The following is a 51,693-nucleotide window of genomic DNA, read 5'->3' on the forward strand; positions in this document are numbered from 1 at the left end:
AGATTATGACTATGGTCCTAGCCATCCGGTTAAGGCCAGTCTTATACCCAATGTTAAACCATGCCTTCGGCCAAGTGCAGTTCCTTCTATGCGGCTGGACATCGCCGGCACACCGAAGTGAGTATGCGTGCGCTTAAAAGGAAAATTCCCGTCTGTTTTATGCAGCAATCTTTAAACCCAATTCACAGTCACTAATGCCTGCATAATCCATACCGCTCCGTGCAGTTTGAAGACTGCAATACGAGATTCAAGCGAGATTTTCCGGCCATACTTTTGTTTACAAAGTGGGGCCCGACTGCCACACAAGTGGCACAGCCATCCATACTACACGGGCGAAGGGGGGCGAGGGTCAGGGACGTAGCCAGGGTTTGCGACGTGGGGGGAGGATAAGTTCGCACGAGCGAGTCCCAGCCCCATTGACAGTACATCTACGCACTGTGAACTGACCAACAAACCCCACAATCGTTAATAGGTACAGTACCTAGCGCATCAATGAGATTCTAATATTGGTTTGCCCTGGTGCCTTAAACAGTTCTTTCACCTGCGCACCGTACATGTTTACTTGGCTTTTTGTGAGTCTTGCTACTTTTGAACCACTTTTGGGCTCTTCGTGTTACTGTCCATGGTAGTGTCAAATAGATTTATAGTGTATAATACAGTGTATATGTAGATAATAGTGTCAATGAGATTTCAAATAAAGGCCATTTGCCTGGTCACCAAACCCCGGGGATTACATGCAATAAAACCGTGGTTAAAAAAAAACTGCTCCTGTGCCTAAACCATAGGCCTTAAACCTCACGGGCAGAAGCGAATGGAAGCGGAGGGGGGGGGGGGGATTGGAGCCTCGGAGGGCCCTGCCGTTGGAGTTTCGGAGGGCCCTCGGAGGGCCGTCGAAAAACAGTAATGGCGGCGCCACCCCCCTGTGACAGCCGATGCAATGAAATGGGACCATGAAACGGGTCCATCCAGATAGATCCGTGGTTATGGCCAGGAGAGGGAGATATCAGAGTGGGGCACGCAGTGCAGTACTCGTCGGCCGTTGACTGTCCCTCTTACCCGCTCGGATTATGTCACGCTGGACCACAAAAAGGCGGTTGTGTATAAAAACAAGCATGCGATAACGAAAGAATGGGCATGTCCGGGCCCAAGACGTTTTGCTCTCGTAATGAAAAAAAAACTGGTGATATGCAAAAGGGTCTGATTAATGCGCCTGATAGGTACGCGGAAACGACCGTTTCGTTGTGTCGCAGATCCAAGATCCAGCTGTGGTGGAAGCGGCAACGCATACGGACGACGTGGAGGCCGCTTACCAGCAAGCAGCCGCGATGCCTCCAATGCCCATCCTGAACAAAGTGGACGAGAACGGCGGGTTCGACGAATCGGGCAAAGGCAAGCTCCATGGCGGTGACGGCGAGAGGACCGAAAATGGCCCCCATTGCGGCGACGAAATGGACGAGGACACACACATCGGGCACGGGCCGCTGGCCTTCGTTGCGGACTTCGTGGCGGTCAACTGCAAACGCCTTGATCCAAGTATGGGACTGTCGACCCGAGAGGCACCACCCAGCTGTGTGCCAGACAGCTGGATACACACGGTTAGACAGGGTGACCTGATGGTGCCGTTGTCGGCCTGGACAAGCGTTGTCGAGGCTTTCGAATCGTGTTCCAACAAGTGATGGACCGAGGCATGGACCGAGACATTGGCATCGTGGACCGCCCCACAAAGCTCCTGCTGAGAAAGTTCTGCGCTGGACAAGCGGATTGCTCGGAAGCTGGTGAAGACGCGCATCCATCTGCACCTCAGATGGTTTAATCAGGCTGGGGCTGAGCGAGCTGCTGCCAGACGCGCAGCTAAACAGGTGCGACCTCAGGTGTCAGCGCGAAGCGAATATCGTTGTGCTTATGTGAGCTCCGCCCCCCCCCCCCCGCCCTGTTTACTTTGGGTCCTCGCCAAATGTGCACAATGAAGTGTATGCTGGCGCAAGAATCGTTTTAGTAAAATATGGCGAATTATGAGTCATACGTGTGTTCGATAACTTGGCTGCATGGCGTGACGAATACTGATCTTGATTAACGCCACGCACCACGACCTTCGGAGGCTTCGTGGCATAGTTGACGCGATGTGCGATGTCCACAATGTACTATGTTCCTACCAGGCAGCGTACCACTTCCGTCGTCTCAAACTGCATCAATCGCACACCAGTGCAACCCAGCGCGTTATTATGTATAGTGCTGAGGCTCAACGCGACAGGTCGGACTGATGATCCTGGTGCCGCTCATTTCTTCCTTTGGCAGTGGCTGGACCTTAGCCAAGTTCGCTAACCTGCATTTAAGCAGCTGTAGGCTCGCCAACTTTAATGCATCGCCACAGACTCAATGTTTGGCATCCTCAGCAAATGGGAATGCCATGGCAGATGGGTTCCTGGTCCCTAGGTATGTTCGCTGTTTTACAACAGGCGTGACAAAAACCCCCCTTCATATTTCCTCGTAGTACTTTTTGAAGTGCCCTGTGGCGATCACCAGATGCATTTGTTAGAAGGTGCACCGGTGTAGCAGACGCGAAGGTAATGCAGCCGGCGCTGTGATGCCAGGTTGCGACTTTGTGACGTCACTGTAATGGTGAAAGAAAGGTGCCGGAAAAATCCCCGGATGATCATACCGTATTACATGGCCTTGGAACTCATTCAGCGCCCAGGTCGTAAATGATTGCATGTTCTTCCACGTGCAGTAGCACCGTCCACCACAGTTAAGCAGTTCAGATCTAGGCCATATTCGCACATGGCTGACACCCTGCCACCATGTACGACATCCCACACTGGTTATATCCCTAAAATTGTGGTTTCCGATCACATTAACGGCAATGGAGAACACCGGGAATCGAAATTCCAAGCGGCATTTAATTCTGGATCACTGTAAGGTGCAGTCAGCTAGTAGAGCAATAATACCTTTCTGAATGCCGGTTAGGCTGGCACTTCATCATTTGCATCAACTGCGGTAGAATTGAATAACTCGACTATTTGACGTGTCTGCTTCCATTCAGACTTTGCTCCGTATGGAGGCCCACAGCTAAGAATTAACGTACTTCTGGGCTAGAGTAACCAAACTGCCTTCAGATAGTCTCTATATTAAATACTTTTCTTAAAGTTTCTCTAGAATAGCGGAAAGTCCGCTAGAAATATGGCAGTAGTCATACGGTCAGCAGACATACAGGCAGCAATCAACAGAGAGTTCTCTACCCGCTGTGCTATGCGCTAGTTAGCCGGCAGTCTGTTCGCATGGAATGCCGTGGGGAGCGTGGAAAGCCGGGCCATTGAGATATGTAGCGGAGGTGCTCGGTCCGTATTAACTGTTGAGCTGAAAGCTTTGCGTGAAGACACTTTCCGGAAGCCATTTCTGTCGTCTGCGTGAACCGTACGCAATCGGCGAAGGGAATCCTATCTGGGACATCCCATAAGGTATGAGCCGCAGGGAAGGGCGATATCATGCACGTAATATTATTAAGTTAAACATGCTGAGGTGGATAAGCTGGCCATGCGTGTTATTGAAAATGATGCATGAGGGATGAGTTGGCTTGTCTGTCTGGGTACTGCAGTTGGTTTCAGTGTTTTTCTCCTGATAAATCACCTGTGGGGGAGTGGTTCAAATGGCTTTGGGTGCTTGCTATTAATCCCTGACAATGTAAGCCCGCAGCCGGCAGTGACAGCTGTACAATTGGTCTGGTGATGTCAGGGGATATTACCAACAATGCTGAACATTGTGCTAGGTGAAACTTTTAATCACCAAATTATTCTTTCAACCTAGAATTTCATGATTGTGGGATGGAGCTTTGGTCCATGCTGCAAGTACTACTTAGCATGTGTGTGGAAATCAGATGTCAGTCCAGTCATGAAAATTTTGACTGAATGTTGTAAACAAAATCCCTGTTCATAATGCATTTGCTGCAGTTTGCAATACTACTTGATAAGGGTCCTACCATAACTGTTTCATGCATTTTTACCAGTATTGTTCATCCTCTTCCATCAAGTTTCAACTCTTTGGTGACCAAATTTACCAATTTATAGTCAACAAAACCTTCCAATCTTTGTCTACTTGATCCATAAATCATGGTTTTGAAAGCTATGCATGCTTAGTCTTATGGGATGACAAGTTATTATATTTTAAAACTCTAGATAGCCTGGACAATTTGTTTTCAGGATGCCTGTAGAATTGAGGATTCTCCACTCTCCTCATGTGCAAAATGCTATAGTGTTTATACAAACTTGTTTGCAGGCATCACTGATACTACAGAAACTGTTATGTTGTGGGATGGTATTTTTGTAGAGGATGTTTTTCCTACCTTAGATTGACAACTTGGATTGTTCTTTTGTCATACTTTTAATTTATTTTCTTATCATTGACACCAGGTGCCCTTTGAATTTGCTGGGAATGTTTCAGGAAATAATCTTTGCCTCATAAAACACCACAAGACAGAAGAGCTTAGAGGAATGTTGAAAATCAATGTCTCATTCAGTCTTTGCTGATCAGTCATTCTTAGCATGATATTTATGACTGGTTGGACATAAAGCAAAACACTCCTTTGATTTGCTATCCATGCTTGCAACAAAAAGCCAGGACATGCTGTGCAGTTCCCCACACTGCTGCTTCTCTGCAGCCACATCTGATCTTGCCTGCTGCTTCAGGAGCCACAGCATGACTTGGATCAGCGAGAAGAAGCTGACCTGGTATGAGAATCTCTGCCTGAATGTACTGAAGGCTGGTCATGTCCCCAAACACATGGCATTCATCATGGATGGCAACCGGCGCTTCGCTAAGCGGAACAACCTGGAGAAGACGGAGGGGCATTCACGGGGGTGAGTGAACAGGAGGAACTACAATGGTGGCACTTCAGTCTTTTTCACTGGAACTATACCATGTGAACTGGTGCCAGGGCAGTGGGCTTATTGGCCTGTTCTGCCTGTATATGGACTCTTGCTCCAGTATCCCACATTATAGGTCTGGCCTCACCCTCCGTCACTGGAACAATTATGTACGCGGAGAACCTGCAAAGTCTAGAAAGTCCGGCAGTAAGCAAGCACGATTCAGAGGAGATCCACATTTGTGTATAAAAAATTTAGGATTTACGGTTCTGCTTGATAAGGGTGTCAAGAAACAAGCTGACGGAAAAAGAGCAAGGCGAATTGTGCGCCTCCGTGATAGGTTTATGTGTACAGTGGACCCAGACGCCCCAATCTGAGGCCCATGCCCCATCGGTCCCTTTCATCTCGTCTGTCGTCACCACCCTCAGTCATGTCTCCCCTGACCCGGCCCTCGTGCCGCAGGTTCACAAAGTTGTCGGAGACGCTCAAGTGGTGCCGTGACCTCGGGGTCACGGAGGTCACTGTGTACGCGTTCTCGATCGAGAACTTCCGCCGGCCGCAGGAGGAGATCGACGGCATCATGGGGCTGGCGCGGGACAAGTTCCGCGTGCTGCTCCAGGAACGGTAAGCTGAAGCCCTGCACCGCCGGCCGCTGCGGCGGCAGCCCTGCTGCCGACCCTGCCGGCAGGGCGTAGGAACTGGCCCGGTGTGCGGACGGCTCTCCCGTGGGTGTTCTGTGTTGTAGTCTTCGTAGACGGCGGCTGAATCGTGGTGGAGTAGAATCGTTATGTTTTGGTAGTATGGTTGGATTTTTCCGACTCTGCTGCTAACTTAATGCTTCAATCAAGAAAGTACGGATTTTTGATAAGATGGTTTTACGTCACAGTTATGCAAGATACTTTCTGTGCTCGGTAATTATGTGCTCATTGCGGGTTAAAACCATAATTTTTGCCACATGTTTCGTCGTCATATGTTAATGTGGTGTCATAATTCATGAATAATGTTCTATCACGCGGCATCTGTTTGCTGCCAAACTTGAATCCGACATCGCGTGATGCCACCAGCGAGGGGGGGGGGGGGCAGCAGGCTGTCCGTACCCGGGGGGGGGGGGGGGAGAGGAGGAAAGGGCACGCGTAGACAGGTGCTGCCGTAACAGGGGCGCCCGCTCCTGGTCTGGGGACCGTGCCAGAGCGCGGTCAACATCGCGTGTGAAACTTCCGGAACTGTGTCGAAGCTGCACCAAACTTTCACAGGATGTGACGAGTAGTTCGTGATTGTGTGACTCAGTACTCAACGGTTCGCCAGTGGATATCCAGACCATCAGAATGATCCCTGGTGGAAGGCCTGATTTGTGGCTTTCTCCCACTGACTGTACGATATGTGCACGCGGATGTTCATGCTGAGGGGTACAAACACGCGCTGTGGATACACAAATGCCGCAAGAAGTGGTGTTTAGGACTGACGAAACCGTTCCAGGCACGGAAGTGTTGCTTCGCCGGACGCGCTGCTGGTGGAAGCAAGAGGCTGCTGAGTATGGTACCATTGATGTGTGGGAGGCCTCTGATAACAGATGCTGTCAGCTTCCAGGTTATGGGTATCTGGACCTTTTGTAACGCGACCTGATATATCTTCTGTACACTGAGACCGTGGCAGAGCATGGCGTGTGTGTTCAGCGTGTCGAGTGACTTGACATGACATGACCCGTCTGGCCTGACCTGAAATACCTCTTTCCCACAGAGACGAACTGAGCGAGCATGGCGTGTGTATCCGGTTTATCGGTGACATAACATAACATGACATGATATGACCAGTCCCGACCTGACCTGACCTGACCTGACCTGAAATACCCCTTTCCCACAGAGACAAACTGAGCGAGCATGGTGTGTGTATCCGGTTTATCGGTGACCTGAGCCTGCTGCCGGAGGACATCCAGAGGCTGACCGCCGAGGTCATGCTCATGACCAGGCATAACACGGCGGCCCGCATCAATATCGCCTTCTCCTACACAGGTAGGTGGTGCCATAGGTGTGCTATGGGGCTGGCTGGGTAACTCAGCCCTGTCCATTCGGTCTTTTGCGAAGCCTTGATGTGGCTTTGGCAGGTACCAGCCGGCTGCGGTAATGACGTTGTCGCGATGACATGACAATGACATTGTCATTACCACCAGGTGCCGCTGCTTCGAGGTATGATGCTGGTTCATGTTTCAATGTTTCGCCGATGATGGCGGTAAACCGAATCACCGGCACTAGTGAACCTCCAATTCACAGCATCGGACCCCTAAGACGATGACTTTCACTGTGCTGCTGTGTGTACTCTTTTGGGTAGGACTGATGCCTTCGACGAATCCCAACGGGTCGGGTCTCTTGAACCGAGCAGCCCTCATATAGCCGCCCGGTGTCCTTGGACCGAGGGATTTCGCTGATCTTCGCGCCGCAGTCACCGTGGACTCTGTACTTCGGCCGTATCTTTGACATTCCCATTCACCGTCTGCCGTCAAAAGCAGCCTGTCGGCCGAGGGCCAGTGGCGGCTTTTGTCGTGCAGGCACTCCCGGCACTCTCTTGAGAGAGTTGAGAGTTGACATGCCATGGCTGCTCATCAGCCGATACTGATGGGTCACCTCGCGCTGAGTTATATCTTGCCGGTGGATTGCAGACGGCAGCCTGTTTGTAACTCAGGAGAAACATAACGCTGTAGTAACGCACACTAAGGCACAGCTGAGGATGAACAAGGGTGCCAATTTTTCGGTGTGATTGGGGTGGGGGGAGGGGGAGGGTGAACCGGAGGCCCTGCCCGGCCCGAGGACCAACCCCTCAGATGAAGCCCTCTTTATTTTGACTAATGACAATGTGTATTTTTAATTTTATATCATTTCAAAAAGTGGTAAATTTAAGCAGCATAGTACTCATGCAAGGGCGGATCTAGAGGGGAGGGGAGGAGGGGGGGGGGGGGGCACCTGGGGGTACACGCCCCTTTCCGATCGGGAAGTAAAGTCACCCCTCGAGCCGCTGCCCAAGGGCGCCGAAGGCACTTTCATATGGCGGCTAGAGTTGACATCATGTTTTTTGGGTTGTGAGAAACAGGCACGGGGTTAGTTATGAATGATTTCGGTCATACTCGTGCTCCAGATCTTTTCAGGACAACCTCTCAAACGTTTGCGCGTTTATCGCCCAGGTGTGTAAAGTTTATTGCGCTGTTTATCGGCTCAGCAATTCGATTTTTATCTGGCGGTGAGAGCAAACACTACTTTTATTGCGAGGCGAGGCATGTTCTAGTGTTGGTAGGTGCTGTGCGACAAATAGGACATATGTTTTGTGTCTTTGAAGCGGTAAGTATCTGACTGCATTGACAGGTCCAGCTACGGAGTTTAAGGACACAGACATCTGTCCTCAGATACAGGGCACAGTGCCTCCTTGCGGGACAGGACCGTCCCATTCATCGTTATTATTTAGCTGTTGTCGCAGGCCTGAGATGTGCGTAAGTTTCCGTTGAATGGACGCACGTCATATTATTTAGGCCAGCTTAATTTCATGAGGGCTAGTTTTCCATCAGCTCAGCAAAGTGTTCGATTACGGGCCTACAAAATATGTTAGACTTTAATGCGTAAGGTTGCGTATTATTAGATGATGTCATTGGGTGCCGCACTCGGCGAAACACTTTTCATTGCAGTGTGATGGTTAAAAAAAAATCCGGAATCGTGGAATTCCCCATAATGGTAAAATTAAAACACTTTGGCTACAGGACTTCAGATGAAGCCAAAACTTTCCTCTTGTATGTCCCCGAAAAGCGTGGAAAGGCCAAAAACAATACCATTGTTCCCATAAATGGTGGCGTGCATTCGTGCGAGTCTTACTGCTTGATTGCTTGCTATGTGATAGGTGATATCTCTTGATAAAAATAGTTAATAAAAGGACAATTGCCAGTCATCGCCTTTCCCCGAACCATTGATCTGCAACGCGTAAAATTCTCGCAAAAATAAAAATATTGCTCCGCAGACGCACAACTGCGGCGAAACGTGTGATGGTAGGCTCGCCTTCCAGGGTAAACGTTCGTACATGGCTCGTCAAAGAGGACCATTTAGTCTTTGGCTTGGTAGCGTCAGCCTGGTCACATGTCAGCTGACAGTCGCGTAGTCGCATTACACGGTAAAGGTCCTGTCGTGCTATTTAGATACGGGACCGAGGCAAGCTGGGTCCGTTGAAGGTGCATTACAATAAAAGTATGGTCGGTTCGGAGTGCCCGCAATGGATTATGTTTAGCACAGAGTCAGATGAAAAAAAAGATTTAGTACAGTCAGAGTCAGAGCAAAATTTTAATCGTCCATACTTATTCATTTTGTAGCTGAACTGGGCATATTATCCACAATGACGATGCTGCGCTCCCCCTTCCGCCAAGGAAAAAAATGTGACTCGAATTTTTCATGAGAACTTGTAACAAACCAATTTGTGTCAACTCAAAGTAGAACGGTGTTAGTTTCGTAGTCTACCATGGGTAGGGGACCAAATGCCGCTTCACGTAAAACAGTCCAAGAGATGGGTGAATTAGTGGCGTCAATATTATGCTTGGGTTGTGGGGAGAGTCAAATATAGCATGTTTCTCTCCAATGTCTTAAGTCAGCCTCATGTGAGGAAATAAGATTGAGGTTGCACGGTCAATGTATTCGCTGTACCCTCCATGACGGCGTCACAACTAGGAAACATCAAACAAGGTTGTCTTTGTGTGATGTTCAACTAGTTACTGTGTGTTCCTCTTTTTCTTCCTTTTTTCCTCCTTCTTTTTCCTCTTCTTTCCGCTTTCCTCTTCCTTTTCCTCCTTCTTTCTTCTCGTTCCTCTTCTCCTCTTCTTCCTCTTCCTCTTCTCGGGTCCCGTCGGCGTCTGTCAGCATTTGTTGTATTATCTCCCCGGACCTCGGCATCCGTCAGAATGTGTTGGTTTTCTTTCCGGGCCTCGTCCGCGTCTGTCAGCATATGTCGGGTTCCATTCTCGTCGGCGTCTGTCAGAATGTGTTTGGCTCTTTTCCTGGGCCTCGTCAGCGTCTGTCAGCGGGTGTTGGGTGGTCTCCCCTGGCCTCGTCGGCTTCTGCCAGCATTTGTTGGGTTATCTTCCCGGACCTCGTCGGTGTCTATCAGCATGCGTTGAGTTCTTATCCCTGGACTCGTCGGCGTCTGTCAGCATGTGTTAGGCTCTCTTCCCGTCGGCGTCTGTCAGTACATCAAGACCGTAGCGGATAGCACTAACCTGAGACGGGCCGCCCACAATCGGGCAGCCGGGCAGGGGATTCAGAGGCAACAACGGTCGTCGGGCCGCCTACAAGCAGGAGCTTGAGCCGACATGCCCGGCATGGGAATGAGCCCGCTTTGACGCCTGCCCGCCCTTAGTGAACTGAACGGATTATGTGCTGCGACTGTGGGCGGGTATTCTGGGCCGGGACGGGCTAAGCCGTGTGCAGAAGGCGACAGAACATTCGGCAAGAAAGGCATTGTGTTGCGTGTCGAATTTGGAGGCCGGACTGGAATCCTGGAATTGAGAATCAGACTGGAATTTGGATTTTCTGTCGAACGCTTCGTTCATCATGCGATGAGCTGTTGCCGTGACGAAAGCAGCCCCCTCTGCCGTTAGGGGTTCGCCGCGGCTTGATTTGCCCGTTCTGTCGTTTACTATCTTATTGAGTGTTGGCCCCATTTGTACCCCTACACAGCCTGTGATGTGTTTACAATATGAATCAATATTCTTTAATATCTATAGCAATTATTTGTACGATATTAATCAGCGTTTGCTGTTGCGCACTTCGTTCGTCTCATATGGACCATTATTATGGCTCGCAGCCCACAAAGAAACCCGTGTTTAACCTCTGACTGCACCTGTAGCTTGGGGGAGATACGTATGTGTCCATGTGGTATCCTTTGCACCCTGTGAGAGGATTTCTGCAACCCCCATGCCGCCCTCCGCAGTCTGTAACGCTTCTCCTCTCCCGCCCCCCCCCCCCCCCCCTCAAACACTGCCTGGTCCCCAGCCGATAGGCACCCAGTCCTCCCCGCCCCCTCCCCAACACCCACTGGTTCCCAGCTGATAGGACCCCAGTCCTTCCCAGCCCCCGCCCCCTCCCCTAACCCCGCCTCGTTCACGGCTGATAGGACCCTAGTCCTTCCCGCTCCCTCCTCCCAACACCGCCTGGTTCATGGCTGATACGACCCCAGTCTTCCCCCGCCCCGCCCCAGCCGGTGGGGAGAGCTGACCGCCGCCGGTCGGCGTCCGCCCGACAGCGCGCGAAGAGATCTCGAGGGCGGTGCGGGACGTGGCCGACGGCGTGGCGACCGGTCTTCTGCTGCCCAGTGACGTCAGTGAGCGGCTGATCGAGCGGTGCCTCTACACGCGCGACTCGCCTCGCCCCGACGTGCTGGTGCGCACTTCGGGCGAGGTCCGCCTCTCCGACTTCCTCCTCTGGCAGGTCAGTCCCGTTGACCGTTGTGACGTCACTGGACGGGACGTGACTGCGGCAGCACTGCTCAGAGCGGGTGGGCAACGGCTTCGTGTGGTCGGTAAAGGTCGCTCCCATCTCGCGTACTGGCAGCAGAGTCGCTACAGATTGTGCAGCTACTCTGCGGTCGCAGATTAGAGGTGCCACATTTGAGTCCGCAGTCCCACAAAACGCGAGGGAACAAAGCTCAAAAGCAGGCTTGCAAAATCCGCAGAAGATTTTGGGTTCGTAGGTGTTACGGACTAGAGAGGTACCGTTTTGAGCTCTTTACCCGCGCTTTGCGGCCCTGCGGGCTGAGACGTGGCACCTCTAGTCGGCAGCAGCTGACTGGCTGCAGGATCTGCAGCGATTCTGCTGCCAGTTCGCTGGGGTGCGAACGGACCTTCTGTCGTCTTCTGCGGCGTGTGATGAACGACGCGATGACCGGGGTAAGATTTGTCATATGTTATGGTGTGAACGATATCATAAACTAAGCCAATGTAGCCAGACCCCGTCAGCGACCAATGCTGCTGGGTTTGATCAACACGCAGGAAAGACTACTTTTGACGAAAGACTGCTGCTTCTGTGAGTTTTAGTGGATGCAGGCACGCTGCCACGCCTTACGTGCCTGCGGCGGCACGCCTCGACCGTATGCTCCGGGACCCGTGGCACCGGGCACAGCTCCTCCACCGGAGCACTGGGCGCGCCTCGTGACCCCTGTCACTGCCCAATGACCCGGGCGCGGTCCGGGTGGGGTGGGGCGAGAGAGCGGCCTGTATGAGCTGGGCGGGAGAGCAGCCAGTATGAGCTGGGGCGAGAGAGCAGCCATGTGAGCTGAGGCGAGAGAGCAGCCCAGTATGAGCTGGAGGCGAGGAGAGCAAGCAGTATGAGCTGGGGCGGGAGAGCCGCCAGTATGAGCTGGGGCGAGGAGAGCAGCCAGTATGAGGTGGGGCGGGAGAGCAGCCAGTATGAGCTGGGGCGGGAGAGCAGCCAGTATGAGCTGGGGCGGGGAGAGCAGCCAATATGAGCTGGGGCGAGAGAGCAGCCAGTATGAGCTGTGGCGGGAGAGCAGCCAATATGAGCTGGGGCGAGATAGCAGCCAGTATGGGCTACGGCGCAGCCCGGGTGGGGTGGTGTCGAGGGGGCAGCCAATGTCTCTAAAGTCACTAAAGCAGCCACTATAAAGCCAAAGCGCCTGTGCTGGTAAGTGACCGTCTATAGCAGGGCGCGGACGGACAGGCGACACCGTGACTGGGAGAGACACGCTGTGGACGGGCGGCGCAGGAGGCGCTGTACGGGCCCTTCGCTCCAGCAGCTGACCCGGTCTCGGTATGCCAGCACGCGGCTCTGCACCACGCCGTTGGACCCACGGCGCGGGGGAAAGTGCGAACTGGACATGTCCAGTGGGAGGTCCGCCGGCAAATGGGGTGGCGTCTTGTCGTCTTCTTGGCGTCTTCTGTCGTTGCCGGTGGTGCGACCACGCCAGAAGCGCCGTGTGGGCGACACAGCTGATTACAGCCAGATTTAAACTGATCTGGACGTTGGTAAAAAAACGGCGAGTCTGCAGAGTCCTGGTCATCACATTCCGCACTTGAAAAAAGACAATGAGCCACGTGTTATTTGTTTGCGTTCCAGGCTCGCCCATGCTAATGTTGACGCGTTTGTGGACAGACAACGCACACGTGCATCTTCTTCACGGAGGTGCTGTGGCCAGACTTCAGCATCTGGCATCTATTCGCCGCCGTCTTCAGCTACCAGCGCAGCTACGACGAGATCCGGGTGAGCTGGCCGCCTTGACATTTCTGATGCACTTTGTTGCGACTTGCGGTGTCATTTTCGCAACGCCAATGCACCCTCGACTCGGGCCCTACCGTTAGCGAAGATGAGACGATTGACACACGATTTTGAACCAGTCTAACTACATTCCTCTTGTGCTGATCGCGCCGTTGCCAGCTGCGCTTAGTGACGTATCGGGGTTCGTAATCCGTAATCTGTGACGTCACGGACCGGTAAAGTACGCGGGTGCAAACCGCGTCTGGCGGCCCGACCAACCATCGACGTTATCACCCGTCTGGCGGTGACCGCTGCTACTCGCGCTGATTGACTGATCCCCTCCCCCTTGGTGACCGCTGCTTCTCGCGCTGATGGCTGATCCCCTCCCCCTTGGTAACCGCTGGTACTCGCGCTGATGACTGATCCCCCTCCCCCTCGGTGACCGTTGCTTCTCGCGCTGATGACTGATCCCCTCCCCCTTGGTGACCGCTGCTACTCGCGCTGATGACTGATCCCCTTCCCCTTGGTGACCGCTGCTTCTCGCGCTGGTGACTGATCCCCTTCCCCTTGGTAGCCGCTGCTACTCGCGCTGATGACTGATCCCCTCCCCTCGCTCCAGGCGGCCCGGGCCGACCGCGCCTCCTCGCGACTCCAACACACAACCGGCTCACTGTCGCTGTCCGACTCTGACTCCATCCCGGAGTCGGGCGACTCGGGCCCCGACTCTGCCAGCGACTCGACCGACTCGGGGTGCGTTGACGCGGCGGCCGGCGGGCAGCGTGTGCGCGAGTTCCTGCAGGAGCTGGACAGGCGCCGGTGGGGCCGGCTCGAGGGCCTGGTGGCCGACGGCTCGTGATGGCCGCCGGCCGTAGGCGCTCCTAGGTGAACGCTCGCGGCGCGGCGCGGCGCGGCGCCAGGCGGCGGCCCGTCCGCGCCCGCCCACGGCTCGTCGGAGAAGAGCTGCGGCGGCGGAGGCGGAGGACGTCTCACGTGCAGGTGCTACCGTGCCGCGCCGCGAAGGTGACCGGGCTCGGGACTGTGAGAGGCCTGTGGTGAGAGGGACCAGCCTGCTGCGCGGGGCCAGATGAGACGCTGGGGCTGCTGTGCGGGTCCCGGTGACGCAGGGCTCGTGCCAGTGCGGCCGGGGTGCGGACGGCGGGAGCAGCGCCGTCACGTGCTGGAGCGCTGGACCAGGTGCGGTGAGGCCGCTGCGAGCGGCGGCACAGGGTCTGCTCGAGCCCCAGGGTCTTCCAGGAGAGTGGCGCATTTGAGGTCCGCACACGGTCTGTGCCAGAGGTCTGGTATTGTTGTTTGGCTCCATCCCAGTGGTGCCCTCCACAGCCCGCAACGTTCCCCAATATGGGGAGGGGGAGGGGAGCTTGTGCCGTATTGGTGACGTAGATGGGTATGCTATTGGGTGAGACAGCTACTTTGTTCCTTTGCTGCGCGACGGGCAGCACCTACCTTACTGTCGTCATGGTAACGTGCTGCCCGCCGAGCAGCGAAGCGCGGGATGGCGGCGGCGGGGGCCGGGCGTCCTCTTGCCACCGGCGGCGGCGGGGGCCGGGCGTCCCCTTACCACCGGCGGCGGAGGACAGCCGGCTGTCCTCTTGCCACCAGGACGGGCAGCGCTGCACCCGAGGTGCAGAGGACATGTAAGCCGTGGACAGTAGTGCAGGCTCTCGCGTGCCGTCCGAAGAGCCTCAGAGCGCGCACTGTCGGCCGCGGCAGCCGGCGGTGCCGTGTGTTAGAGCACTGTGTACTACGCGTGAGCGGAGAGGTGCGCCGGCGGCCGGTTGTGACATACCCTGTGATGCGGCCGGCGGCCGACTCTGGCGCAGTCCGAAGCTGTGGCGAGCGACTGAGGGGTGTTTGGCGTGGGGTGGCCACTCATTAGCCGCTGTGATTACCACTTCTCTGGACTTCTGGCTGGGGTGGAGCGACACATGATTTGCTGCGGTCATGATGGAAAGGGCAGGATTTCTTTGCTTGTGTTTGGCAAAAGCTCTACTTCGGCCCATGCGCTAGCTGATCATTCATTTCAGCACCGCTGAGTAATGTTCTCATCACCGGACTGTAAAGTTATTCACTTGCTGCGTGGTGACGGTATCTTAGCAACCATGTTTTTCCCCACATCGTTATGTTTACAATAACGGGTGTCGCGTCGGCGCCGTCAGCACTTACGACCAGCTCAGAGTACCTGGATTAAACGAGCGCTGTTCGTCAAGGGCATGGCCGCAAGCGGCGCCAGCTTCCTTCTGTGACGCACTTTCCTCTGAGCGTGACTTGCCACTTTTGCCTGTACTGTTTGGAGCAGCTGCCGGACGCTGCGCTCGGGATGATTATTGGAACTTCCGGCATCAAATCACACCGGCGAGCAGTTCGCGGTCTTCTGTTGGTATCCTAGCAACGCCTCTGTTAACACGCCAGAGTAGCGCGCATGGCCGCGGTTAGCGTCACGAGAATCAGCTGAGCAGGGTCAGGGCAGTGGAGAAAGCATCAGAGAATCAGCCTCGCGAGATTCTGCGTCTGTTCGTGTGTAAATTGTTTCGTTTGTTGGATTTCCAGCGTGCCTATCGCTGACGCGCCGCGGGCGACGTGTGAACGGCGGACGCCTTTGTGCTGGGGCTGATAGCTCCGGCACCTGCTGTCCGCCGGTGGGCATGGCAGTGGGCATGGCGTATTGTTGGACATTGGTGAGACCCCATCAGCCTGGGCGGCCGCGCCAGTCGTGCAGTGCTGTGTACGGCTGTGTGTGGTGCGCCAGCGGTGCGGTGTGCGGCCGTGTGTGGTTCTCCTGCGGACCACACGGCCCGCAGTGCGGTGTGCTTGTGTTGGGCGGTACGTTATGTTGTGGCGAGCGAGCGTGTTTGCGCTGGTCCCGTGCACCCAGCCGGGGGCCGTGACGTTGACCTTGACCTTGGTTGGACATCCTCGCTGTTGACAGCCGGCGCGGGCTCTGTTGCTAGGCGGACGGCCCAGATCTGTTCGAATGCAATATAAACTGCTGGCGCTGGGGTGATGCGTTTGTGGGTCAGACTCGCTGCTTGATTTAGTGCTCGGGTTTTAACAGTCGTCTTGTGTGGTATGGAACCGGTCTGGATAATTTTGACAAATACCGCACTCGTATTAAATCTGCCATCAGATTTAAGTGGCGAGGAAATATGCGATCCTGTGGTTTGCGGACGTCTATTTGCCGCCATATTCACAGTTCCTACGTCTATTTACAGCCTCCGTGCAATCGTATTCAAGATCGCCGCTATCAGCATGGTTTGCGCCACCGTTGCGAATATGAAATCTCGGCGACTCTCCAGTCTGCAACTGCCGAATGTACGAGTAAATCAAACCTATTCGGACACATGTACTAATTCGTTAGGCACCTGGCGCCTGTACCAGCTACCTGTAACTCGTGGGCAACTTTTTTGTTCGTATTAGGTACCTACATCTGGTACGTATACCAGTTCAGGTGGATCATCCTCTTGGCAAGTTGCCAGGACCACGGCACGCAATCCCTCACGCCGACAGTGAATAATCTGTGGCTGGCGACTCGCTGCCGGTACACGATCTCGGTCCGGGAGCCAACGAGCAGTGCGTCATGCAGTTGCGCATTCCACTTTGGGTTGGAGTGGATCAGTTACGGGTTGAAGTGTATCACTCATGCGCTTGACGCAGTGGCAACAGGCAACAGTGTGGCAGCGGACGTTCGCAACCCGCCATCGCTTATGTTCCCACCGCGGCTTCTGCGTTCATCGTAAGCACTTATTCAAAGTTTCAAGAATTTAATCACCCAAATGTCGGTTCATTGGGTAGGAGGAGCCTAGCAAATGGCTTAATTGCTGTGCCCGATCGCCGGGACGCCATCATGCGCCCAGTGCGTTCGCGCTCTCAACACCGTGGATGCCATCACCTTTACGCCGTCCTCAACCGCTGCCATCTCACAGCACACTGAAGTCCCGGCGCCCCGTCCGCCGGCCTTGGCGCACCGCCGGCCAGTCTTGGCGCTCCGTCCGCCAGTCTTGGCGCACCGTCGGCCAGTCTTGGCGCACCGTCCGTCGGTGCGCGGCTTTCCGTCCGCCAGCACTGGCGCTCTGTCCACCAATCCGCGGCTTCACTCGTAGAAGCGCGAGCGGAACGAGTGCAAGCAAGGTACATCGCGCAGCGTCAGCGCCACGTAGCAGCTGCAGCTGAAGCCGGCGATCTGGGTGGCCAGCAGCAGGCCCGCCATCACGTACCCAAATACGGCGCACGCGCGCAGACCGCGGCGCATGAGCGCGCCGCAGCCGCGCCGCTGCAGGCGCGGGTGTAGCCGCAGCTGGCGCTCGCTGAGCCCGTCGAAGCGGCAGCGCGCCGGGGTTTGGGGAGACGGCGCGTCATCCCGACAGCACGACACGGGCACGGACGCGTTGATTGACACGTAGTCGGTGTAGCCGAGCACGCCACAGCAGCGGAGGCGGCGCTGCGCCGCGTGCAGCGACACCCAGCCGGCGCCGACGCGGCGGCCCACACCATCGCGTCGGATCAGCTCGAGCGCGGCCAGCTCGGCGCGGCGCGGCGCGGTGCGCACCGACCACGCCAGCACGCAGAGCGCGCCCAGCTCCAGCAGGAGTAGCGCGGCCAGCACGCCGGCGTGGCCGAGCAGCAGCGATCGGCTGCTGCGCGCCACGCCGCAGCAGCCCAGCAGGCCGGCGACGAGCAGCAGGAGACCGACGGCCAGCGCCAGCAGGGCGAGGGTAGCCGCTGCAGCGACGATCACTGCTCCCGGGTCGTCGGCATCCGGGCTTGAAAGGAGCTTCACGCCGCCGTCCTGAAGCAGGAACACGCCGAAGCCGGCGGCGCTGACGACGAGCGCGCCCAGTGTGGTGAAGACGATGTTAAGGCCGAAGACCGTCAGCTTCAAGAGGCGCAGGAAGTCCAGGTGCGTCATGCTACAGGGAAGCGCGCGGAGCTGGACTTTGATTTGTGAAGGATCTGTGATGGTCAGGAGTGACGCATCTGGCATGCCCCGCGAAACGCCAAACCGTTTGTAGGAAGTCAGCTCTGAGGCTCGTTCTCTCGTAACCTGGGATAATTAATAAATTTAAGCACATGCAGCCCTCTGCGCTCGCATTTATTTATATGGTACTCATGCACACCGAAATCGTACGTTTAGTTGCACCCCACGTCTTGCTTTTCAGCAAGTTATTGACGTTGAGATGTGATTGGCTTTTCCCAGGCGCGTGGGTTGTTACAAAAGGTCCTCCGAAAAGGCAGTCGTGATTGGCTGCTAAACACTGACTACTCGCTCGCGTCGCAGCCTAAGGAACGGTGTTGACCAATCACCGCCTCGGCCACGCCTGATTCGTGATAAACACGACCGCTCTCACGTATGGTCAGATCCGGGGACATTCCGCACTGAGGAAGTCAGCTTTATGGCACCTGTCTAGACCTTCAGATGCGCAGGCGAGCATTATTTCTCCTTGCCCTCTGATTCTTGAGATGGAGCTCCAAGACATTTATTTTTCAACAAAAAAATACGGCATTCCTTGTCCTTGGCGAGCCTATAAGGTAGTAGCAAACACGTCCGTCAAATCCAACTAACCTTCACGTTTTTACAGGTAGCGCGTACACAAACAATGCGCCATAAAGGCACAACATACACTATTTCTTGAAATCAATTTCGATAAGTCCCAGGCCGAGCTTTGCAGGCCATGCTACGCCCAGTGTACACCACAAAACACGAAACTTCCGCGCCAGATCTGGTCGGCATGCGCGCACACGCATAATCATGATAATAGGCTGCTAAAACGTTTATTTAGGCCATCGCAAAACATGAATCATCCCGCGCTTCGTAGAAGTCTTGATATGCAGCGGGGTGAACAATGTTCAAACGGCACGTGAGCCTCTCGGTTTACAGATACGCCGCGCTCCGATTGTTGTCACGTGCATTGCAAACGCATGAGACGGCAGCCATATCATCAAATGTCGACGGCCAGTGCAGCCGACTATCTGAGCAGCACGCTGTCCTGCTCCTCACATGTCTGACGGACTCCTCCATTGCACCACAAACTCAGCCCACATCAGGGCTATAGAATTCGACTGCCATCCTGTAACATCACCAAAGTACAACTTCCGATGGCTGAACGTAACGTTGCAAATAATACCAAGTGTACGTTAATCCGCTTCAGCGGAAATCTACGAAACAGCCAGTTTTCAACCCACCCTGCGCTAGACAGCCTAGCAGGTGATTCCGACGCCGCCTAAGCCTGCCTCCACCGCTCGCAGCGCCATCACGCGGCCGCGTCGGCGGCGGCCGGCGGCACGGTCCAGAAGTTCTGCGCCTGCGCGATGACTTCAGCCCCGAGCGCTTCGTGCTGGCCTCCGGGCAGAAACGCTGGCGTGAACTCGCGCAGCGCCAGACACACGCGCCGCTCGGTGACGTCATCACGGAGGATACCGTGCAGCCATTCGTAGCGCGCGGCGCCCTCGAGAACGAGCAGCGAGCGGCGGGGCATCGGAAGCCGCACAGTCGGCGGCCGCTCCAGCTGCCACCAGTCTAGCGGGTCGGCCGCCTCCTGCCGCCTCGCCGGCGCCGGCCAGGTCGGACACCCCTGCCGCCCGTGGCGGCGGCCGGTCGCGCAGGTTGTAGCGGTCCTCGCCGCCCTGGTACTTCACCATGGTGAGCACGGAGTCCTTCAGCAGACTGACCGTCACGACGCGCTCGCCCCACACCCAGCAGTCGTCGATGTGTGGCGCGATACAGGCGCCCTCCTGCGGCCGGTACTCCAGAGAGCACTGCTCGATCGTCTGGTAGCCACGCAGCACCGGCTCGCGCGCCAGCCGCGCCTGCACCCAGCGGCCGAACTCAGGGAAGCCGCGGAACGCGCCCATCTTCAGCTTGCGCCGGTTGAAGTTCGTCTTCGGCCCGAAGTTCTGCTTGCGGCGGCCGCTCTGCGACGCGTCCCAGGGCAGGGCGTCGATGTCGGCCATCAGCTGCTGCTCCTCGTCGGCGGTCAGCAGGTCAGGCACGATGTGCACGCCGGGGAAGCGCAGCGACCGGCCGGCGTGGTGTGGGTGCGCGCGCCACGAGTCGCCCGCCCAGCCGGGCCAGGCCAGCCGGCACAGTGGACAGAACACGTAGCTCGGCCCGTCAGACGGCGTGACGAATGGCTTGTAGGCGGCCGCCGAGAACGGCTCGCACTGAAGGCACGTGTTCTGAGCCTTGCAGCCGCATCCAGGGATGTTCAGAGCCATCTTGCGACCAGAAGCGGAACCGCAGCTTCCTGAAACAGACGATGTGGTAAAATACCCAGGTGAACATCCGCCGCACGCCTGGAAGGACGCAAATCACGCTCCCCGCGTCAGGAGCACCCATTTCTCACCGGCAAAGTGGTTCTCTGAGATTATTACTTTCGCCGTCGCGAGTGATTGTCCAACAGGTTCTGCGCTGCGGATTGCGATCGTTCGTAACCCACATACCTGCCGCACTGTAAGCAACAGTCTCACAACGATACCTTGCCGGTTGTGACATGCATATCCACCTAGCGTAAATCGATGGTTTCAGGCTATACAAGACCAATGCCCCGTTTCCCGCCGTAAGAAAAAAACCTCAACTGCTTTACATTGATCAAACGAACAATGCTCGGACGCGCCCGGGACTAGTCCGATGTTTGCCGTCCACTCGTCCCAGCACGGCTCTCGCATCTGGAATGACGCAATGTTAACACACGCCCCAGCCCCGCTGCTGGTGGGGCGCCTCCCCCGTAACAAGCCCGTCGTGTGAGGCATAGGCGTAGCGACGGGGGATGCGTCGGCGCCACGGTACCCCAACTTTCCGAAAATCCTACGCATTGACCATGTGGCAACGCATGGAAATAATCGCCCTCAATTTGATATCGGTACCTCCTCTTCCTAAGACGCTCATCTGCCTAAGGTGCGAAATGCTCCAAATCAACGCACTGCACTGATCGATGGCAGTTCTTGCCCTCACGCGGGAGAAGTGCGGTAGATTAAGGCATCACGAGCGAGTGTCCCGCCACCGCTGCCATAAGAACGAGGTCGCTGACAAGTAGGGACCGCCCAAAAAAACACCTTGCTTTAGAGTAAAGTTAGTGAAACGCAGAAGTTCCGCTCTACCACGCCCAATTGGAAGGAACAGGCACATTCGCCGCGCCACTTCAGGCTGGCGCCGTTAGTGGCTGCGGCCGCGGGGCAGGTGAGGCGGGTCACGTCAGTAAAGGTCCAGCACGTGATGGCGAACAAAACTTAAGATACCCTGACACATTGTGCCGGCCTTCAGCCAGCAATGTGGAGCAGATGCCGATGGCAAGAAACACGTGCCGCTCGTCAGCGCACATCTTTGTCCCACATTAGCGTACCAGCTGGGCTATCAAACTCGAACAAACGGTAGGAAATGTATTAACTTGGCTAACAAAAATACTGCAGATTTGGACAAAACACAAATGCATCTTCAGGCGTCAAGAAACGAAAACGCGGCCATGCCAACGCTGCACCTACTCCTGATCCTCGAACGTGAGGGTGTACCGGTGCACCGTGTTCTCCCAGTAGTTGAGCACCAGCAGATTCCGGCCGTCCAGCCAGATCCCGGACGGCCGGTTCAGCTCGTGAGAGACACGGACGCTGCCGCGCGGCGCGCCATCTGCCGAGAAGACCAGCAAGCGGTGGTGTTTCGAATCGGCCACCAGGAGGCTGCCGGCCGCGTCCAGCGCGACGCCGGCGGGGTCGGAGAGCCGCGTGCCAGGCGACCCGCCGTCGCCGACACAGGCCACCAGACGGCCCTCCCAGTTCAGCAGGTACACCACGTTGTTGCCAAGGTCGGTGACGGCCACGCGGGTCTCGGTGGCCGCCACGAAGTACAGCTTGGCCGTGTCTGGCCGGCTGACAGCGGCCATCATGTCCATCGAGTGGACAAGGACGCCGCCGCCGCCGGCGCTCGCGTCGAACACGTGCACCACCGGCCGCCGGCCGGCCACGTCCACCGTGACGAGCCGCTCGCGCTCCGTGACGGCCAGGCCGAACGGCCGGCGCAGCAAGCCCGCCCCCACCTGCAGCAGCATAGCACCGCTAATGACCGAGTACACGCGCACGCCGTGGTCGAAGCGCACGGCCAGGCGGCCGCCGCTGAGGCGCGCCAGCGCCGACGGCCGGCGCAACTCGGCCACCGGCGCCAGCTCGGCACCGTCCGGTGCAAACGCGCGCACCACGTTGTTGCCTGTGTCGGCCACGTAAATGACGTCACCGTCTCGAGCCACGCCAATCGGCCGGTCGAAGGGCCGCGTCGGGCGCAGCCGTAGGTCGAGGGTGGCCGTGACCGGGCCGGCGGCCAGGCCAACGCCGGTCGCCGCGCGTAGGTTGTCCGAGCTCACGCGCACGGCGCGCACGTGACGTCCGCCACCGCCGCCGCCACTACCGCGCGGCTGCGGCTTCTGAGTGCCGTTGACGGTGGCCGTCTCCGGGTTCGACTTCGGCGAGGCGAAGCCGGCGGTGAAGGTGACCACGCGGGGCGGCGTCGGCTTCTGCCCGCCGCCGGTGGTGACTACCAGGCGGGCGGGCCGCTCTGGCGTCGCGTCTCTGACGACGGCAGCGGCCGCCGGAGCCGGCTGCGCCCGCGGCGCGTCGCCCATGGCCATCTCCACGCGCCGCGGACAATAATCCACCATGCCCCGCCCCTGCACCGCGACGTGCAGCGAGACCGGCTCAGCATGCGCGCTGCCCGGCCAACACGAGGGTCGCTCCATTCCCTCGTCCTTGATCGCGACAGGGCTCCGCTCCAGCTTGGGCAACGGAGAGCGGCGGCGTAAGGCCTCGTCACGCGTCCTCCCCGGTTTGTGTTCCTCCAGGTGGCAGTGATCGCCGGGCGCGTCGTCGTCGTCGCCGCCGCCGCCGCCACCGAGCCGGGGCTTCGGCGGCGACCCGTCGGGCCCGGCCGGCGGATCGAACAGGTGCGCGTTCCAGTCAGCCGCCGGCGGCAGCTCGTTGTCGTTGGCGTCAAGCCGCGGGCGCCGCACCGGCGTGGCGGCGACGGCGCCAGCCTGCGGCAACACCATCTGCGGGCTGGGCCGAGCCAACTCACGCTCCAGCTTCGAGCGCATCCAGCCCACGAAGCCGCCCTGCTCGCCAGCGGCGGCCGGCGGCGACGCCTCGGTCTGCGCCGCCGCGTCCCGCCGCTCGGACGGCCTACACGAGCCGGCCGCCGCCTCCACACGCACGCGGTACGGACTACCCGTCACGTGCACGTTGTAGAGGTAGACGGAGACCACGTGCGCGCCAGGCCGCGTGACGCGGAACGTCACCGTGTACGTGCCGTCACGGCCGTCCACCCAGATGACGTCGGTGACCTCGGCGCCTTCGGCGTCCAGCACACTGTACGACAGGTGCGTGACAGTCGTCGGATCGTGCGGGCGCTCCGAGCGAGCGCGCAGCGTGGCGCCGCCGGCGTCGGCCGCCACCTCCTCCAGCGTCAGCTCGGTCGGCGCCAGCGCGCCCGTCTGCAGGTAGCCGACGGCGACGCGCGAGCGCGCCCACCGGTCGGCCGGCACCTCGCGGAAGGCGAAGTCGAGCAGGAGGTCCGGCTGCACCTCGCGGCTCTCGGCCACGTAGCGCGCCAGCAGGTCGGCGACGGCCGGCGCCGCCTCACCGACGCGTGGACTGAAGCGCAGCGCCTCGACGCGATCCAGTCCCGCGTGCAGACCCACCGAGGCCCGGCGCACCACCGCCAGCTGGCCGTGCAGCAGGTCCGCCTTGTGCACGAACTCGGAGTCGATCACCTGGCGGAAGGCGGCCTTCCAGGCCTGGACGGCCTCGCCGGGGCGCGCCACGGCCTCCTCCAGGCGCCGCTTGGCCGCATCTTGCTTGCCCTGCAGAATGCACAGCACGTTCTGTAGCTTGTCGGCGCGCGACTGGTTCTCCTTCAGCACGCGCCGCGCCTGCTCCGCCGCCGCGTCCAGTGTGTCGCCGCACTCGTGCATGGCGCGCGGCGTCCGGACGGAGCTGGGACTAGAGCTGGGACAGTGCTGGAGCTGAGGCGGTGCTGGGACGGTGCTGGAGCTGGGGCAACACAGGGCCCGGCGTGAGGCGACACCGACGACGGCGGGCGACCCAGACATGCACAAAGCAGCGACCCAACACCAAGCCCGAGCAGCGCACACCACACCACACCACAAGACCACGGACGACCAGCAACCGGCGACCAGCGAATGCGTCCTGTGTCAGCAGGTGCACCCGGACATGCATCATGAGCCAGTGGCACCCTGCCCAAGCTCAGCAGCGGCGGTATTGCCAGCTCCATCAGCACGCAGAGGCAGGCGAGGTGCTCGGAGAGCTCGCACGACATCGAGGAGGGGCTGGGCTGAACGAAAGCTGGGCAACCAGCAGTGCAGGAGAAGAGGCGCAATGGTACATGCGATCCGGATTGGGACTCGTCCACTAAGACTGAGGCAGAGGATAGGACAACACATTAATGGTAAAGGGGTCTTTTCACAATGCGAAGTGTACCTGCCGCGACGTCCACAATGATGACGTCTTGGATACAGGATACCCTGTCTTCCTGGCCCTGTCTCCGCGACCATCTCGCGCCCGACACTGACGCACATTGAGCGCAGTCTGGATGAGGTTCCGGCTGGCAACGCACCAGGCGGTGCGCGGCCACGAATAACTTGAAAGTGCTTCTCAACTCAGTTCACTTTGCATGCGGGCATATCATCAATGTGCTGATATCAAGGCACAGTTTAACTCTCGTCTAGGTAAACCGTTCCTCATAACGCGAGCGGATAGGGGCGGGGAGGGAATTGATGTCACCCCGTTGCCATTTCCAACCTAAGAAATGTAGCGCACGACAAAAATAATATAGCAGCTGACTGGCCCCAGGGACCTCTCGGTATTGGTTACACATATCTGTCGCTAGACCGGTAACTGATCCCATTAGGCCGAGGCAAACATAAATTTCTACGCAAACCGGACTATTTCGGTTTTAAATTCCGACACTTACGAAACAATGCAACGCAGCAACGTAAACCTTATACTGGTGTGCTTTCTGTTTGATATTGACTATATAGATACACATTCTTGCGTAGTCTGGCCAAGCACTTACGACACAGGTTTCCGTTTATCACTGTGATTATGTCACTATGACACTGTCACTGCCATTGTGATCTGAGCAAATACGACATAGGTTTCCGTTTATGTACCACTGACAGCGTCAGACAGCCACCGGCGAGCGGCCGGCCGCCGGCCGCCGCCCGCGCGGGTAGAAAACTGCTACGCAATGCGCCCTAAAGCACCTACCGATACATGTGTACACACCAAACCATGCACAATGAATAGCGCAGGGGATTCTAGAAATTACGGCGCAGTTATGCGACGTGGCCGGAAGAGCTTGGCGAAACACTTCAGAGTCGCTTGGTCGCCCGGCTTTCGGAGCGAGGGGCACTGTTACCCGGTCAATACCGCCTCAACAGGACGTGCGCGCCCGCAACGTGCGTCCTTTCGTAACCAATGGCAGTGAGGTCGCGTTAAGACATCATCGCGCTCCTTGCGACTCATCATCCCATGACCATGGCTGTAACCACCCGGCATCAGGAGTGGGGTGGGGGGTATGCCTCCACAATTCCCCTGAAGTGCGATTTTGCACCCACTATTGTTCATACAATACTTTTTCACATACACTTTCCCATCTTGAGATATCATTTTCCGGTCAAGCTGTCACCCATCCCAGTTTGAAACCCCCCTTGTGATCTGTTCCCCAATCTCAAAAACATTGCCACACAGCTGTTTATGACACCACTTAGAGGGACAACACATGAAAATAATAGCTTGGAACCACACACAGGGGTTGATGTAGTATATGAAAGGACTATGATCACTCAGCAAACTGTCCAAGGGCCTAAGCTTTACCCTGCTTTCCTGATCAGATTGTTGGTCAGATTGTTAGAAAAGATATATTTTTTGAACCATTATGAAAACTGATGGGACATGCAGAGAAACATCCCAACTTACAACAGTAGTTTAGAATGTGCTTTAGGATGTTGAGTTGACACTTCCCATGTATGCTTGCATACACCTGGCATATTCAGAAGTCTTATAAATGTTGTAACCAGACCAAGGCTCATTTGCTATTTGTAAGATACCTCAATGCATCAAACCAAATAGATGCACTGAATTGCAAAAACCCCGAATATAATGTTACAGGGCACCAATCACTTAACAATTAAAATTTGTTTGCACAACTTAGGTGCTCCAGAACACCTTCACTTTTCTTTTGAATACTTAGGTGTATCATACTTACCCAGTCAGGTAAGCAAAAGTGGCAATTAAATAGACCTGTTTATGTCCACTAACCTACCCCATGCACATTGATGGGTTCCTTTGACAGTGGTGCCAAGACAATGACTCTTTTGACACCCACTGTTAGACCAGAAACTCAGGTTTAGTTATTGCTGTTTGGGCCTAATAATTCACTTATTACATGATGCCACATGACATCCAGTCTGCAAAATATCTATTTACTGCTGCTCTAGACACCTAGGTGACCTTGGTGCACTGAACATGGAGCATGCATGCACTAGGTCAAATACATTAAATTTTCATGCCATTTTTGCTTGAGAAAACTGACCAAGCTTTGCTTGGTACTACCTCAGCCACACCATGATTCCCTTAAACAAAATATGGTATGTAAATGGCTTTGTTGAAGACAAAAGTGCCATAAGTGATTATAAAAGTGATATCCTACCCATGAGTTACAATTATACCTTAAACGCCTAGTGATGGTAGATGTTGAGATGGTAGATGGTATAGTGTGGTAAACAGAGATGGCAGATGTTGGCTTACACCACCGCTGTCACTTTACTGGTGTGCTTACATATCACTTCCAGATGTTTCAGAGCAAGCTTCTGCTTTTGCTTACTAATCGTCAATTGATCAGCAACGACATCCCCTCATTTCGTTTGACGACCTTCGATTGATGCTTCCGCCAATTTTGACCATAACCAGCCACTTTGAAAAGACGTCCGCAGCAATACGCACTGCTTACCGTATACAACACCACACACGCACGTGGGCCGGGACCCCTCGCGCGAATATCTAGCAGGATAAAGCAGCGTCAACTGCCCTCGCACAATCTTCCTTCCTATTTCACCTGCTAGAATGCAGTATTGACAACACACATTACTGCTATCAGCAGGCAATGATCGGTGGTTGAACCACACATAACCGGGAACATCAAACACATTACCTTACCTGCCGGTACGAGATGCTGACCAAGGCCGCATAAAAGTGGCAGGATTGTCCGGCGGTTTACGCACCTCATCCGCTTAACATTAGCGTGACGTCACTGGAGCCCTCGCAGGAGGCGCCGAGCGCCGCTCAATGTTCCGAACAGAATCGTTGCTCACCTGTTGGCTTCATTCACCTTGGATATTGCGTGTAAACCATGGAATTAATGGCTAGTATTTTTTTAATTCATGCCGATGTCGTCGACAAATGTTATCTTGTTCACGTCAGATCAGGGGTGTCACTTTCTAAACTTGATGGGGGGGGGGGGGAGGGCTCAGCCGAAAAGGCTACCCCCCCCCCCGTCACCTCATTTCGTCCCGGATTTCGACCACTTGAGCTTGATAACTTGATATTCAATTTTTCTAAAAACTTGTGATATTTTGGAGAATCAACCTTTTCGTGTGAAGGAATCATTTCTCCATTCATGTCCATGAGAGATGCCTTTTCGAAAAAAACTTAGAATAAGGTGTAATTCACAGAACAAATAATACATCTGGTAAGGATCGCTGATGGCAATCATGGGTCACCGCTGTCGTTGATCGTGTGGCACAACCATCACAGCCACAATTATGAGGCAAATACACTCTCCACTGTTGGGTGAAAACATGCGTTAACTCTTATCAGTACCATCCTGTTCCTCTAAAAACCGTCCTATATTGCATTTAATTGTTCCTTATCCCAATCCAGGCGCTATCAACTGAAAACAATTGTCAAAATTTGCAGAAATGTTATGTAGGAGTTGACAAAACAAAAACATCAGGTACCCACAGGATACTGTTTGGTACAAAATAAACGCAAAACTAAAACTGACATGCTCATAAGCCTACCAGCCAGTATGCCAATAGTTAAAATAATTGTATTGTATTTGTTGGGCAGAGTGTTTTCTCTACTCATATGCATTGCGAGGGAGGGGGAGGGGGGAGGGGGGCGGCTCAGGTTCCCCAAAAGCATTGAAAGTGACACCCTGGGTCAGGTGGTGCCAGACTCACTGTTCTCGCGCTTTTGCCGTTGCCAGTATCTGTGTCACCCACCCGTAGATGCAGACGGCCCTCGGGTCGGGCCAACCTGAAGATTGAACCGACCCGAATCCTGCGTCTGGACGTCACGGCTGAGCTTGGCCGAACAGCTTGTGATTCACCAGTTATGAACCGCAGTGGTTGGCGCGATGTTTTCAAAGCAGGCCTCAGGTGCACAGCCAGGAGACGATTCTCACTTTGACCTCACCAACATCCATACAGAGCCCGGACCACGCGTTCTAAGGTAGCCCGTGTGAGCTCAGCACGCTCAACACACATTTTAACTCATGCGTCCTAAGCTGGCCACTGAAGCCTTGGCAAGCTCCACACAGTCTGGGCCAGACGATTCGCCACAACTTCAGCAGGCTCCGCAGTGATCCCAGGCCACGCGCCAAAAAGGCGGCTGCTGTGAACTCAGCAGACTCATTCCACACTAGAATGTGTCATCGAGGGGGTGAATCTCTTGGAATCAACCGAGACAAAACTTTAACTTGGCACACGGATTAATTATAAACTTTCAGGTCTGTCGCACCGCACGAATGCTGGTATTCGTGATGTGAGAGCCGTTTTGCTTTAACAGGCCAAAAATACCGTATTCGATACTAGCGCCACCCATATTACGCTCTGGGATCGTCTAACAAGCCTCAAACTTACAACTTCCCACAATACTGGTACCTGGACGATTAAGCATGAAATGAATATCGTGAAGAGCACCAGGAAAGCATCGCCGAACAGGTTTTAAAATGACTTTTTCATAAAAACATTACTTTTTGGTAAAACCCAAAGCTGTGCAGCAATGAAAATGCTTCAGCAGACAGGTAGGCTAAAGTTTGCGATTGTTAACGCATCATTGTGATGTTGATTTGCAACCTATATGGTTGTTGTATGGGCGATATGGGTTTGTTTGTTTAGTTCTGCCGGCACTGGAACCTTTCCTTCGACCATTTACTTAAATACGCATGCCAAAGGCTACACGATCGCGCATAAAATATTTTGGGATAGGCCACCCGGCTCCACTGTTCCACCACCAACCGCCGACTACGGGAAACCCTTGAGCTACATCAGGCGGCTGAGCGAATCGAAGAGGAATCTCACAAATACCATCTTCAAGACCACGCCGGTAGAAATCAGGGTACTGTGGACCAACGGAGCGATCCCTGTTCACGATCTAAAATACGTGACACAATTGATCGAGAGGGATTGGTATCATCCAAACAGAGCAATCAGCAAGAAATCAAAGAAGGAAAGAGTGACACAGCAACGCCGTCATCGCAAAATTCAACAAGCTTCTCGATGTTGCAAAATGCAAGTGCAAGTCTCGGCGCAGCTCTCCATGCCCAATTCCTTGTTCAGTGTATCAAGAGGACGTTGCCTTGGAGGACCAGTGCAGGCACCAGAAGCTTACCCTAGGGTCATATGACCGAGATACGGCCGTGACTAAGGAGGCTCGCGAGGTGCAGAGGATGGCCAGACAACTCCAAGGACGTCGTGGCTCGACCGCCAGTGAGGCGGTGTTTGTTGCTGAGCCTGAGTCGCCTTCCCCGCCGATTGCTGAGCCAGCGCTAGCTGCTAGTGGTGAACTGGAGCCTGCTCCGGGACCAAGTGGTCTCAGCGCTGGCGACTCAGTCGAGAGCATGGATTTTTATACGGTTCTGTATCTGGTAGAAGGCACCGACGACGCCGATCGTTCGTTCCGATTGAGACCACTGAACACCGCCCTGGCGGTTGACAGCCACGGTGGTTCGCACCGAGCCGCTGCTGCTATCATCGACGCCTTTCAACGAGACAACGGAGATGGACTGGCTACTTTAAATCAAATATCATGGATCCTAAGAAGATCTACTGCGCAAGAGACAGAGCGAGAAAGGAGACGGCTGGTCAAAATTCTGGAGCAATCCACCAGTCAGATTTGACCAACCTCTACTCCAACGACCGCGAAGGCGGGAACTACATGAACCACACACAGCCACGCGAATGCCGTCGAAAAGCACGCGGTTGTCATCGCTGAGCCAGACAGCTGCTACGCCATTTTACGTCCGAGTTCAGCTGCGCTCTGCACTTGCTCAACGAGATACACTCCGTGAGCCCGCAGTGCGACGGTCACATCAATGTGCTCGGCTACGATGGCACGGCCGTCAACACCGAGGCGATAGGGACGTGCTCCGGCTGTTTAAGCTGGCCACTGAGTCCCCCGTACACTGGTTCATCTACTAGCTGCACGGCAACCAGCTGAACCTCCTCCGTCTGCTGCTGAGCTTGAATGACATGACCACGGATCGAATTTTTTCTGGACCCATCGACAAGACCTGTGCCGGAGAAATCTGGGAGAGGGACGTTGTTGCATTCAGGCCTATGTCGGGGCACGTGCCAAACCTGCCGGTCGACCTAACTCAGTAGTTGAGCACCAACTAGCAGGTGCTGTATCTTCTGGGCCCCGACGTTCAAAACGGCTCTGTCCGAAACGTTGCAGCCCAGCGGCGAATCGAACCATCGAACCACGTCAGGTAAAAATGCAGACCCATTTTCCTCGAATTTATAGCAATGAGTGCTGAAACTTCATCAAGAATCAATTGATATTCCGTGTGCTCGCTGTTGAGCATCTACTTATTATCATACTTTGTGCCGTATTATGTGGTATTATTTGTTCTTTGAGTCATGCTTACTAGTAGATTTGCTGATAAGTATTCCGCCCCATTTAAGGACTCTGGATATCAGCATGGCACTTAAGACACGCAGCAATTTTTGCATGATCTAAAGCTCAGTTCGTAGCGAATTCCTCCAATATATTCACTTTTGTTTTCAGATGACTGACGCTGGCCTCTCGCCTGCTCCCAGGTTACATCTCTACCGAGACCTCCAGCAGCGCTCTCAAGGGCCGCGTCCAGTGCGTGGTTGGCCACTATGTGCCGGTATGGTCCGCCATCCGGCAGATCAGCAGGTGCGACTTCGGCTTACGCAGCTTGTTCCGGAGCATCGCACTGGTCCGCGAGCTGCCGCAGCACACATAGACCACGCTGCAACCAGTTCTCCAGCGTAACGAGTACTGGGTCCGTCCAGGAACAGGTTCTGTTCCATCGCAAAGACGGTACGAGAGTGGAAAATTCAATTCACAAAAGGAACTTATGGGCTTATGAGAGATGCTTCTGCGAACAAAGACATGCATTTCGAGATGACATGGATGTAATATCATAAACCCCATCCTGTCTAACCTCATCTGATCCTGCCTAACCTGTTTGTATCACAGCAACATTTGTGAGTCACTGATTCTCGCACAATTCCTGCTGCCACTTGTCATGCAATCAACCAACTTAGCCTAACTTAAAGTAGCCCAGGGCACTAGACAACTGGGTACTCCGAAGTTTTGGCTAGTTGGTATCAAGATGTACTCTAATCATACCAGAATTAGAGCAAGACCGGATTTGGGATGTTGTACCAAAAGTTGGCAGCGCTTGGCAAGCGGAGTCTTTGGTGCGGCTGTAGCGATTAAAGGCAATGTTCCACATTTGAAGATAGTGAGGTAGACATCAGATGTGATGGGACAAGCTCATTTGTAACTGCTGGTAAGCTTTCAAGGTTAAAAAACGACACTAAGTTGCAAAATCTTAGTTTGTAAAATGCGCCCCATTCCGTTATTGTCTGATGGCGTCATGGAATGGTCTGGTGACGACGGCGATACCTGACAACATCTGGCAGCCAGACCTAAAGAATACCTCGAAACGCGCAAAAGCTGACGCCAACCGGCCACTCTCGTCGAGGGGGCTGTGTCGGGTGGCGGACTAGTGGGTGGTTTGTTTGTGGATTTTTTGTCTTCGTGCTGGCCGTAAGAAAAGCTTTGGTGAACTGTTTGACACACGCAACCTAACGGTCGCCAGCTTTTATGGCAGATTATTAATATCAGATCACGATATGCTGTGCTGCTGCTGTTGCTGCTATGCTGTAGATTATTTTGTCAATACTTTATTGTTGACCCATCGTTGCCTGCAGTGCTGTAGTCCTGACATTGATATCATGTGATGTGCACAGTAGTTGCCTTCTTCATTGTTTACAATTGGAAATTCGGTGTCACGCGAAAATAAATAAATTTGTAACGCTGCTATAAATTAATTGCCAAAGCATTGCTATTGCTAGGGTAAAGATGGTGCTTCGTCTCCAGAACGTAGAAAGTTATGGACGAGAGTAGATCTTAAGTAAGGTAAGGTTGGAGCTGAGCCCAATAGCGTCTGGCACCTGACTCCGGTCAGCAACAGCCACAGCTACTCCACAAGATGACTGCCGATCAGCCGGGGATGTACCCCCAGTGTGTGGTCATGTTCGACGAGGTGGACGTCATGAGCCAGGCAGCAAACGTCCTCGGAGGGGATCAGGTGCTGGGGCCGTTCCGCCACCTGCAGGTCCTTATGGTGGACGGAATCTTTGCCTCTTGGAAGCTTCCCGTCCTGTTCTGCTTTGATCGTGCCGTGACGAAGGAGCTGTTGGCGTCTACCATCACCGCGGTGGAGGCAGCCGGCTCTCGCGACTTGTCGCAACGGTTTGCGACCAGAGCGGCTCTGACCCAGGACTCTGGAAGGAGCTGAACATCCGTTACGACGGGGAAACGTCCTTCGCCAACCCAGCTGACAGCCGCAGGTGTGCTACAAGAGCCAAGCGCCAAAAATGGTCATTCACCCCTGTCACGTCAGGAAACCTACTGTCATGATCGTACTTCTTACCGTTGTACACGGGCAATGCACACAAACCCAATCGTGTTAATGCTGGTAATTCGTTTTTGTGGAGGTGAACATAGCTTGGAGCAGATTAATCTTTCTTGGCAAGGATAAGACCAATATTTCCAGTTGTTTCACAATGGTCTAATAATATGTGTGGTTTTGATAATCGTGCATGAAGTCGCCGCAAAGTGAGTGTGGTGCAGCCGAAATACTTATGTCATGTAACGAAATTCTATAACATTTGTTTGGAAGGCCTCCATTTACGTGCTATTCTATTCCGGAGCGTAAGTGACGTTGACCGCAAATCGCTATGAGAATGAAATAACCTGTTCTCTTTTCTTCAGGCAGGTATGGGTGCTTTTGGACCTGCCGCACAGCCTGAAATGCCTGTGAAATAACATCCTCGACAGTGGCCTCCACACCAGCGGCGGCGGCTACATCACCAAGGAGCTGATGGAGCAAGTGGTGAAGGCGGATGGCAGCTCTGAGTATCGGCACGTATAAAGATCCATGTGATTCGTGCCTGGATATAACATTGGACTCGGGGTCCTTTCAGTCATGGAAACCACAGATATGTGCAAGTACATCTGGTGGATTTGTATTGGTATGCTAATAACTCGCCAAGTTCTGGGATTCTTGTGGAATCTAAATCACAACATTTTAACTCGTGATTTGCAGTGCCCTAATGATAGGCTCCACAGCGCATTCTTTCACAAAACTGCAGTAAGACTTTTATCTTTTAAACATGTCGCCTGAACATGACAAGAGGTCACCAGCTGCTACTATTTTCGGCTCTGCAGTTGGTTTGCACTTCAACCCCAAGCCAAGTCTCGTGCGCATTGGTTTGTCACTAGCAGTGCGCTAATAAAGCGGTCAATATTTCGCCGGCTTTGGCCGTCATGTTCATAAGATTGTTTTTCATTATGAATATATTATACTCTGTTGCTGGCATCGGGCATGTCGCCACAGAAGGTGCAGCCGGCTATGCACCTAGTTAGCACCACCACGGCTACCTGTCTAGAGCGCTACTTCCACGGGTTCCAGGAAGAGGCCCGCGTTGTTCGGTTATTTGACGCGGCCTGCGACATGCTAAACAGCATCCATCTTGGAGACAACAAGCCGCTGCGCAAAGGCTACAAGGCTACGGCGCGTGCCATTCGGAGTCGACGCCTACCTACTGACCCGGCGCCCGACCCAAAACCGATTAGGGGGGCTCTTCGGCATGGTGCGTGGAAGGAGTGGCGTCAACCCCAACCCCAACCCTGTGGACGCCATCACCACCATGCGACTTCCGACACCCCTCTTCGGACTCAACTATGGTGTCAGCCCGCTGGCCAAGCCGGGAAGCATGGCGCACCCCATCGACGCCGAGCCAGAGGCCGTGCCTGACGAAGCAGACCAGCTCGGGGAGCTCAGTGAGGCGGCCGGAGAAGGCATGCCGCTGGAAATGGCCGAGGAGATGCGCCAGTTCGGCACGTCATCTGTTTTCCACAAGACGCAGAGCTGGGACGACAGAGACGGAGAGCCGGAACATCACCAGGCAGAAGGCATGCGGACTGTTCTCCAAGAGTATCAGGACACCAGACCGACGACACCAGGTATCAGGACACCAGACCGACGGCGACAGGGCACCTGTAGCCTTTGACCTAGTTCAGCCTGATGTTTGACGCCGTGCGACAAGCTGTGAATATAGTGTGCTGGTTTGGCATGAGAGGTGATGATGGAGGCCCGAGATTTGATACGCGATGACCGGCTATTCGCGTAGGCCAATGCCCAAAAAGACTTGCGCATATGCTCATCACCAAGGCCATAAGGCAAGGTGACACTGCCCTCGAATACAGGCTTAATCAGTACGTCAAACTTCATGACAGTGGATAGGCAGACAGGGCGTCAATTTTAGCCATAACAGAGCTGGAAGGGAGGAGTCCACTCTGAACTCCCTCTGATGGGGGACATACGCAAGATGGCAGAATATATGGAAGAACATATCGCACGATTGACGAAGCTGACACGAGCCCGTCCAAAGTCCGGCGGCATTCGACAGCCTAGCGGAGCACATCAACATAGCAATAACATTATTTAACGGACAGGGCATCGGGGAAGTTGGACAGTAACCCAGCGCCGCATATTTACCAAGGGACACGCAGATGATGTGAATAGACGTGTTTGAAGACGTGCCCCTACTCGAGCGAAGGCTGCCCCAGAGCTCACGCGGCTTCGAGCTCGCGGCAAGCAGTATTATTTGTCAGTAATGTCACGCGGATAGCAGAAATTCAAATTAAAATAAACGCTGCCAGCGTTTGCTGATTACTATAAGTAAATGCAAAGGTTTGGAGTTTTTCTGTCAGGAATCTAACTAACTGATTTGACCAAGTCCTTAAAATAAGCGTCGAAACGGTAACACTCGGCTTTTGGAACTCATGTTGAAGGCATGTATGAGTTTTTCATCCCTCCATTTTGGGAGTGGTGCAATTTAGTAATCTTTTTGCCTCTAATGAAAAAAAGTGACTGAGTAGAATTCACTAGCAGGCCCTGCGTGACGTTTACGCGGTAGATAAAAAAAGCTTTGGGGATGCCAAAAGGTCTTGCATTTGGTACACAGGTGCATTTCGCGCGAGACGTATTTTGTAAACAAACTAAGACTTATGAATGCAAGCGGCTGGAGTCGCTGGAGCTCTCGGGCTTAAAGGTACTCAGTGGGCTCGCTTTTGAACAAACATGGCGGACATCCAGCGCTAGGTCGTATGGTACGCGGCTCATATACAGCTCGCTGGAACCTTTTGTTTGATGTTAATTTAGACAAGGTGTCTTGCTTCTCTTTGGACTGTCGAGACCATCTTCCATTATGGTAATGCATTGCCAATGTGCTGTGCGCGTACATAAAGCGCAGCATGAGCAACTCTGGATCCCTCGCCAGCTAGGTACATTTCAACCGCACACATTTGTTGTTGACAAATATCAGAAAACATCCCACTATGACTCAGTTTTATTTTTCCCATCAAGCATGGAGCCATAGACAGGTACATTACTAAGGTTCACGTTTGGATGCTAAAGTAGTGATCCAAGCAACGATTCACACATGATTTAGAAATAGGTGAGGTTGGATGTAGCCATACGTGTCCAGGCTCCGTAGAGCGCTGCTTGGTGGCTTCAAGTGAACTAGGCCTTGAATGGCATAGGAACAGATGAGATGAAAATATGGGTTTAGTTTTGTGGTTAGATAACATTAGGTGGCGCAAAACATTCACATCAAGTAGGAGAAAGAAATGAGCAGTTATCTCTAATAGGATGTTATTCCTCACCCGAAGTAGGCAATTATGGGGCCCTGATGGTGCTGCTTGGTTGTAGCAGGTGGGAGTCCTCACTGTTTCGCGTGGATTGCGCGGCGCGGCGATTGTTTAGTAATGCTGCTTTTTATTATTCGACAGTTGTGATGTCATGAGCTGATTGAAGTGCTGGAATTGCGTAGCCCCGTACGTCCTATTATGGAACGCAGTGTGTTGAGTAAATATCCTTTTTCCGTTGTCTTTTCGTGGCTGCCACCATGCTTCAGTTATACCTCTATCTACGGTGTCCTAAAATTGCTGACTGGGTGTAAGTCAACATTCTACGAAAAATAAATTTTCACTCCTTGTCCTCATATTTTATATGAACTTTTTCTCACTCCTACCTGATATTGTTTAAGCACACATGCCAAACCCATATTTCCCTTTCAGGGGTTTTGATGTAATCCAAAACCCAAGCCTTCGCATTAATGCATTTTGGGTAGGCGACGCTGTGACGTTATATGGCACCAACGCTACGGTGGCATGAAAGCTTTGTTCTTTGCTGGACGATTTAAATTTTTAAAAAAATTGCCCGGATTTTTTCGGCCTAGCATACTTGACGAAACATTTTCATCTGGGTGATGACGTTGGTTTGCACCAGAGCTACAAAATCATTGCTGAAATGCGTTTCCAGCCTGCACCCGACGTAGACATGGGATAAGCTATTTGTCAGTGATTTATTCCAAAAAGCTAGCCGGAATTATTTAGAAGCGGTCTGTGTAGAAGAGTGTAACGTACAACATAGGGTGGAACTAAGAAACGGCGGCCCACACTGGCTTGCAGCACCCTGGGACGCGCATTGAGAAATTGGAATGCACATCCCGTAGCCTTAGAACGGGCATTACCAGGGTGGTAGCAGGGTTGGCTTGCTCTAATGGGGGAGGGGGGGGGGGGGCGAGAGGTGAGCCCCGGGGGGCGTAAATGCAGAACGCGCCATTTCAGCTCAAGATAACAGATTCCTCTGTAAAATGGGACGATGTCTGACCAGTTTTGCAAGTTCTGCCAGAGTGGTGGCCCATATCTCAGGTGGAAAGCAATCTCGGGGGTATGTAAATGCAGTCGGGGCATTATTCCTTGCCTTCATTTGCTACCTAACCCACCCGGCATTATGGATTTGGAAGTTAGCCAACGTCCACGAATATCACAGTAAAATAACAGCGAAATTTTTGGCGCCTGCCCTCCTCACAATACCTTGTTTTTACACTTCACTCCGTGAAAGTGCTGCAATACGACGATAAATGGACAAATATTGCCCATTCATAGATGTAATGTAGACGTTACACATGCTACCCACTCACTTACAAATAAACATATATTTCACAGAGGCATTACATATAAACGTTTACGCCCGTTGCCTACGACGGATATGGCACGTGACTGTACCTAGAACACGTGACTTGGTAGGAGCTATTTTTGGAAGTAGGTCGTAGTATTGATTGGTCTTTAGGTTTTAAATGCAAATGTATAGTATCTCCTCACGTAACATTTAAATAAAGATGTAGAACAGGATTGCTACCCAGTTCATTGACGAACTATCCGTTCGTGATCATGTTGCTAGTATGTACCAACCATTGCGTGATATCAAACAAAAACCATACTACGGGCTTCCAAACTTCAGTCTCATGGTGACGTCACGTCTGCGTAGCCTTCTCTAGTAGCCTTGTCAAAAGGGAGCTCACTTACAACCATCAAGCATCAACAAGACTCCCAAGAACCTGAACACCTACGGCTATTACAATCGCACCGCAGCGCCCTCCGCAGGCGGGTGCTCCGGCGCAGTGGCACCAGCTCGTCCCTGGCTGGCTCAACCGCACGGTCTGCCGGCTCAGGCGCGTCTACAGCCGCGCCAGCACCGTCCTCCGCCTCCGGTTGACAGTCCGCACAAGACAAGTACATCGGCGGCCCATCGTCGACACTGTCTCTGTCCCCGTCGCCGTCTTCACCCCCTCCGCACCGAGGCCGAACGTCTCTCACGTGCCACGGCACCCTGTTGACCTCTACCACCTGCCGCGACACCACGCCCGTCACTGTCCCGCGACGCGACATTTCCGTGCAACGCGTGCCTCGGCGACGCACCCGCACTCGGTCCCCAACTCTGAGATGCGCACCGTCAGACACGGGTGGGCGTGGCTCCCCAGCGGCACCGGCCGGACACGATCCCGCACATAGTAGATATACTCCCGACGCTGGCGCCGATTCCTCCGTCTCCCCATCGCGGGGGTCACATTATAAAGGTGGACCGCCTCGGCCACAGTACGACGCCTCGCAGCGATGACCTTAACGGTCCGGTGGCAGCGTTCTACTACTCCGTTGCCAGAGTCCTACCTCTCCGTTGCACTCGTGAACAGCTCGGAACCTCATGGTCACTCTCCACCGCGCCGCGAGAGCGGCCACCTGGCGGCCACGAAACGGTGTCATTATCACCCAAAACCTCCAACGGAGCCCCACGCTCGAGGAACAGCTGTTCTAGGTGACCGACGACATCGGCGGCACCGGCGCGGTGCAGGGGCACCACACGCAGAAGCGGGATGGTCCGCAGTCGATGGTGGTGAGGTAGCTCTGTCCGTTGTGGTGGGTGACGTCAATGGCGATGCGCTGCCACGTGGCAGCCACGCCGAGCGAGCCGCGTCGCCACCGCACCGGCGCTGGGTCGATCGAGCGGCACACATCACAGCTCTCCACCACCGCGCGTGCTACGGCTCGCGTGACGCCACGCGACACGTCACGGCGTGCGAAGCACAGCGTTCGACGGACCCCTGGGTGACCCGCCCGCTTATGCGACTCTCGGACTGACGCACCAAGCACATTCCCCGCGCCACCGGCGGCATGCGCCGCGTTATCACCGGGCGGCGACGGCTCGCTCACGGTCGTCGCGCTGGAGCCCGGCGGCGGCAGCTTGCCCACAGGAATCGCACTCGCATCACGGAGCCACTCCTTGGGCGCGCGCGCCAGCGCGTCGGCTCGGTTCTCCGCCGATCGCACGAGCGCCACCGACAACCGCAGCCGCAGCTCACTGACCAGCTGACAGACGATTACGACGCGCCATCGGATCAGCAGCTCGCCGTGCGCCTTGGTTCGGAGGCGAGCGCGACCACTGATGGTGTCATCAAGCCAGCGATGAACAGTAGCCGGGTCGGTGCGGAGGTCGATTGTCCGTTTTCCCCAGGCGACGGCCAGGTTGACGCCTCGATGACCGCGTCCAGCTCGGCCATGCCGATGTACGTGGCTTCATCCCGTCTCAGCCAGCACGCGTCCTCGGTGACGCCACCGTCCGCCGACTCTACCACGACCCCCGTGGCCAGGGAACTCGCGCCCGTCCAGATGACCGTGTCTTCACCGTCCACGCACCACGGGCCGGGTCGTCACTGTTCAGGCGTCCTGCGACGTAGTCCATCTGAGCGCGCAGCGCTGCATCCTCGGTGACGTCATCCCACGTCCGCGTCAGTTGACTCACGTCATTTGAGCCAGGCCGCTGCAGGCCTAAGCCATCCGCACACGGGCAGGTGTGCGACCAGTCGCCCACACCACGCAAACACGGCGCCATGCGCCACACGAGCCGGCGGCGCGCTCACCGAGTTGTCCCGCACCCATCGCAGTTCTCTGCCCTCTACCTGGGCGCGCAGACCCAGCAGCCGGGCCCCGCTGGCCGCCCGCTGCGGAGGCTTACAGTCCAGTCCAAACTCCGCGAAGTGGGCCACCACACTCTCTGCACTGAGCACGTCTTCATTTACGAGGAGATCATCCACCTGTGGAAGGACAGCACGCTGTACGTCAGGGTCCTGCTCCAGCACGGACCGCACAATGACCTTCATCACCAGAGGGGCGATGTTCAGGCCGAAACCCAAGCGCGCCAAACAAAACCGCTGGCCCCGAATCATCACAGTCTGGAACGGCCAGAGCCGCTCCTCTACATGCACCTGCAGGTACGCACGCTTGAGATCTACCACCGCCACGCTCGCACCGTGGCGGCGCCATCTCCGGAGCTGATGTACGTCAGCACACACGTCAGTGTCGGCTGTGTGGGCCATCACAAAACCGTCCAGCTCGCGGTAGTCCATCACCGGGCGCACCTTGGATTCGTTGCACTGCTGCACGGCCAACGTTACCAGCCCCCTCGCCGTCCCATGGCGACCCTCATCATACGGCACCAGCCAACCCTGTGCAACCCACGCGTCCAACTCGGCATCATACTCGCGACGAGCAGCTGGCGGCACAGCATACCGGGCGACAGTGTTCGTCCGACACTCCGGTCCCGCGCCGTCCGACCATTTCCAATCAACGGTCCACCTCCGCCCCGCCGCGTCGAAGCACACGCTGAGATCGAAACACATGTCCGATGTCCACCCCCAGCGGCCGTTTCCCCACCACCACCGTCTCGAGCGAGGCGCGACGGCTCGTCGGCACCTCCACAACCACACTGCCGACCCCGCAGCACCTCAGCTCACGTCCACTGTTGGCAGTCACTTGCACCTGTCGCGGCGTCCACCGCGCGCAGAAGGGAGCGTAGATGATGTTTTCTGTGCTGCCGGTGTCGGTCAGGGCGCTGCACTCCCGGCCATCCACCCTCAGCCGCGTGACGGGTGGCGCACCGCTCAGTGCTGCGCAGGAGAGCACGGCGGTGCTGACCCGCCCCCCTCCGGCTCCGTTTCCCGGTCGCTGCTGGCACCTTGCCGCGATGCGACTGAGCTCTCCGCAAGCCCAGCAGCGCAGGTGACGCGGGGCGCGCGGTGGTTGACTGTGCGGCGACACACGGCGCTGGCCTGGGGACGGCGCCGCGGCCCGTCGCAGCACTGCTGCTGCCGAGACCCGCTCATCACTGAGAACGGCACGAGCACGAGTCAGGACGGTGGTCAGGTCCAATCCTTCAGCCCTGGAGCCGGCGCGGATGGTCTGGCGGACGGCGGACGGCAGCCCTGCGACGAAAGCGCAGGCCAGCGCGCGTTCCGGGAGTCCACCAAACAGGACCGCCAGCCGCCGGAGGTCGGCCAGAAACACGTCCGCCGCCTCACCCGGCATCAGTCGTCGAGTGGCGAACATCTCGTAGGCGGCGTACTGATCGAGGGCAAACGCGGAGTATAGCGCGCCCCGCACAGCCTCCAGGGAGCAGCGGTCGGTCACCGGCAACTGCAACCAGACGTGGAACGCGCCGCCGGCGAGGCGCAGAGGTATGACCGACTCGGCGGCCACTCCCTTCAGCTGGTACGGCATCTCTGCACGCATCACCCAGCTCACATCACCGGTCCCGTCGTACTCGGGGATGAGGCGAGCATCGAATGTCGGTGCTGCGGCTGCCGGCCGGAGAGCGGCGGCAGCTAGCGTCGGAGCAGAAGTAGTCGCTTGTTGACTAATTGTCGGCGTCACCCCGCTGGTCATCACGGGGGCTTGCACAGACGGGTCCGGAACACCCGTAGCCATAATGCCGAAATAGCTTGTTCTTGAATTACGATTGGAATACTAAATGCTACGGTACAGTACGGCGGTACAATCAAACGTAACAAAATCGACCGCGGCGCCGGCCCTCGTCCGCGCTCCTCCGCGCCACCCAGGCGGCCGCCGCCGCCGCCGTCAGCGCCGGCAACAATATATCTCGTGCTGCGCAGCTCGTGCGGCTCTCGAGCCTATACGCCCCGGGCACCTCCGCCCCGCGCGGCCGCAGAACACACCATTCGAAACAAAGTCCCAACGGGGGCTCATGGTAATGCGGCGCGAGAGGTTCTTGTAAAACACAATTTTTTGTTCAAGATTTAAATTTGTCGTATCACATGTGTGAATTCCTTAGATAAATATATATCTAAAATTGCTGTAATCTTTCGCTAATTTCATGCCTTGCTAACCCACATGGGCGTAGGAACAGGAGGGCAAGGGGTAATGGCCCTCCACTTTTCAAAGTGGGGGGCCAGCAATGTTAACTGGCCTCCCCACTTTTCAGATTAAGGATGCATTTGGCTTAATTTTACACTGCATTAAACATGCATGCCGATTTATCTAGTTCATCAACCTTCTCCCTTAAGATGCGTCATCCTTTTCGTCTGCTCATTGGTCATCGCTTAATGATACAGCAGCAAGGCCGACGCAGCACGGCCTGGAGACTGCAACGCCGGGCGTCGAGGCTGTTTTTGCTGTGACATGCGAGCGCGCATGCTCAAGACTATATTACATGGTTTTCTCATCAGCAATCAGCTCTGACAGGATCATGAGCATTTTAAGACGAGCATGGGTTAGCTATGCTAATACAAATTAGGAACCCCATTTCATCTACAATCTACAGACAGGGAGAACTCAATGTCTCTGATGAACACTGAAAAACACGGAAGTGGAGTCTGTGTGACAACTATCGGACTGCCTGCGGTGATCAGGGATGTTGTTGCGTCAATGAAGGTTGTTGTGCTGATCCGAGGCTTATGCACGGGTCAGAGGGCCTCCCGTGTCAGGATGGGAACAATGTGATTGGATATATCCTTCTAATGGCCTCCGGACCGACCAGGAGATCCCACCCCGTGCCGCCAGAATGATAGCCAGAAGACACTTCGCGATGGGACGTAATGACCCTTCAGCCCTTGACCGGAAACGGTAATTTAGCCATGGTGTTCTACTCAAGAGGCCCCTTGCTTGGAAGGAAATAAGTGGTCTCACTATTGTTGAGTAAATGGAGGTATCATTATTGTTGAATAGGGTGGGTTGAAATGAGCCTAAAGAAGCGAGCAAAGTTATGCCATGTTTGCCTGAGAACGTTCATATTTTTCAGAATGTATTATTGAAACAAATTACGTCAAAATGCTTGCGCATGTCCGCCCGCAACCGCGAGAGCAAGGACAAGGATGATCTGGGTTGCAACCTCCATAAAACCGAAAAGTCTCGGCCACTACAAGTGCCACCAGACAGCGGGCGCCGTGTTAATCTGTCTTCTACATAGATATATAGCTGCAAAAACACAAAAATAGAGATTTTACCTTCACTCTTCCAGTTCAACCCATAGATTCCAGCCCCACTTCGCGGTGCTTTAAGGGCCGATCTGTTTTTTTTTCATCAGTCTAAAATTGCACAGTGAAATATGCGCTCAGACTGCTTTCCAAATGTGAGATCTGATGTCATGAAGCGTCCAAGGATGCTTTTTCAGAAGCGTCGTCATTTTCGTCCACCCGTTGGCCGCAACTCAATATTAGCTGCGCGGCCTGCGGAGACTGCAACGCCTGTGGTCGAGGCTTGTTTTTCTAAGATTTTCGAGTGCGCGTGCTCAAAGTTACATCGCATAGCTTGTATTACTAGTCGATTGAAGTTTTAAAGGGTAGCAATTTCAGAGGTGTCATCATTTTCGTCCTACGGTGGGCCACGGCTAAATATTTTATCTGCTGGGTTAAGGCTCCGCGGACAAGGAGACTGCAACGCCTGGTGTCGAGTTTTTTTTCTAAGATTTGGAAGTGTGCATGTTAAAAAGCACGGTACATAAACTGTATCACTAATCGATTCTGACTGAGTGGTGAACATTTTCAGACAAACATGGCTTGGCCATGTTAATACACATTGTTGACCACTCGATCTGCAATCAAATTTTCAACTTCAAGTTTGGATCAAACATATCGATCTACAAGCTACCTTCGCGATGTCCTCAATGTCCGCAGAACCCGGATAAATTGTTTTGATAAATCATCTGGATTCTGTCGGTTTAGAATGAGTCTTCTATCCATTGCAAATTAATAGCGCCGGTGATTTCTTCCATACAGTCGTTCACCGCCTGATTTCTGCAGTTTATTGACCTCAAAACACAAACAGAAATGAGCTTGCGATTGCTCCTGGTTTCTGTTCTGGTTACAAGGTAAAAATAACAATAATGCGAATAAAACCGTGTCACTTGTTAACAGGTAAGCTATATCCGGGGACTTTTTTTTTGGGGGGGGGGGGTCACCGTAAGATGGGCTTTCGTCACCCTTGTGTTCCCCTTGGCAAGGCTCTGGCTACGCCCCTGCCTATACACAAAAGCAGATCAAGTCGTATACATTGCATGACGGACAATGAAGTGTCCGTTGGGCCAATTCATTCCTTAGGCAGACAGCTTCCCGGAGGCTATTTTTGTGCGATGGTGCGGTGTGAGGGAAGATAATTCGGAACAAGATATTGTTGCAGGTGTCCAACACATCTTTCATACGCCATGTAGTAGTAACGCCGATCCAAAAGCATGCAACAAAGCAGCCATGCGATCAGTTCGCGGTCAGTCATGCGGGAGACATCCAGGCCAGGGCAGTGGCCGCCGACAGCGGACAAGAGCAGGGCCCAGATAAGAAACATATGACAGATGGGCCTTAGTATGTGGCTTGATTTTTAAAATAGAATCTACGGTTTTATGGCTTTTGTCACATTGTTTCTAGCAGTTTCAAGCTCTCGAATTTGTTTCCGCCTAAAATGCTGCGACAAGTCTCATCTCCTGAAAAGCAGCCAGCGAACTGAAGGCGCACGAAAAATCTGTCGCACTGTGAGCCACCGATCCACTTTCAAACTTCTCACCAGTCTACGTCCAGGCCATATTTTAACATGTACACTGTGGAGGCAGATGCTTCCTCAATGACGCAAAGTGCCTACTCGCTCGTGGAATTTCGACTCCCCAGGAAAGACGATAATTAAATGGACGAATAATCTAGGGAAGCTGGATAGCCTTATTTGCCAAATGACATCAGTCGAATGGGCAAGATTGTGCACCAGTGAGAAACAGCTTTAGATGGATATTTAGCAAAGCAGCCGTGATATTTGAATAAAGAGCGATAATAACCTGCATCCCCCCCCCGCCCCTCGGGCATCGGGCTCGCTCGCTCGCTCGCTTTCCAGACAAAAGTTCCTGAAGTACACCCTGAGGTGGGCCCCCACTTTTGGAATCGTTCCTGCACGTATGCTAACCCATAAACCGGTGCAAAGTTCTGTGCTCCGGTACACAAGGCCTCAACCGAGCTGTCTGCTAGAGATACGTTAGTAGAAGGAGGAAAAGAAAACGCCAGCGGGAAAAAAAGACAGATTTGCTGTCGCGTCGTCTCTTTTACAACTTCGGGAGAGTGCCATATCTTGGGTGTCGTACTTTTTTGCAGAGAATGGCGTTCTTTTTTATAACATTGACCTGTGACCTAGAAATAAGGAAAAATGACCCGTTCACGACGAGTGTCGCACAGCCCGAAATTGCTCACGCTTGTGTTCGCGACACGCATTCAGCAGGTGAAGAGAGAGATATCACCTTGATAACATTTGATACCCCATTCAAGCACTCATTCCCTTCTGCTACAAGACCTTCTAACGAACCATATTAAACACATCAAACTTACCCATCATGAACAATCCAATTGAACAGCTACAGATCTTGTAAGTCTGTTTCTTACCACACAAAGAAAGCCCTTCAAACACTCAGGATGATGAACTCGTAGTACTCGCCAAAAACATCAAGGTGCCATAAAAATGATAAAAGAAACGGATGGTGCGTTTGTAAGGCCTGACGTGCGGCTGGCGCGCTCGGATCTGCCGCGGTCGGCCGCCGTGTGACCCTCGGTCAGGGGGCATGCACGCGCAGCCGACGGCGGAGGGCCATGTCGATGTAAGAGTGTCGTGGCTGGAGCTGCATCGTCAATACGACGTGAAGCAACGTAAGCTTTACACACGCGTTTTGGCACCAGCACCAGTGACATCCCACGTCTTCATGGGAATGTTTTTCTTTTGAAGAATTGAAGCATGCATGAAATATGATGAAATAAGCTCACCTTATAACAATGGTTGCACTCTCAAGTGAAAAAGACTGCTCTAAAAAACACAGCTGCTCAGGATGATAAATATTCTCTTCAAAATGCTATTGTTCCATACGTCACCGTTCTTTGCACAACATTGATTGAAAGCCAAATGACGGTCGTTATATCGCAGAATCTTTCTCGCGAACGTCAGATAAAAACTACCTGACAATTATATCTTTATTGGACTTGATCACCACGTGGCTAATATCATGACATCATTTGAATGACGTCATCGTGGCGTCATGGATGCAGGGGTGATCTTGAAATAGTCCCCTTAAAATAGTCTGCACACCTCCACCGGGGCAAAGCTCAGCAACTAGAGGGGTTTAGAAGAGGATTAGAGGACACTAGAGGGTTTTAGAAAATAGGGTTTTAGAGCTGTGAACTGTGCTGAATGTCCGTCAAGATAGCTTTCAATCGTTCGAAACCCCACACCTCTGTGGAACGGTCCCTTCTATGGACGGTGCCCATGCGAATGCCAAATGTTATCGGTTTTTGAAGATGAATGTGATCCGCAGCTCCAGAACCGCAAATGAGATCGTCGATGTGCTATTTGCTGGTAAAGTTTCGAAGAGACAAGCTGAGCAACCTGCGAGTGTGGGCTTCGCTTCGGTGCCTCAAAATGGTTATGTTTTTTTGGGGTGCATATTCGTTCAGTTTCTTCCAACCTCTCAGTTTTCACACTGAGAACAGCAGAGATGCAAAGGCAAAGGTCACCAGTTTCAGAACGGCCGATGAAATCGCATGCGCTTTATCTTCTGGTAAAGGTTTCAAGCAGATCGGTTCAGCAGTTCAGTTTCCGAGTCTGGACTCGGCGGCAATGCCTTAAAGTGGTTTATGCTGTTTTTGAAGGCAAAGATGGTGACCTGAGGTCACCAGTTTTAGGATGGATGGTGAAATCGCATCCTCTCTATCTTTTGGTAAAGGTTTCAAGCAGATCGGTTCGGCGGTTTCCGAGCTTGAACTTGGCTGCAATGCCATCAAGTGGCTTAGGCGGTTTGAAGGTAAAGATGGTGGCCTGAGGTCACCAGTCTGAGAACGGCCAATGAAACCGCATGCTAGCTCTCGATTGGTGCTGGTTTGAAGAAAATCTGATCAGCAGTTCCGCAGTTTGAAGTTCGTTGCATGAATGGCAGTGAAGTAATGTCGTCCATGTAAAATCACTAACAACGGCTACCCGACTACTAATCCATGACTGCACCCTTCCTTGGGAGCTAGAACAACGGCCGAATGTACTTTTCGTCGAAACATCACAAATGTTACTTCGGGAGTAATGCAAGTTACGCATTTGTGGGTCTGGTATCCTGACACTTCAGGAGCAGCTCTGAGGTGCCTTAAAAAGGAGGAAAATGAGATCACTTGAATTTTTGGCCTGGTCATCCGCTATCACCGGTCCCGGAAGTTGCGCAATCCCTTGGACCCAAAATCAGCTCTGTCGTGTCATGAACTCGGACCACAATCGGTCATTTCTTAACAAAATGGCCTCGTACGCATCGGCATTGCAGACCACCGGATGTCGTAAATTTCCAACCCGAATGGTATAAGCACAATCCTGGACGTGAAAAGGCTGCCGTCACCAAGGGTCTGCCATTGTTCTGGCCAATTTTCCCCTCTACGAACATCCCCCCATCGAAGAAACATCCGCCAGCCTCTGGACACCAGGGCTGCTCCAGAAGGACAGACCGACGGTCAGTGGTCGCTCATGTAACGTGCCTCAGTAGACTGCTTTCATCTCCAACAAAAATGGGGTACTTTTCAGGAAATGCACGTGTATTGAAACCAAACAGTCACACAACGCAATCAAACATAACACTCGTTTCAAGCATCGCAATAAATAGACAAACATATAAGTGTAGTCGGTGTATACTGTTCTCATCCAAAGAATGAAAAGAAAGGACTGCACTCAGAGTCACTGGTATGTGGGCTGGTACTGCGGTGCGGGGGCGGCCTGGTAGCTGGGAGCAGGGGCAGCCTGGTAGCTGGCCTGGGTCGCCGGCACCTCCGGGGTCGGGTACTCGGTGGGCACGGGGGTCGGCAGGTGGTCACCCTGTGGCTGGAAGCCGTTGGCGTCGACCACGTACGTCACGGTGTAGCTGACACCGTCGTCGCCGGTGTAGCTGTACTGGCCCTGGACGGCGTAGCTCTGCTCATCTCCGTAGCCGGCCACGGCCTGGCCAGACTCGGAGGCGTAGATGCCGTTCTCAGTCTGGAAGCTGTGGAAAAGGAAGTATTATAAACAGAGCGCATTAGCATGAACAACAATCCGTGCGAACGTTTACTGCAAAGTGGTCAACACCCACTATAGGCCGTGACCCGCGGATACACTATATCATGTACCTTGCTAATTTTGATATGTGATGGTGCATTTCAAGTAACTCTAACTTGGCTTGCAATTTTTAGATAAGGCGATACATTTAAAACAACCTTTTGATTCCTGGAGCAGTTTGACTTTTTATCACCATTCGAATTGGTTGAAGCGAATGCAGCTGTAACTGCAAAGTGATTGAAACCCAAAATTTGATGCATCCAAACAGCCACGTAACTTTCTCGGTATTCAAAACGCTTCCTTAAAAAAATGGATGTCATGCTAGGAGTAGATAAAACGTATGCTGCGTTGAAACCAAAGGTTTGATCAACCTAAAAAATGAAATGGCGCTTGTTATAGTTCTCTTTATAATAACCTAAGATTAGAGCAAAAAAAAAATCAAGAATCTATGCACCGCAAAGAAGCGTACATGGAAATAATTTATTGCCGAACTTAGCAAAAGCTACAGACACATGCATCTTTGTACCTAACTGTCTATAAGCTCAAGTCCACATAAGAAGGAAAAATATGGAAAAGCTAGCGTGAAAACGGCTTCGTTATCTTACCTGGAATCGTAGGACTGGTCGTCACGCAGGTCAAACTCCTGGCTCAGGATCTCGATCACCTTGGGGGAGTACTTGGGGGCAGCAGGAGCGGAGTAAGAGGGCTGAGCAGGAGCAGGGTACGAAGGCTGGGCGAGGGCAGAGTACGAAGGCTGAGCGGGGGCAGAGTACGAGGGCGGAGCGGGGACAGAGTATGAACGCGGGGCGGGCAGCCTGTCGGCAGCAGCAACGGCCAGGACGGCAGCAACGATGAACTGAAACAAGTCGAGTTGTCCTCAAAACATGTAGCAATCAATTTCCTATGCACGCGATGCTTTACATTTGCTTTACAAAGTCGTGCCGTCCACATGGCTTGACTTTTGCCATGGCTGAGGTATTCCACTATATGAACGCGGTATGAAAACTTTTTGTTACAGCTGGCGATGGCAGTTCCAACGGACGGGCGTCGGATACATAATTCTTCAACGTCATGAAAAATAGCCAAATTGTCGTAGTTTTCTTCCGTTTTAGAGCAATTTGCGCCAAATGTATACCTTGTTCTTAAGCCAGACTTTGGTCCCGTTCCAAGACACTAGGCTGGACCCGCTCTGGTATCCAAAAATGCCTTACAAAAGGAGAAATGTCTTGCCCGGTTATCTGCTTACTCTCTCAGAAAACGTAGCAGTGGAATGGCTTGTTCTAGAACACTACTCACCAGCTTCATCTCGGAGTAGGGTGTGTGTTCTGCGGAGTGCAGGGATCTAGTGATGCCCTGCACCGGTCAGCGGGGCCTTATATACCGGTCCGACTGATCAGCTGATATTTGGCGAGACGTACACTCACCATCCCCGCAGCGTTACACTTTTACACGGACAAGGTCAGTGGAAAGCAGCCACGATCTGGCAGGGACAATGACTGGAGGCTCACCGTACGGTCTAGTCTGAGGCTGAGACAATGCATATGACGGTGATGTGTCTTGGCAAACCTAGCGTAATGCGTTTATCCGGACGTCAAGCGGGAAGTGGTCTGCTAGTGGGATCTTAACACAGTGGGCGCCACGGAATAATGCAAGTGAAAATGATACGATTCAGGTGTTTAGCAGATACGGAGAAAAGCACGCACGGCAGCCAGAAAAAGTCCGTGAGGAAATTTCCTCTTGTGTGTCAGGTACCCATAGCGACGAGGCTCCCGACGCAGAAATGAGTAAACGTGTACTTGAGGTGTGCTGCAGTTTGTACGTCTCGCCTTAGTTGCCCAAATTCAGCCACTTCTCGAGACACCACTGGGGTAACGTTGAGCCCGGAAGGCTAATGACAATGCTGCGTCTGTATGGTAGGATTCGGTGGCAATGGGTCCTTTTATGGAAATCTTCATTGATAAGTCTATAGAGACTGTTTTTCCACACTTTTAAACGTGGACGTCTTTAAACACCAGGCTGTCTTCCGAAATGCACTGCTAAGAAAACAGGGTGGCCTTGTGGCTCCTCATAGGAATGACTCCTTTTTAAAAGGCGGCACGTAGGAATTGAATCAAATTTCGCATTTTTCAAAGCTATAATCACGAACGACTTTTTGCAAACATTCTTCAGCCTTGAGAAGAAACCCAACGGACGGCCGGTTTCAACGCGATAGAAACAATGGAAGCCGTGCGATGGCGACGTTAGCGTAGTGTATCTTGGTGCAACGTTCGAAGTAACATAAAATAGGCGGTGAAAGAGAACTGTTTAGGACAGTCATACAATTCAGCGCCATAACAATAACGTCAACATGATAGGGTTCCCAGAAGACTGAATCTGTTTGCCCAAATCGCGGAAAATCCAGTGAAAAAGCCTATTTACACAAGCCGGTTTGCACCTTTCTTTGAATTACCTACAACACAGACGCACGCCTTTGCTCCTGACGCGTACGAAGAGACGAACACTTTTAGAATGAAACAGACTGGTGACAGACTTGTTTTCTTCTGAATACTGCATGTTTCTAGCTGGCAACAGATGTTATTCGCATCACTGAGCTGTTCCCACTTGAGATCTTAAGATGTAGCTTGAGCTCTTTTGGGCTGGTAGAACGTAATCGGGCTTGATTGGGTGCAATGTGTTAAAGGAAACCGTCACTTTTGCCTTCCCACATGGAGTTGCATTATATGGAATTTACCCTTACTCCGGGTATCGTAGTCTCGCTGAACTACATAAATTTTCAGTAACTTGGACAGCCTTCAACATTCAGCAGAATTTTGGCTAACTCCACAATTAATATTGATGCTTCTGTACGTTACGGCATGGCCAGATGGCCTCTGGCCTGGCCTGGATGGCCTCTTTAAGTAATATCCTCCTCGATGCATCATTGTTTGATTTCGTCGTCGTGCCTCGCACAACATTAAATGAGAGCCAATTGACGGCCGTTGGAGGTTATGCCAGGAAACGCCAAATATGACCGACTCAGCCACTATATGTTTTGGGGCCTTGATAGGCACATTGCTTATAGAATGGCAGGTTTGGAATTACGGCAATATGCTTTTCTTGGCCTTTATCGGCACATTGCTTATAGAATGTCAGGTTTGGCATGGCGGTGTTATGACGTGAGCGCCAAGCTCACCTAGACATACCCTCACCGAAAAAGTCGCGGGCATTTATCAATTATCTTCGCGGGCATGTAGCTCAAAAACAAAAGGGGCCAGGTCTTAATATAGATGCAC

General features: G+C 53.7%; 5 protein-coding genes across 5 annotated transcripts; 1 reads left to right on the forward strand and 4 right to left on the reverse strand.

The window, feature by feature from the left end:
• Window positions 1–3,261: 3,261 nt before the first annotated feature.
• On the forward strand, window positions 3,262–14,203 carry LOC119095763 (dehydrodolichyl diphosphate synthase complex subunit DHDDS). Its single transcript, XM_037218617.1, has 8 exons — window positions 3,262–3,455; window positions 4,680–4,850; window positions 5,319–5,480; window positions 6,717–6,865; window positions 11,118–11,302; window positions 12,983–13,090; window positions 13,704–13,896; window positions 14,169–14,203. Exons 2-8 carry the CDS (start codon window positions 4,690–4,692, stop codon window positions 14,201–14,203), a joined length of 993 nt encoding a protein of 330 aa, XP_037074512.1. The 5' UTR covers window positions 3,262–3,455; window positions 4,680–4,689.
• A 51-nt stretch (window positions 14,204–14,254) lies between these two features.
• LOC119095764 (uncharacterized) lies at window positions 14,255–18,239 on the reverse strand. The gene is made up of 3 exons (XM_037218618.1): window positions 17,793–18,239; window positions 17,465–17,540; window positions 14,255–14,292 (listed from the first exon to the last, which is right to left on the reverse strand). The coding sequence occupies exons 1-3, from the start codon at window positions 18,081–18,083 to the stop codon at window positions 14,255–14,257; spliced, it is 405 nt and encodes a 134-aa protein (XP_037074513.1). The 5' UTR covers window positions 18,084–18,239.
• A 430-nt stretch (window positions 18,240–18,669) lies between these two features.
• LOC119096056 (alpha-ketoglutarate-dependent dioxygenase alkB homolog 4) lies at window positions 18,670–27,302 on the reverse strand. The gene is made up of 3 exons (XM_037218917.1): window positions 27,108–27,302; window positions 19,670–20,343; window positions 18,670–19,635 (listed from the first exon to the last, which is right to left on the reverse strand). The coding sequence occupies exons 2-3, from the start codon at window positions 20,312–20,314 to the stop codon at window positions 19,351–19,353; spliced, it is 930 nt and encodes a 309-aa protein (XP_037074812.1). The 5' UTR covers window positions 20,315–20,343; window positions 27,108–27,302; the 3' UTR covers window positions 18,670–19,350.
• Window positions 21,574–24,048, reverse strand: LOC119095765 (tripartite motif-containing protein 2). The gene is made up of 5 exons (XM_037218620.1): window positions 23,606–24,048; window positions 23,290–23,443; window positions 22,496–22,596; window positions 22,077–22,201; window positions 21,574–21,950 (listed from the first exon to the last, which is right to left on the reverse strand). The coding sequence occupies exons 1-5, from the start codon at window positions 24,046–24,048 to the stop codon at window positions 21,574–21,576; spliced, it is 1,200 nt and encodes a 399-aa protein (XP_037074515.1).
• A 20,652-nt stretch (window positions 27,303–47,954) lies between the features above and the next one.
• Window positions 47,955–49,755, reverse strand: LOC119096062 (endocuticle structural glycoprotein ABD-4). The gene is made up of 3 exons (XM_037218923.1): window positions 49,718–49,755; window positions 49,027–49,277; window positions 47,955–48,368 (listed from the first exon to the last, which is right to left on the reverse strand). Exons 1-3 carry the CDS (start codon window positions 49,724–49,726, stop codon window positions 48,065–48,067), a joined length of 564 nt encoding a protein of 187 aa, XP_037074818.1. The 5' UTR covers window positions 49,727–49,755; the 3' UTR covers window positions 47,955–48,064.
• Between the last annotated feature and the right edge of the window lie 1,938 nt (window positions 49,756–51,693).

Source organism: Pollicipes pollicipes, unplaced genomic scaffold (assembly GCF_011947565.3).
Source record: "Pollicipes pollicipes isolate AB1234 unplaced genomic scaffold, Ppol_2.1 Scaffold_4219;HRSCAF=4965_pilon_pilon_pilon, whole genome shotgun sequence".
Classification (NCBI taxonomy): domain Eukaryota; kingdom Metazoa; phylum Arthropoda; class Thecostraca; order Pollicipedomorpha; family Pollicipedidae; genus Pollicipes; species Pollicipes pollicipes.

What these genes read in the sequence shown, in the direction of transcription:
- LOC119096056 (XM_037218917.1), bottom strand. Translation starts at nt 20,314, where the DNA reads ATGGCTCTGAACATCCCTGGATGCGGCTGCAAGGCTCAGAACACGTGC. An exon ending in CGCCGCCACGGGCGGCAGGG is followed by an intron (nt 19,636 to 19,669) that starts GTGTCCGACCTG and finishes GCGAGGCGGCAG; the next exon opens with GAGGCGGCCGACCCGCTAGA.
- LOC119095765 (XM_037218620.1), bottom strand. Translation starts at nt 24,048, where the DNA reads ATGCACGAGTGCGGCGACACACTGGACGCGGCGGCGGAGCAGGCGCGG. An exon ending in TGACGGGTAGTCCGTACCGC is followed by an intron (nt 22,597 to 23,289) that starts GTGCGTGTGGAG and finishes GGCGGCGGGCAG; the next exon opens with AAGCCGACGCCGCCCCGCGT. An exon ending in GGCACTCAGAAGCCGCAGCC is followed by an intron (nt 22,202 to 22,495) that starts GCGCGGTAGTGG and finishes GGCGCGCCTCAG; the next exon opens with CGGCGGCCGCCTGGCCGTGC.
- LOC119096062 (XM_037218923.1), bottom strand. An exon ending in GACCAGTCCTACGATTCCAG is followed by an intron (nt 48,369 to 49,026) that starts GTAAGATAACGA and finishes CCTTTTCCACAG; the next exon opens with CTTCCAGACTGAGAACGGCA.
- LOC119095763 (XM_037218617.1), top strand. Translation starts at nt 4,690, where the DNA reads ATGACTTGGATCAGCGAGAAGAAGCTGACCTGGTATGAGAATCTCTGC. An exon ending in ACGGAGGGGCATTCACGGGG is followed by an intron (nt 4,851 to 5,318) that starts GTGAGTGAACAG and finishes CTCGTGCCGCAG; the next exon opens with GTTCACAAAGTTGTCGGAGA. An exon ending in CGCGTGCTGCTCCAGGAACG is followed by an intron (nt 5,481 to 6,716) that starts GTAAGCTGAAGC and finishes CCTTTCCCACAG; the next exon opens with AGACAAACTGAGCGAGCATG.
- LOC119095764 (XM_037218618.1), bottom strand. Translation starts at nt 18,083, where the DNA reads ATGCCAGATGCGTCACTCCTGACCATCACAGATCCTTCACAAATCAAA. An exon ending in TCGCCCTGCTGGCGCTGGCC is followed by an intron (nt 17,541 to 17,792) that starts GTCGGTCTCCTG and finishes CACGCGGCGCAG; the next exon opens with CGCCGCCTCCGCTGCTGTGG. An exon ending in GTCCGTGCCCGTGTCGTGCT is followed by an intron (nt 14,293 to 17,464) that starts GTCGGGATGACG and finishes CGCCGCTCGCAG; the next exon opens with CGGCCTCACCGCACCTGGTC.